Genomic DNA, 72,089 nt, shown 5'->3' on the forward strand with positions numbered 1-72,089 from the left:
ACTTAAACTAAAAATTATCGTTGGATGTAAAATATATGATAATATGTATATAACCATGCATAATTAGTGCTAATTTATGTATACCATCAAGAAAAAAATAAACAGTAAAATCAACCGGCTATTTGTGTAAAGATGAGGTCCAACCTATGGTATATGGGCTAAGAAATAAGCAAATATCTGGTATTATACAACATAGATTCGTAGGAATTGCACTATACTTGTTGCGACCAAAACACTCACGCAAGTGTACGCGATCGACAAATAATATAGTAGTAAGTAGAGTCTCGTTCCCACGAGGAATTGTGATCAACTTCTCGACTGATGTAGACTCAAACAGTTATCAATTCAAGCTAAATTATCACAAAATATATAAAGAACCAATTTACAATGTACCTAGTAATTAAACAATAATTCAACACAAAATTACTACACCAATTTCACAATATGTTTATAACAGTTTGGATAAATATATTCCCGGGTCATGGACTTGCTAGAAATTATGCTACTATTTTAGCTTAAAATGGATTTATTGAATTATCCGAGTTATTGATTATAGGGTTAATAATACTCATAAGAATCTGTCGAGTTCTTATGCATCTATTCAAGTTAAACTAATACCTATATGTCTATGGTATTAATATTAGCAAGAATGCATTTACAACTCCTATTTTGCAACCAAACAAGGCAATTAAGTATATGTCTATCTTAATTGCTAATTCTTCACCCGATTCCCGAGATTCAAAACTTGTTCTATTTGATTCTATATGAAACCAAGAATTTCTTTTGTCAAGTTTAATTCAAGATTCGTAAATAATATTTCACTGTTAGCTACGCAGTAAAATAATTAAAAGCAGAATCAAATAAACAACCCATAATGATAAATTCAAGATCATCAATCTAAGCTTCAAATAATATAATTATCTAACATCCATGACCCAAGAATACTAGAGTTTTTAGCTACTCATAATCATACAAAAATCAACAATAAAAGTTTTAAACATAATATTAATAAGCAACAAGAAGAAAGTTTGAAAGAACTCTTTAAACTCTTGATCCAAAATGATATTTTTCCTTCTCTTTCTTAGCTCCAAGCTTGATCTTCAATGGTTTTTCTCTCAAGGATGAATAGTATTTTTGCACTAACTCCCCTCAAAATCTGATCTCCTCCCAAAAATGGAGTTTTTGCTTTATGTAAATTGAGTGGTATTAAGAAGGAATTCTAATTTTACCCCTAAATAAAGTCTCTCTGGGTCGGTAGTGCGCGAACTATTGCGCAAACTACAGAGTTCGCGCACTACTTCGCACAGTATTCTGCCTCTGCTCCTTATACGCGCGAACTACTGCGCGAACTTTGTAGTTCGCGCGCCTCTGAAGCTTGATTTTGTCTATTTTTGTCCGTCTCGTCCTTGCGCACACTCGACTCCTAGGAGTTGTTCTTGCTCATAAATCATCCCAATATCCTCTTGAAAGCATCATTTAGGCTTCCCATCCTGCAAGGTATACATATTTTGAGTAGAGCCTGTTTTTTCCATCAATTAACCATAATATGACATCAGAATATAATCAAGCAGAAGCATAAACAATAGCTAAATCACCTAGATTTCGCCTATTATCAACACCCCACACTTAATTCATTGCTAGTCCTCGAGCAATAAACTAGAGAATTCTTTACTCAACCCTTTCCCTTAACGCCTTATACCTAGAACAATGTACATGTATTACGCTTAGCAGTGAACAATCCTAGCCTCAAAGTCGACTCTCAAGTGCCATGCAATATTCACACTTCCTCAAAGTACTCTATATAGAAGTCAAGACTTGCTTTTCCGTCACGAATCATATGCCCTCACAATTATATCAACAAAAACTGAGTTCAATCCATCACATTCAATTCATATGCCCACATATATCAAGGAAATCACTCAATCTCACAAAAGAGGTCACATGCAAGCAATTGGTACCATAAGCTTGCCCTTAATATAAATCTCTACTAATGTAGGCTAGCTCGATCTAAAATCAATTAGGACTTTTTCATGGTTGTAATGTGGGATAAGGGACGGGTAGGATGTATTTAGTAATAGTGACTCAACCCCTAAGCACTTTAACACATCACACGAGCAATTTTTCATCGAAAATTCTTCAACCCACTTCTCATTCATACACAATATCATCCCATAAATACGCCCTTCTTCTTTAAGCACTCTATTAATTCGTTCTCACTAGCTAGAGCATGACACAATGTAATCATCTCTTTTTTTCCAGTTTATTTTTCTTGTCACTCAATTTCTACTAGTGGTGTATTCATTTACAACATAAGTGCACCTTTCATCCTTTTATTGGTTCCACTCAAAAGCCACCCCACACTTATTTCCTTCTTACTTCTTTTAGCTCTCCTCTCATAATTAACGTGCTTTAAGAGGTAAAAGGATCAAGACAATGTCAATTAAGAACAAAAGGGTATAGACTTGTAATGCGGGTGCCAAACAAAAGTCTAAAGGCTCAAAAGGGTTAACTAGGGACAAATTTTATTTGTGATAAGCAATTAAGCTCAAAAAAAGGTCAAAGAAAGCCTAACATCATTTTTCAAACCAAGCATCACCTCAAATTTTGCTTCAACTCACATACCGGGCAAGTTCTAGACACAAGTACAATACATGGACTACACAAATACTCACCACACATGGCATATGACTCATTCCAGATCAGCTCATCAAGACGCTCCATTACGAGCATTCAATTAAGTACAAACATACAAATTAAGGCACTTTTAGTGAGATTCAACAATTAGGACTAAGCTTTACACTCTAGGGTCTATTGTGTTCAAGTGTGTCAACGCTATGAGTTCTCTTCTATAGCTTGCATCCCTTTATTTAATACACAAAAAAAAACTACATATGCCCGGTTCAAGATAAACCCTTGGAAAAGAACCGCGGCTTAAAGAAAAACCAAGGGGGAATTGTTATACTACCTAAAAAATACAAAAAATAAAAACAAAAATCTTTTTGTTGTTTTCTATGGGCTCAGTCCCTCAAGAACTCCTATCTAAAAGAATCCGTCATCGGGCCGCGCCAATATAACTACTTAAAAAAAAATTTAAGAACAGACAACAATTACTCCAACAATACTAAATCACCACAACATTTAAAAACAAAAGTGATATAGTCACGCAATCACAAAACATTATATATTGTACCACACCACCAAAATATTCCAACAATCTAAAATAATTAAAACAACCTAAAAATCCATAATAATTACTACCATCCAAAACAAAATATTCCAACAATCTAAAACAATTGAAACAACCTACAAATCCATAATAATTACTACCATCCAAAACATTTAAGAACATTTAAACATATGTTTAAGGGAATCCTCCACCCCACACTTAAAGCGATACATGTCCCCATGGCTTAAAATTTACAAGATCATTGAGGTAAAGAGACTTCCCTGTAGCTTCACTCTTGATCGGACTCAGTTTCGGGGTTTACGTTGCACGCACGCCCCAAAGCTCGCAGCCAACCCATGAACTTCTTTTCCGACTTGACTTGTCGGTCAGCTATTGCATCCACTCGAGTGCTCAAATCATGCATGGAAGTGCGTATATCAGCCACCTCTTGTTCCAATGTGGTGGGCCGTGATACTCTGGCACTTCTTGAAGAGGATGCTGCGCGTAACAGTGTTGCAGCTGATTTTCTTGGCGCTTGAGCTAGTGCTTCTCCCTCCACATCCATATGCTCTTCCTCCTCCGAAGCGTCCGAACGACTTTCATTCTCTCTACCTATATCTGCTGCTGAGGCTGCCTCCGTGGTGTTCGGGCCAGGTCGGATCTTGTGGCTTTTTCTTACCAGCCCGTCCACATGAATGTTTTCTGGCACCTGCACATTCCTGCAAAGCCTAGTCACCAAAGAAGGGAAAAAGAAACCATACTGGCATTGGGGGCATCTGATGAACATCTCATCATGGATCACTTTGGCCATGTCGAAGGGAAGGCCCTTGATGAAACACCAAATCAACGCAGCCCGGGGTCCATTCACCTCTGTAGTATTTGTGGAGGGGATAAGACGACTGTTGATCACGTACAGGCAGCACTTCGCCTCTTGAGTTAAGACGGATGAATGGAACTTCTCTCCAGATTCTAGCCATTCTACCATTTTCCATAGTTCACAAATTTCATCAAAGAAGCGCTCCCACTTTGCATCGGTTGGATGGCGCCCATATTCATAAAAGTCCGAGTTCTCAGGCAGAGGGTCGGGCAGTTGATAAGCTACGTGTATCGCCTCAATGGAGGCATCTACCTCCTTCTGGCGCACTGTGACCACCTGGTGGACATGCTCGGGTAGATTGGCATAGAATTCTCGTACCACCATTTCATTAGCCTCCTTTGGCTCGTCAATGAAAGCTTTCAAACCCCGCTCCATTAACTCATTGAACATGTGGGGGCATCGTTCTTTGACCTTTTGGATGTTGATGCCCCTTTCCGGAATTGCCCTCTTAGTCGCCTTCTCTGTAAATCGGTTATAAGCCCCAAGGGAGACAAATTTGTTGCTATCATAGGATCGTGCTGAAGCTGCCCTTTGGCGGCTTGATGATGGACCCGTGGCTTGGCGCTTTTTCGTTGGTGCCATAATACCTGCAAAACGTGGACATATTAGCTTAGCCCAACAAAAGTAGTGTGACTTGCTACGGTTACTCAGACTTCACATGCAAAATTGGACACAACTACATAATTATGCTCATTGAGGCCTTTCCACAAACACCTTGTGGGCAGTAGGCTCTCACAGTTTTTTTTTATGATCTTGCAACAATGGCTTCCCACAAAAGTTCATTCATAACCCAATTCAAGTACTACGCACCCCACACTTACAACAAACTAACCCCACAATATATATTTTACCAAGTTTGAAACCCAAATCACAAGATACAACTATATTAATGGATTAAAATTCAACAAGAAACTTAAAATCTGAAAATAGCAAGAGAAAAACATAAAACTAAAGAAAACTAAAACTAGGGTTCATACCTTGTTAGAATTCGTGAGGTGGGGGTGAAGCTGCTAATGATTTTAGGGAAGGAGCCCGTGAGATATGAGATGAATGCTGGAAGTTATGAAAGTTAAAGGGTTTTGTTGGTTTGGAAGAGATGATTGTGTTTTGGGGGTATTGGGTTTGGTTTAATAAAAGGGGAAGGGGTATGAACTATTTATCTTACTAAAATAAAAGAAACAAAAAGAAAAACAAAAACAAAACAGAAAATAACACGCCTGAAAAGTTCCAGGCCGATAGGCTCGTCCAGGCTCGCGAACTATCGCGCGAACTATACTTCGCGCGTTTAGTGATCCCAGGCAGAATGGTGCGCGAACTATCGCGTGAACTATATAGTTCGTGCGATACTTCGCGCGTTTCAGTTAGAGTTCATGCAGAAAGGTGCCCGAACTTTCGCGCGAACTATACGCCAAGAATTTTTTATTTATTTTTTTATATTCTTACCTTAGCATCCGCCCTTGTTCACCTGCATTTATTAGTACACAAAAAAAATTATTTTCACAAATACCACAATCGTTGGGTTGCCTCCCAACCAGCGCCTTATTTTACATCGCGGCACGACGCCATATTGCATTATACATCAGTTAAATCTACTGAGGTTTTGTGACGTTGAATGTCACCACCCCAATAGTGTTTAATTCGTTGACCATTTACCAAGAACGTGCCTGTTGAATTAATGTTTTGCAATTCAACTGTTCCATGAGGAGTTACACTTACTACAACAAAAGGGCCTGCCCAACGGGACTTAAGCTTTCCAGGAAAAAGCTTTAGCCTTGAGTTGAACAAGAGAACTTCTTGACCCGGCTCAAACTCACGATGTTGGATGTGTTTGTCGTGCCACTTCTTGGTCTTTTCTTTATATAACTTGGCATTTTCATAAGCATGCAACCGAAACTCATCAAGTTCATTGAGTTGTAGCAGTCTTTTTTCTCCAGCTAAGTCCATATTCATATTTAGCTTTTTGATTGCCCAATAAGCTTTATGTTCTATCTCAACAGGCAAATGACATGCTTTTCCATAAACCAACCTGTATGGAGAAGTACCTATTGGAGTCTTGTATGCAGTTCGGTAAGCCCACAATGCATCTTCTAACTTACCGGACCAATCTTTCCTATTTGCGCTCACAGTTTTCTCCAAAATCTGTTTTACCTCCCTGTTTGACACTTCAACTTGACCACTCGTTTGAGGGTGATATGCAGTAGCAACCTTGTGTCTTACACCATATTTTGCTAGAACATTTTTCAACAATTTGTTGCAAAAGTGTGTTCCTCCATCACTTATCAACACCCTTGGAGTTCCAAAGCGTGTGAAAATGTGTTTCTTCACAAAACTTACCACTACCTTCGCATCATTAGTAGGAAGAGCAATGGCCTCAACCCACTTAGACACATAATCCACTGCAACCAAAATATATCTGTGCCCATTAGAATACGGAAATGGTCCCATGAAATCTATTCCCCAGACATCAAAGAGCTCTACTGCCAAAATATTTTGTAAAGGCATCTCGTGCTTCTTTGTGATCGTTCTGGTTCTTTGGCACCTGTCACAATTTTTAACAAAAGCATGTGCATCTTTAAATAATTTTGGCCAGTAAAAACCTGATTGCAAAACCTTTTGTGTAGTTCTGGCTCCACCATAATGACCTCCATAAAGAGAAGAATGTCAGTCATGCAATATTGCATTCATCTCCTCCTCAGGGACACACTTTCTTACCAATTGATCTGCGCATTGCTTGTATAGAAAAGGTTCGTCCCATATGTAGAATCTCACATCATGTAAGAACCTTCTTCTATGGTCAGCTGTGAATTCTGGTGGAGTCACCCCACTTGCAATGAAATTCACATAATCAGCATACCACGGGGTTTCATCCGAAGTGATGGCTAGCAAATGTTCGTCAGGAAATGTTTCCTTGATTGATTCTCCTTCAGTGACATGGCCTCTATTTTCCAGCCTGGATAAATGATCTGCAACCTGATTCTCTGTTCCCTTTCGATCTCGAATCTCCAAATCAAATTCCTGCAAAAGAAGAACCCATCGAATTAACCTTGGCTTGGCATCTTTCTTTGCAAATAAATACCTTATAGCTGAGTGATCTGTGTAAACTATGACTTTTGTCCCCACTAGATAGGATCTAAACTTATCAAATGCCCATACTACTGCAAGCAACTCTTTTTCAGTAACAATGTAATTCATTTGAGATGGATTGAGAGTTCTACTCGCATAGTGAATGGAACAAAATATTTTCTCTTTCCGCTGCACCAAAACAGCTCCAATGGCTATATCACTTGCATCACACATCAATTCAAATGGAAGTTTTCAATCTGGAGAAATGATAATCGGTGCAGTAACTAATCTTTGTTTCAGCTCATCAAATGCTTTCAGACAAGCATCATCAAACTTGAAAGATGTATCTTTCTCAAGAAGCCTGCACAAAGGAGATGAGATTTTTGAAAAATCCTTGATGAAATGACGGTAAAAACCCGCATGGCCTAAGAAACTGCGAATGCCTCTAACTAATGTTGGTGGAGGTAATTTTTCAATTGCTTCCACCTTTGCTTTATCCACCTGCAATCCATTTTTGGACACTTTATGCTCTAAGACTATGCCTTCACGTACCATGAAATGGCATTTTTCCCAATTTAGTACCAAATTTGTTTCTTCACACCTAGCAAGGACCTTATCAAGATTCATTAAACATTCTTCAAAAGAACATCCAAATACAGAAAAATCATCCATAAATACTTCCACAAATCTTTCAACTATATCAGTGAAAATAGCCATCATACACCTTTGAAAAGTTGCAGGTGCATTGCAAAGACCAAATGACATTCTTTTAATTGCATATGTCCCATACGGACATGTAAATGTGGTCTTTTCTTGGTCTTCTGGGGCTATAACAATTTGATTATATCCCGAGTAGCCATCCAAAAAACAGTAGTATTCCTGCCCGGCTAATCTATCAAGCATTTGGTCAATAAAGGGAAGGGGAAAATGGTCTTTTCGGGTGGCACTATTCAATTTTCTATAATCTATGCAAATCCTCCACCCAGTAACAGTTCTAATGGGAATCAAATCATTATTTTTATTTGTCACTACAGTCATTTCTCCTTTCTTTGGAACACATTGGACTGGACTCACCCATTTGCTATCAAATATTGGAAATACAATACCTGCATCAAGCCAGTTAATCACTTCTTTTCTTACCACCTCTTTCATGTTCGGATTTAGGCGGCGTTGTTGTTCTATGCTTGGCTTGTGCCCTTCCTCCATGAGAATTTTATGCATGCAAAAAGCTGGACTAATACCTCTTATGTCGGACATTGTCCACCTAATTGCTCTTTTATGCTCACGTAGTACTCTTAACAATTTCTCCTCCTGCAATTCAGACAAGTCAGCAGAAATAATAACAGGTAACGTTTCAGAACTACCCAAATAAGCATAATGAAGGTGAGAAGGTAAAGGCTTTAATTCCAATTTGGGAGCTTCTTCAACTGAGGGCTTCAGAGGAGGACCATCTGGCATGTTCAAAGGTTCAAAGGGATTAAAACCTTTTATATATTCACATGTTGCATTCAAAGTATGTTTTATCTCCTCAACCTCATCATTAATCTCCAAACTTTCAAAAAACACAATTGCTTTTTCTAAAGAATCCTGCAAATATACACTTGAGGTAATAAGTTGTTCATCAATCTCCATGATGGATATCATAGACAATTCTTCGTACTGCCGAGGAAGTTGAATTGCTTTATATACATTAAAAACAGCTTCCTCGTTGTCAACTCTCATGATCATTTTTCCTTCTCTTACTTTAATTATAACATCACCTGTAGCCAAGAGAGGTCTTCCCAATATAATAGGAAATTTTTCATCGGCCTGAAAATCCAAGATAATGAAATCAGCCGGGAAAATAAATTTCCCAATTTTCAGTAGCACATCCTCTATCACCCCTTCCGGGTAAGCTATGGACCTGTCTGCTAGTTGCAACATCACCGTGGTGGGTTTTGGAGCTCCCAAACCCAATTATTTGTACAAAGACGATGTCATCAAATTTATGCTTGCTCCCAAATCACAAAGTGCATGGCCTACATCAACATTGCCTATTCTCACAGAGATAGTAAAGCTTCCAGGGTCCTTAAGCTTTTGAGGAAGCTTATTTTGGACCCTTGAAGTGCACTCTTCAGTAAGTGCAACTGTTTCAAATTCAGTTAGTCTCCTCTTGTTATCCAAAATGTCTTTTATGTATTTGGCATATTTTGGAATATCACGAATCGCATCTACCAACAGAATATTCAATTGAATCTGACTCAACATAGAGAGAAATTTGTTGAACATGTGATCGTCATTCTTTTTCTGCAATCTTTGTGGAAAAGGTGGTAGTGGCCTTGGAACATTCACAGGTGCTGAAATTGTATCATCTTTCCTTACTTCCTGTGTTTCTTTGGGAATCAATTCACCCTCAGGTACATGCTTGTCTTTTCTCTTCTTTGAACTTCTTCTAATTCCCTTCCAGTTCTAAGTGTAATTACACTAACTTGCGTATTTTTCTCTGTATCACTTGGAAGAGCACCTGCAGGCCTAGTATTTTGATTTGCAGCTAGTTGTCCCAATTGTCTTTCAAGATTTTTAAAGTCCATTCTGAGTTGTTGATTGTCTTGCAACAATTTTTTCAACAAATCATTTGTACTTTCTTCTGCTTGCTATGGCGGCCTTTGAGGTTGATTAAAATTTCCTTGGGGTCTATATTGATTCTGATTTGATTGATTTCCACCCCAAGAGAAATTAGGATGATTCCTCCAATTTGCATTGTAAGTGTTCCCATATTGTGCATGTTGGTTCATCTGCCCTCTGCTTTGTTGCCCTGCATAGTAAATCGATTCAGGATTCGTTGGGCACATGTCACTTGTGTGATTATCGCCACACATTTCACAACAAACTGACATTTGTTGAACTTGCTGCATTGGTTGTGATGGTCCCATTGTCATTCTGGTCATTTGATTTGCCAGTTTTGCTAAATCTGCTCTCATGGCGGAAATGTCATCTAGTTCAAGTAACCCTGCTTTCTGTTTCATTGCTCTCTTTGGTTCTCCTTCACCTTGCCAATTATGATCATTAGCAGTAAAGTTATTCAGCAGAAGTTGTATTTCACTGTATGGTTTTTCCATGCAACTACCTCTACAACCTGAATCAAGATTCATTTTGGAAGTCTCGTCTAATCTATCAACAAAAGTATGGCCCAATACTTCATCAGTTTGACAATGATGAGGACAATACCGAAGTAGTTTCTTGTATCTTTCCCAAGCTTGGCGAAGAGTTTCACCATCCCGTTGTTGAAACCCAAGAATCTGAGTCCGCAAAAACTTTGTCTTTTTAGTGGGGAAAAACTTGATTAGGAATTTCTTTGCTAAATCATCCCAATTGTGGATTGAATTAGCTGGCTCTTTTTGCAACCATTCTCTAGCATCCCTCAATAATGAAAAGGGAAATAAGGTCAGCCTGACATAATCCTTGGAAACATTTGGATAATTGTAAGTATCCGTTATTTCCAAAAAAATTTGAATGTGTCTTTGTGGGTCTTCATGAGATAGACCAACATATTGCCCAGTGGACTGTATCAGCTGCACCATGTACTGTTTAAGCTCAAAGTGACCGGTGATTTCAGGCTTCACAATGGCCTGAGTCATATTAGCAAGGTTTGGCCTTGCTGCTTCTATCACCGCACGTTCTTGATTACCTGTCATCACTGTTGGCTGTGGTTGAACTTGAATGTCCAACTCTCTTTCTGTTTTGTTTCTAGCTTCCCACTCCTTCCTTGTTCTATGAATTGTTCGTTCAATTTCAGGATCAAAAGGGAAGAGGTTGTTTGTGCTTCTACTCCTCCGCATTCAAGAGAAGAGCCTGCGCAACACAAACAAAGTAGATGGAAAATTTAGGTTTTTATTAACAGCTAATAAAATCTTAAAACAATCAAGTAGCTAATTTCAATTCCCCGGCAACGGCGCCAAAAACTTGTTGCGACCAAAACACTCATCCAAGTGTACGCGATCGACAAGTAATATAGTAGTAATTAGAGTATTGTTCCCACGAGGAATTGTGATCAACTTCTCGACTGATGTAGACTCAAACAATTATCAATTTATGCTATATTATTACAAAATATTTAAAGAACCAATTTACAACTTACTTAATAATTGCACAATAATTCAACACAAAATTACTACAGCAATTTCACAATATGTTTATAACAATTTGGATAAATATATTCCCGGGTCATGGACTTGCTAGAAATTATGCTACTATTTTAGCTTAAAATGGATTTATTGAATTATTCGGGTTATTGATTATAGGGTTAATAATATTCATAAGAATCTTTCGAGTTCTTATGCATCTATTCAAGTTAAACTAATACCTATATGTCTATGGTATTAATATTAGCAAGAATGCATTTACAACTACTATTTTTCAACCAAACAAGGCAATTAAGTATATGTCTATCTTAATTGCGAATTCTTCACCCTATGCCCGAGATTCAAAACTTGTTCTATGCAACCAAGAATTTCCTTTGTCAAGTTTAATTCAAGATTCATAAATAATATTTCACTGTTAGCTACGCAGTAAAATAATTAAAAGCAGAATCAAATAAATAACCCATAATGATAAATTCAAGATCATCAATCTAAGCTTCAAATAACATAATTGTCTAACATCCATGACCCAAGAATACTAGAGTTTTTAGCTACTCATAATCATACAAAAATCAACAATAAAAGTTTTAAATATAATATTAACAAGCAACAAGAAGAAAGTTTGAAAGAACTCTTTAAACTCTTGATCTAAAATGATATTTTTCCTTCTCTTTCTTAGCTCCAAGATTGATCTTCAATGGCTTTTCTCTCAAGGATGAATAGTATTTTTGCCCTTACTCCCCTCAAAATCTGATCTCCTCCCAAAAATGGAGTTTTTTCTTTATGTAAATTGAGTGGTATTAAGAAGGAATTCCAATTTTACCCCTAAATAAAGTCTCTCTGAGTCGGTAGTGTGCGAACTATTGCGCGAACTACAGAGTTCGCACACTACTTCGCGCAGTATTCTGCCTCTGTTCCTTATACGCGCGAACTGCTGCGCGAACTTTGTAGTTCGTGCGATAGTTCGTGCGCCTCTGAAGCTTGATTTTGTCTATTTTTGTCCGTCTCGTCCTTGCGCACACTCGACTCCTAGGGGTTGTTCTTGCTCATAAATCATCCCAATATCCTTTTGAAAGCAACATTTAGGCTTCCCATCCTGCAAGGTATACATATTTTGAGTAGAGCCTGTTTTTCCATCAATTAACCATAATATGACATCGGAATATAATCAAGCAGAAGCATAAACAATAGCTAAATCACCTAGATTTCGCCTATTATCAACACCCCACACTTAATTCATTGCTAGTCCTCGAGCAATCAACTAGAGAATTCTTTACTCAACCCTTTCCCTTAACGCCTTACACCTAGAACAATGTACATGTATTACGCTTAGCAATGAACAATCCTAGCATCAAAGTCGACTCTCAAGTGCCATGCAATATTCACACTTCCTCAAAGTACTTTATATAGAAGTCAAGACTTGCTTTTCTGTCACGAATTATATGCCCTCACAATTATATCAACAAAAACTGAGTTCAATCCATCACATTCAATTCATATGCCCACATATATCAAGGAAATCACTCAATCTCACAAAAGAGGTCACATGCATGCAATTGGTACCATAAGCTTGCCCTTAATGTAAATCTCTACCAATGTAGGCTAGCTCGATCCAAAATCTATTAGGACTTTTTCATGGTTGTAATGTGGGCTAAGGAACGGGTAGGATGTATTTAGTAATAGTGACTCAACCCCTAAGAACTTTAACATATCACACGAGCAATTTTTCATCGCAAATTCTTCAATCCACTTCTCATTCATACACAATATCATCCCACAAATACGCCCTTCTTCTTAAAGCACTCTATTAATTCGTTCTCACTAGCTAGAGCATGACACAATGTAATCATCTCTTCTTCTTTTTCAGTTTATTTTACTTGTCACACAATTTCTGCTAGTGGTGTATTCATTTACAGTATAAGTGCACCTTTCATCCTTTTATTGGTTCCACTCAAAAGCCACCCCACACTTATTTCCTTCTTACTTCTTTTAGCTCTCCTCTCATAATTAACGTGCTTTAAGAGGTAAAAGGATCAAGACAATGTCAATTAAGAACAAAAGGGTATAGACTTGTAATGCGGGTGCCAAACAAAAGTCTAAAGGCTCAAAAGGGTTAACTAGGGACAAATTTTATTTGTGATAAGCAATTAAGCTCTCAAAAAGGTCAAAGAAAGCCTAACATCATTTTTCAAACCGAGCATCACCTCAAATTTCGCTTCAACTCACATACCGGGCAAGTTCTAGACACAAGTACAATACATGGACTACACAAATACTCACCACACATGGCATATGACTCATTCCAGATCAGCTCATCAAGACGCTCCATTACGAGCATTCAATTAAGTACAAACATACAAATTAAGGCACTTTTAGTGAGATTCAACAATTAGGACTAAGCGTTACACTCTAGGGTCTATTGTGTTCAAGTGTGTCAACGCTATGAGTTCTCTTCTATAGCTTGAATCCCTTTATTTAATATACAAAAGAAAACTACATATGCCCGGTTCAAGATAAACCCTTGGAAAAGAACCGCGGCTTAAAGAAAAACCAAGGGGGAATTGTTATACTACCTAAAAAATACAAAAAATAAAAACAAAAATCTTTTTGTTGTTTTCTATGGGCTCAGTCCCTCAAGAACAAAGAATTCGTCATCGGGCCGCGCTAAAGTAACTACTTAAAAAATAATTTAAGAACAGACAACAATTACTCCAACAATACTAAATCACCACAACATTTAAAAACAAAAGTGAAATAGTCACGCAATCCCAAAACATTATATATTGTACCACACCACCAAAATATTCCAACAATCTAAAACAATTGAAACAACCTAAAAATTCATAATAATTACTACCATCCAAAACAAAATATTCCAACAATCTAAAACAATTGAAACAACCTACAAATCCATAATAATTACTACCATCCAAAACATTTAAGAACATTTAAACATATGTTTAAGGGAATCCTCCACCCCATACTTAAAGCGAGACATGTCCCCATGGCTTAAAATTTACAAGATCATTAAGGTAAAGAGACTTCCCTGGAGCTTCACTCTTGATCGGACACAGTTTCGGGGTTTACGTTGCACGCACGCCCCAAAGCTCGCAGCCAACCTATGAACTTATTTTCCTACTTGACCTTTCGGTCAGCTATTGCATCCACTCGAGTGCTCAAATCATGCATGGAAGTGCGTATATCAGCCACCTCTTGTTCCAATGTGGTGGGCCGTGATACTCTGGCACTTCTTGAAAAGGATGTTGCGCGTAACAGTGCTGCAGCTGATTTTCTGGGCGCTTGAGCTAGTGCTTCTCCCTCCACATCCATATGCTCTTCCTCCTCCGAAGCGTCCGAACGACTTTCATTCTCTCTACCTATCTCTGCTGCTGAGGCTGCCTCCGTGGTGTTCGGGCCAGGTCGGATCTTGTGGCTTTTTCTTACCACCCCGTCCATACGAATGTTTTCTGGCAGCTGCACATTCCTGTAAAGCCTAGTCACCAAAGAAGGGAAAAAGAAACCATACTGGCGTTGGGGGCATCTGATGAACATCTCGTCATGGATCACTTTGGCCATGTCGAAGGGAAGGCCCTTGATGAAACACCAAATCAACGCAGCCCGGGGTCCATTCACCTCTATAGTATTTGTGGAGGGGATAAGACGACTGTTGATCACGTACAGCCAGCACTTCGCCTCTTGAGTTAAGATGGCTGAATGTAACTTCTCTGCAGATTCTAGCCATTCTACCGTTTTCCCTGGTTCACAAATTTCATCAAAGAAGCGCTCTCACTTGGCATCGGTTGGATGGCGCCCATATTCATAAAAGTTCGAGTTCTAAGGTAGAGGGCCGGGCAGTTGATAAGCTGCGCGTATTGCCTCAATGGAGGCATCTACCTCCTTCTGGCGCACTGTGACCACCTGGTGGACATGCTCGGGTAGATTAGGTTGTAAAAGGATATGACTGACTGTACAATTAGGTTGTGCCAAGTAACTTTTTGAGGTTTGATTTTAAACTTAATTTAAACTAAAGTATTTGGTTATGAAGTTAGCTTTTTCCAGGCCCAACTTTATACCCATATATTTGAAGTTTGAAACTTTAGACCCACGATTTTTAATTTCGTCTCGCGCAAGTTTAAATTTTATTCCGAGGCGGCTAGACTTCAATTTTTTTTTGTTTGTAAAAATCGATTATTTTTTAAACAGGCATCCTATAAACGGCTATTTGTGCATTCCCCCAGATTCATTACTCTAAGAATCACTTATTGCAATGCCCGAAATGGCTGAAAATTATATCCCCTAATAATTTGAGAGGTGGATCAACAATTATTAAACGTTTCTGCAAAATTTCAGCATGAGAATAGCACATTAGTTGGATGAAAATATAAGACCATGAAATAATAAGTATTCCCATAGTTTCAATTTAGATGACACTAGGGTTGGGCATGGATAGGATCGGATCGGATCAGATTTAACACATTTTAGATTCGGATTTTGGATTCTACAAAATGCAATCCGAATCTGATCCAAATTAATATCGGATCGGATTTTAATGTTTGGATCAGATCAATATTTCAGATTTCGGATTGAATTATACATATTATTAAGGCTATTGCTAATCTAATCGGCTAATGCAACTGCCTTATCTGCTTCTTCTGTGTTCTGTGTTAATACAAACATCTCTTTGCTTTTCATCCCTTTTATCAGCATTGCATCTCTAAGAAAATATTGTTCTCGAGGTTCGAGTTATTATACCTCAAAGTTGCAAACTCATACGTATATTTTCTTTGTAAAAGAGGCAATACAACAAGAAAAATTCATGTTTCTGCAATTATGAGGGTACTATGGTGCCAATATAGCTAAATCCAGTAATTGTAAAGCTAATAACTTGGAGGAATATGTAAAAGAAATACTAACTATCTGAAATTAAAGTTTAGTTCCCTAAGAATTTTGGATTTCGGATTGGATCGGATTAAAATTATATCAATCCAAATCCGATACGAATATCCAAAATTTTAATAAACATAATCCGAAATTCGATCCCAATATCCGAAATTCGAAATCCGAAATTGAGCGGATAGGTTCGGATTTCGGATATCCGATCCAAATGAACAGGCCTAGATGACAACTTCACTTATCGAGTCAAACTATGTGAATTTTGACAAATATTTTAAAATATATTTTTCTATCATATTGATATGAGAAGAATTATAAGTTATAGTACTTTTCGTCTAGTTTTTGAATTTTTAAATTTAAATTTTAAAATTTTAAGTTGAACTAATTTAATTTAACTTCAAAGTTTAGTTAAATTGACTCGTGATAAGTGAAATATATTATCTAAATTGAAACAAAGAGAGTATCTTTTAATGCATAATGAGCGCAACAATTCTACGACTCTCCGTTGCTCCAATAATAAAAGATTCAAAGGATAAACATTAGGTGTTTTCTTTACATCTATTTAAATTTTGGTGCTAGAGTTACTTTATTAATTTGTATTAGAGTACAAAGGTAATGATACATTGTAAAATATGTGTCGTCTTCCTATTAAGACGGCACATATTCCTGCATCTTTTTGTTACTTACTGCTCCTTTCGTTTCATTTTAACATGAAATCTATTTGACTTGACACGAAATTTTAGAAAAAATAAAATATTTTTGGAATTTATGGTCCAAGTATACCATGACATTTCTATGGTGATAAAATAATGTCACAGAAAATGTAACATAGATTATAACGTTAAAATAAGATGCATAATTTTTTGCGGTCGAGAGAAAAGTAATGTATAAACGTGGAGCTTCAAATAAACAAAATATGTAAGATAAATATATCTAGATAAGGATTTAAAGAACATATCGATAACTGAAACTGAATTTTATTAATGATAATCGATTTCTTTTATTTTAATTATAGATCAGCTAAAGTAGCAATACAAATTAACATTATTTTCTTGAAAATTAATCCTTAATTAGTGACAACTAGCATGACATGTATCTGGAGAAACATAACATGCTTTATCCACAGTGCAACACCATTAAGGTGGTGTGCCTTGATCAACAAGGTGATGCATGGATTGGCTGTAACTTCAGCTTTAACTCTTGTACTTTCATCACCTGCATTTCGTGAAAATAAGAAAAAATATAAAAAGATATACATCAGTTTAACTTCTATATATATATATATATATATATATATATATATATATATATATATATATTTTAATCCAAATTTTATATATATAAAATATTTGGATTAAAATATTGAAATAAATATGGACATACAATGATGAAGAGCCAACAAGGAAAACAAAACCATGCAAAGTAGCAAAATTGACTGAAGGGAGAATTTTGTAGTGGCCATGGAAGATATGATTTAGTGCTAAAATGTCAAAAGATATGATTTAGTGCTAAAATCTATTGCTTGGTTATGCGTGAATATATGATGGTTACAAAATGATTAGAAACCCCTTTATATAGTAGAGGAATTCTACTTATGGTACAATTCTAAATATGGAAGGAAATCCTATGGTTGGCTAAATAACTAGTCGTGACCCGATACGTGCCAAGATTTCCGCTACGATTCTTGCCCGATCAAGGATATCTCGGATTTTCGTTATTCGACTTAGCAGGCTTCCTTCAATATCGCTTCATCTCTTTCTTGCTTCGATCCCGATCGCGGTTGATCTCGATCTTGATCGGTCATTGATTCACGAGCTTAGCAATCCATCTCTGTACCACGATTTGACACGATGTGAGGCCGGGCATTTATCTTCCACCCAGATTTTGGTTAACCATACAAATTTAGGGAAGCCCCATTTTGATCGTATACAGATAGTCCCCTCGTTTTTTGGAGATTAATGACAAGAAACAACTTGATATTTCCTAATCCCATCTCAATGGGCCATGACATAAGCGACGAGCCCGACCATGACGTCAGCGACAAGTGGTCACAGAAATGTCCCATCAGTATGGATGTCGAAGTATTAAATGCCTGTTAGTTGTTGTCGGCCACTACCAGTTCTGAACCGTCGTCTTCAACCTATAAATGTATCTTCCTTCTTTTTCCCAAACTTTACTTTCAATCTCTTTCATTCTAATCTTTATATTCCTTTGCCTTCTACAAAACCTCTTACCTTCAAGTTCTTGAGTTTCTTTATTTGTTCTTCTCAAAACACCAAATATCCCAATCTCTGTTCTCCCTTACTCACAAAAACAAAATGGCAAAAACATCTAAAACCGTTCCGCAGAAAGAAAACGCCTCCTCGTCTCGATCGGCCAGCAAACAACTAGCAGCGGAGCCACGCCCTGAAGAATTTGTTCCTAGAGGGTGTTTCCTTGACTCTGACTTCAAGTTCGAAAAGACTCCCTCGGTTGTGGGTCGATGCGAGCCAATGTTGAGGTACATATGCACGATCACCAGTGACCTTCTCGACCAAGTTAAAGAGGACTGCAACTGGGTTGACAAGCACGTGGTGGTACCCTCCCCTGAAGAGTCAAATACTATCCATATGGAGGGATTTTTGTTATGACCCCAAATGCCCCGGTCGTGATGGCGCTTATCACTGTACTAGGCAAGCCATTCCAATACTTACCACATCGAATTTCTTTTATAAAAATCATTTTCTAAAACCAATTAAGTCTCAAAGCTTTTATAAGCAATATATAAACTAACAGAATTATGCGAAAAACAGTATGAAATACACTAACACAGCCCCAAATCCGATGTCACTAATCATGAGCCTCTAAATACAACCAAAACGTTGTCTGAATAATACAAAATAAGTCTGAAAGACACAATACAAAGATAGGAGGTAGGAAAGCACGGATGTACGCCAACTCAGTAAGTAACTAAAGTAAATAAGGTCTGAGTGCAGTGACAAGCAGTTAAAATCATATAATAAGTCTCAACAGAATATCAAGTCAAATTCTGCAATTTAAAGGCCAGTCATCTCGTAAAACTTCACTTTCAATTAAAAATCCTTTGAAAACATTTATTCAATATTTTTCAAAAGAGGCTCAGTATAAGCGAAGAGTGAAAGCAACAAAAGTCATAAACAAGCCCATCGGGCAAGGTATCACTCGTAAATATAGCCTCTCGACAAGCCTTTCAGTCACTCGTGATTCAGCTCTCGTCAAACAGTACTCACACTCAGCACTCCAGCTCAATAATATCTCATAATAATAATAAGCATAATAACTGCTGTGGCGTGCAACCCGATCCATAATTTATAGTCGACTACGCTCACTGGGGGTGTATAGACTCCAGAGGTACACCTACAACCCAAGCGTCATATCGCTGAAGCGCGCAGCCCGATCCAATATATATCGCTGCGGCATGCAGCCCGATCCATATGTATATCGCTGCAGTGTGCAGCCCAATCCATATATATATATATATATATGTATGTATGTATGTATGTATGTATAATATCGCTTCGGCGTGTTGGCCGATTCATAATAGATATATAATCCTCACCATTATGTCCTAAACTTCTCTCAGTCATTAACCTCACGGCCACTCGGGCATATCAGTAAAAATGAGGGAACTCACCTCAAACAATTTCATAAATTAAGAAATAGAGTGATGAAATCGGTTTTAAACAAATAACAGGTAAAACATGACTGAGTATATGCTTTCAAATCAAACAGAGAGAGAAAAGTAGTAAAAATACCCCTAAGTGTCTAAACAGGTCGGCACAAGGCCCCAAATACGGCGTATACCCTAACATATATATTAATCTCTAAAATACAGGATATCATAAGATTCAAATCAAATACGCGGCTTAATAGTCGTTACGGAATTGATCAAGTCACAATCCCTACCGGTACACGCCCACACGCTCGTCACCTAGCATGTGTGTCACCTCATTTATCAAAACAATACGAAATACCGGGGATTCATACCCTCATGTCTAGATTACAATGGTTACTTACCTCAAATAGGATGAAATACTACTCCGCGATGCCCTTGCCTCTCAACTCGGCCAAATGGTCGATTTGCAATCAAGAACAAAAATTCAAGGCCCATTTGAATCACTATGTGCTATTATTTGGCAATCCAGTTATAGAATTAGAGATGGGCTCGAGCCCAAAGTTGTGGCCATTTGTAAAAAGAGTGAAGAAAAGAAAGAATGCCTTGTAGGAAACAATCAAGTCATTGGTGTGGTAAAGGTTGATCATTCAATTAGAGAAGCTAATCCTAGTGATTTAGCAAGGTTAATTAAAAATGAGATTATCGACGAGCAATTAAAGATCGATGAAGCCATCGAGAAAGATCATGAACTATCGGACGTGGTTGTTTACTGAGTAAATTTGACTTTCGTGAACATGGAAGGTGTTGATCTCTATGGATTCGACTGGAAGGGACACAAACCAACGAATGTAAGTTACTTTATCGATGGAGTTGGCGATGCAGGGACTGTCGTGGTGCTTCCGACCGGGCCCAATGATTCTAGCAAGTATGGTGATAAAGGAAGGATTGTGTGATGACCCAAAGGGTCATCACCTATTTTTAATTTAATTCTGTGTCTCCGAGGCCTTGAAAACCTCATTTAGAGTCACCTAGATTTGCGTGCACCGCCCATGCGCATAGCCGGAAAGCTTAAATACGATAATCTATGAAAAATGATAAGTTTTGATTATAAAATGAGCTAATTTGACTTCGGTCAATATTTTAGGAAAACGGACCCGGACTCATGATTTGACAGTCCCGGAGGGTCCGTAGGAAAATATGGGACTTGGGCGTATGCCCGGAATCGAATTCCGAGGTCCCGAGCCCGAGAAATGAATTTTCAAAGGAAATTGTTTTCTGAAACTGTTTAAAGAAATTTGAAATGAAATTTGATTAGAACATGAAGGTATCGGGCCCGAATTTTGGTTATGGTGCCCGGTACAGGTCTTATATATGGTTTAAGTCATTTCTGTAGAGTTTGGTTGAAAATGGACGTTGTTTGACGTGATTCAGACCTAAATTGCTAAATTTGATACTTGATGAAGTTTAAGAATAAAAATGTTCTTGATTTTGAGGTTTGATTTATTGTTATTGAGGTTATTTTGGTGATTTGATCACTTGGATAAGTGCGTATGATGTTGTTGAGTTAGTACGCGTGTTTGGTTAGGAGCCCCGAGGGCTCGAGTGTGTTTCAGATGTGTTTCGGCAAGTTTTGAACTTAGGAAAAAGTTACAAATTCAGAGAATTGCAGGTCTCTTAACTCAGGTCTCGCGGTCCACGGTGGGGACTCCGCGACCGCGGTGGGATGTGTGTGGTCCGCGGTGAGCAAGGCCAAGCCTCCGCGGCCGCGCTCAATTTCTTGCGGTCCGCGGTGGAGCTCCGCGACTGCAGTCCTTTTTATACGGTCTGCGGTGGAGCTCCGCGGCCGCAGTTCTTTTTATGCGGTCCGCGAAGAGAGCCTGAGAGGAGTATATTTAAACGGACTTTCCAATTATTTTTCACTTTTCAAAACCCTAAAACATAAGAGGCGAATTTTCAAACAACCTTTCTCCAAATCAATTGTAATTCGTTTTTAACTAGTTTTCTTCAATCATTAACATCTTTTAACATGATTTCAACTTCAAATCAATGATTTTCATGGGGCAAAAATTGAGTGTTTTGGGTAGAGCCTAGGGTTTTCAAAAATTGGGGATTTGGACCTCGATTTGAGGTCCGATTTCAAGACAAATTACATATTTGGGCTCGTGGGGGAATGGGTAATCGGGTTTTGGTTCGAACCTCGGGTTTTGACCACGTGAGCCCGGAGGCGATTTTGACTTTTTGAGAAAGACTTTGGAAAAACTCATTTTTCATACATTCAAATTGATCCATTTAGCATTTATTGATGTAATTAAGTAACTTGTGGCTAGATACAAGCGAATTGGCGGAGGAATCAAGGGGTAAAGCTATAATTGAAGCTTGAGTTGTGTTTGTGGCATCTAGGTAAGTGTTTGGTCTAACCTTAGCTTGAGGTATTAGGAGTTGTGTCCTATTTGCTATTTGCTTCTTGTCGAGTACGACGTATAGGCATAGTGACGAGTATCTATACGTTGGTGTCAAACATGACCGTGAGTCTTATCTTCTGATTTTCATGATCTCATTGTATTATTCATGCCTTGGTGAATATTTCTATTTATTGTGTAAAGTTGTGGGAAGAATTGTGACCTGTGAACATTGAGGAGCGTTCGCTCCAGTTGTATAACGAATTGTGAAAGTATAAGTGATAGTCGAAACCTTAGAGCATTGGCTCGAGTTGTGAGTGAATTGTGAAGTAAAATTGAGAAAGAGAAGAGATCATTATGTTGCCCCCTTGCCGGGCTATTGTTGAGTTGAGGTTCCCTTGCATTGTGTTCTTAATTGATTTTACGGACGCTTAGGTTGATGATTCTTCGTGTTTGGTGTTGTCACAAGTTTGGTTATAGCTGGGTAGCTAGGTGTTGTAACAAGTTTAGTTATAGCTGAGGTAGTTAGATGTTGAAACTAGTTGAGTTATAGTTGAGATAGTTAGATATTGGAACAAGTTTGGTTATGGTTGTTTCTCCCTTGCCGGGACGTATATACTTGTATTGTTGAGTTCCCTTGCCGGGATAGTGGAGTCTATATTGATCCCTTACCGAGACGGTTAATTATGATTATTGTTGACAGTTATATATGTGGATCGGGTTGCACGCCGCAGCAGATATTATATTGGATCGGGTTGCACATCGCAACAAATATTATATTGGATCGGGTTGCACGCCGTAACAGATATTATATTGGATCAGGTTGCACGCCGCAACAGATATTATATTGGATCGGGTTGCACGCCGCAACAGTTATATATGTGGATCGGGTTGCACGCTGAAACAATGTTAAAGGATAAGGGATCGGGTTGCGCCCCGCAACAGTATTGTCGTTGTATTGATTATAGACATCGAGTGTTCTTCATACTTTATTAAGTTTCTGATATAATTGATATATTTCCCCGAAGCATGTTTCCCCCTCCCTCTTAAACTGTTATTACCTGTTTATATTTCCGCTGTATATTATATAACTGCACAAGTTTATCTGGAGTCTGGTCCTAGCCTCGTCACTACCTCGCCGGGGTTAGGCCAGGCACTTACCAGTGCATGGGGTCGATTGTGCTGATACTACACTCTGCACTCTGTGCAGATATCGGAGTAGCCTTTGGTCAGCAATAGTAGCTCAGGAGCTAGCCTTCAGTCCACCGAGACATCGAGGTAGCCTTGCAGGCGTCCGCAGGCCCGGCGTCTCCTCTATCTTATTTTATATTTTGTTATCTCATGTATTTGAGACAAACGGTGTTATATTTCTTTCAAACGGTTGTATTTAGTACTCTTAGTAGTCCGTGGATGTTGTGACACCGGGTTCTGGTTAGAGGCACGTGATGGTCTTTGAGACATTTTCGTTTTCTATTTATTTAAGTCTTCCGCTAAATTTCATATTCCGCTATTATTGAACTGTTTATTTCCTTGTTAATATAATTGGTAAGAAGATTTAAATAAAGGAGTTAATGATTTCTAAGTTCATGGCTTGCCTAGATTCTACGAGTAGGCGCCATCACGACTCTCGAGGGTGGGGAATCTGGGTCGTGACAAGTTGGTATCAGAGCTCTAGGTTACATAGGTATCACAATTCACGGACAAGCTTAGTAGAGCCTGAGGGATCGGTACAGAGATGTCTGTATTTATACCCCAGAGGCTACAGAGTTAGGAAAACTTCACATTTGTTCTTTCTCGTCGTGCGGGTTTGTTTCTCGATGCTAATTGAACTTCTACTATGTTCTTTCGCAGATGGCAAGAACGTGCGCTTCCTCATCTACCGCTCAACAGCCCAATCCCCCAGCAGTAGCTCCCACGAGGGGTAAAAGGCGAGGCCGAGGTAGGGGTAGAGCTCAGCCCCGAGCAGCAGCCCCAATAGCGAAACCTCGGGTTGACTTTGATTATGAGGTTCCGGCTCCAGCAGCTCCGGTGGGCCCAGCTTAGGTCCCAGAGGGGTTTATTGCTCCCCCAGTCCTTCAGGATGATCTTGTCCGATTAGTGGGCCTCATGGAGAGTGTCACCCGAGCGGGCTTGCTTCCTATGGCACCAGCTATCTCTCAGGCTGGAGGAGGGGCCCAGACTCCTGCTACTCGCACTCTAGAGGAGGTAGCTCCTCAAATTTAGACTCCAGCGGTTCAGCTAGTTGGAGCAGTTCAGCTGGGCGTGGTAGCTCAGACCGGTGATGGAACGGCTATATCTGCCAATGCTTTGTGGAGGCTGGATAGGTTCACCAAACTCTTCACTTCCACTTTCAGCGGTGCATCTACTGAGAATCCCTAGGATTATCTAGACAACTGCCACGAGGTTCTTAGGAACATGGGTATTGTCGAGACTAATGGGTCACTTTTGCTACATTTCGCCTGTCTGGATCTGCCCAGACTTGGTGGAGGGATTATTGCTCAGCTAGACCAGCCGGATCGCCAGCCTTGACTTGGGAGCAGTTCACACAGCTATTTTTGGAGAATTTTCTCCCCATTACTCAGCGAGAGGCTTACTGGAGGCAGTTTGAGCGCCTCCAGCAAGGTTCCATGACAGTTACCCAGTATGAGACCAAGTTCATCGACTTAGCTCGCCATGCTCTTATCATACTTCCTACCGAGAGAGAGAGAGAGAGGGTGAGGAGGTTTATTGATGGTCTTATTCAGCTGATTCGCCTTCAGATAACTAGGGAGGCTGGGAGTGAAATCACTTTTCAGGAGGCGGCCAATGTGGCTCGTAGAGTGGAGATGGTCCTGTCGTAAAAAGGTGGTCATGGGTCGGATAAGAGGTCCCATCATTCAGGTAGATTCAGTGGTATCTCATCTGGAGGTAGGGATTCATATGGTAAAGTCCATCCTCCTAGGCCCTTTTAGTCAGCTCTTCAGGTCTCTCACGGCGCTTCAGGTAGCCGTGGTTTGTAGATGCGATATTCTGATCAGCAGTCCTACAGTGCACCACCAGCTCCTATCAGTGCACCGCCACTCCAGAGTTTTCGGGGTGGTCATTTGGGTCGCCAGGGTCAGTCTCAGTTTCCTCAGCCATAGCACTCAGGTGGATGTTTTGAGTGTGGTGAGTATGGTCATATCAGAAGGACTTGTCCGAGGTTGGTGGGTACTCAGTCGGGACAGCAGGGTTCCCGTGCTATGGTCCAGGCACCAGGTATTTCACAGACCGCCTAGCCAGCTAGGGGTGGGGGTAGAGGTGCTAGAGGTGGAGGTAGAGGATTTAGAGGTGGAGCTCAGGCCGCTAGAGATGGAGGCCAGCTAGCTGCAGGCCGTCCCAGAGATGGAGCACAGGGTGGTGGGGCCCAACCCCGATGTTATGCTCTTCCAGCTAGGCCTGAGGCTAAAGCTTCAGATGCGGTTATCACAGGTACTATTCTGGTTTGTGATAGAGATGCTTCAGTGTTATTTGATCAAGTGTCCACCTACTCGTATGTGTCATCTTATTTTGCACCGTATCTGGTTATGCCTAATGATTCATTGAGTGTTCCCGTTTATGTATCTACACCAGTGGGTGATTCTATTGTAGTTGATTGGGTCCATCGTTCTTGTATTGTGGTGATTAGGGGTCTTGAGACTCGTGTAGGTTTATTGCTTTTAGACATGGTCGATTTCGATGTTATATTGGGGATGGACTGGTTATCACCTTACCACGCTATCTTGGACTATCATGCCAAGACTGTGACCTTAGCCTTATCGGGTATGCCTCGTTTAGAGTGGAGAGGAACTCCTAGTCATTCTACCCATAGTGTCATCTCATATGTGAAGGCTCGGCGTATGGTTGAGAAGGGGTGTTTGGCCTATTTGGCATATGTTCGTGATTCTAGTGCCGAGGTTCCCTCTATTGATTCTGTGCCCGCTGTTCGAGAGTTTCCTGATGATTTCCCTTCAGACCTTCCGGGTATGCCACCCGAAAATATTGACTTTTGCATTGATTTGGCTCCGGGCACTCAGCCTATTTCTATCCCGCCGTATCGTATGGCCCCGCCTGAGCTAAAAGAGTTGAAGGAGCAGTTGCAAGACTTGCTTGAGAAGGGCTTCATTAGGCCGAGTGTTTAGCCTTGGGGTGCGCCGGTGTTGTTTGTTAAGAAGAAGGACGGATCGATGAGAATGTGTATTGATTACCGGCAGTTGAACAATGTTACAATCAAGAATAAGTATTGTCACGCCTCCTTTTTACACTACACCCCCGGGAAAGGGTATAAATAAAGGGAGTTTTTCCAATTAAAGGACAATCGAAACGGGATGTATTTAAAGATTCAGAGTCGCCACTTGGGAGATTTATGGTGTCCCAAGTCACCGATAGAATCCCGAATCAAGGAAAATATGAGTCTAATTAAGGAAAACTTAAAGGAGCTCTAATTATTTTAGGCTAATGTTCAAGCTAACTTAACAACTATTGGGCTCATGGTAAATCGATGCTAAGCGTTCGATTAAAACGGCATTGGGCTGGTAGCGAGCCCAAATGGGTTTCAAGTAGGGTTGTTCATTCGGATCGGATATCCGAAATCCGAACCGATCCATTCAATTTTGAATTTTGGATTTCGGATTGGATCGGATTTCGGATTATGTTTATTAAAATTTCAAATTTCGGATCGAATTTCGGATTGGTATATTTTAATCTAATCCAATCCAAAATTCGAAATTATTAGGACATGTATAAATACTACACTTTAATATACATCAACCTCCAAGTTATTACCTTTACAATTGCTAGATTTAACTATATTGGCACCATAGTACTCTCATAATTGCATAAACATGAATTTTTCTTAATATATTGCCTCTTTTACAAAGAAAATATACATATTAGTTTAACTTTGAGGCATAATAATACGATCTGATATCCGATCTGAACCAAACTTTAAAATCCGATCCGATCCGATATAATTCGGATCGGATTCGGATTGCATTTTCTAGAATCCGAAATCCGAAATTCGAATCCGAAATATGCTAAATCCGATCTGATCCGATCCGTGCACAGCCCTAGTTGCAAGGCTATACATTTCCTATTTCATAATGGCCTTATGGCTTAAACATTTATCAAAACGGCTCGTTAACAGAATAATTTAGAACCCAAAATCAGCACAGCCAAACAAATATTATATGACGTTGTCTAGAATCTCAAATTTGTTCACCCCGTTTTTGTCGCTTGAATTAGATATAAACTTTTGTAATAATAATCGACTAGTATTCAAGCATAAAGAGAGGGGTTTTTGTATTTCCTTTTTAGTGGATTTTGTTGCCTGGACTCCTGGAAAGAACATGGTATAGAAACAGAAACAGTAGAGTGTACCCTTTGTCAATTAGCAGTAAACAATAAGTCACAAACAAACTTCAATCAGCTAAAATAATACACAAAGAAAACTCGAATAACCACCATTCAAACAAAAATCGTTATCCAAGTGGAGTAATGAAAACTCGACACACTACGACTAACAGGAAATAGTATTCAAACATTTTCATTCAAGCATTAGACAAGGAGCTATTTTGTGCTTATACAGATGGATTACAAATCACAAAAAAACTTATAGCATTTTATTACAATCAACACCAAGCCTGCACCCAATTGAATTTGCAAGGTCATTCACATGAATTCATTTTTACAACTCTAAGATTATTCTGGCTACTTCTTAACCACATATCCAGCCTTTCCTTTTCAGTTGTATGACATGCAAAACATGATACCACAAAACCTATAATGAAAGAACAACAAATTGCTTTCAATCCAACTCATGAAACCTGACTCCAAGCAAACTCAAAACCAATACTTACCAAACGAGGTTCAACTACAATTCTCGATGTAATCCTCAAAACTCAAATGTGACTCTACTTTAAACATACTACATCTAGGAATTTAAACCAGACCAATCCAATGGAACAAAATAGAGGCAAAAGATAGCTAGTAAGAAAGGAAGGCCTTCATTTCTTCACAATCATATCAACCATCTTACATGGCTAAAATCAGAGATGTATACCTGGAAATTGAAAGGAAACAGGAGTGAGGAAAGCAATAGACAGCAGCAGAACCAGAACTTCAGCAGCAGGAAATAACCAGTAAAACCAATTTCAAACCAGAAACAGGATATGCAGCAGTCTAAAAACACAGTTCAATCGAACAATAACCCAGCAAACTTCAAACCAAACTTTTACAAACCTAAATTCAATCCCTTTCCACCCCAGATGGATCCGAAATTGTTTCAGAGATTGAAAACTTCAAAAATCACCGAAGAAGTTCAATGAAACAGTGATTTTATTGAATATTTCAGTCGTTTGTTTTTCTGGATTTTTTTTATCTCTTAGGTCTACCTTGAAAGGCAAGAAATGTTGCCTTTATAGGAAAGAAAGTAGGGCAACCTAACTAATCAACAGATTTACACTTCGACCCTTTTTGAATTTTCGTTTTAGCTTAGACACCCTTAGTTTTAATTCAGTTTTTGCAAAACAGTCCCCTCCCCAGCTTCCTAGAAGCTTCCCAAACAGTTACACAAAGATTCACCTAAGCAGACTGCCCAAATTACCCCATATGACCCTGTTATTACACTTCTAACCAAATAGAGCCTAGGTCCAATTGACCCAAGTTAATGGGTCCAAATAAACCCAATTCAGTTCCTTTTGGGTTCAATTATTTAGGTATCGATTGAAATCAGTCAAAGACTCAACATTCTAAAAAATTTGACCTAAGATTAACCAAGAGAAAGAGACACGAGAGCTTTTGAACCAAAGCCCAAAACCCAAAAGAGAAAAAGAAAATGATTCACCCCATTCTGAACAAACAACCAGATAATTATGTTGACTAACAAATGGGTCGTGCATGCATAACAACAGACATGCTATGGAGAAGCAGAAACACAAACACAGAAACGAGATGAAGCAAGACAACTTTAAAAAGCAGAAAAATACAAGAGAAGAGCCAACAGAAATGTAAAGATACCTAACGGACTGGCCAAGCCTTGCAGCTCTTTCTCAAACCCTCGATTTCGACAAGGGCCTCAATCACATGTTCTCAGATGAAAACACATGACCAAGGTCCGTTTTGGTCTTAATCAACACCAAATTTGCTGATTCTGGAGTTTGACATTTTTAGGTCTCACTTTCAACTTAAGATTCAATAAGCTCGGGGCAGATTCGAAGGAAAGTAGTTGTGGATTTGGTATGAGGGGATCATGGGGGTTGTAGGGTGTTAGTTTGGGGCTATTTGGGAACCACGCTGCCGGCGACAAATGGTGGAAACCAGGGCGGCATCGCTAGGGTTTCTATTGGGGACGATGAGTTTTAGGAAATGAGATGGGTGGGGGGAAGGATTCAGGCATTATTATATTAATCAAACCCCACTTTCGGACCGTTGGATTAGTAGAAATCAACGGTCCCGATCAAAAGAACAAAACGACGTCGTTTCGCTTATGAAGGCTGGACCGGGTAGAAAACAGATTCTGGGCTGGGTAAAGGGAAAAGATTTTTGGGCCTGGGCGACTTAAATTAGGACTGGCCCAACCACTTCCCTTCTTATTTTATTCAAAACCAATTTTAATTCAAAACCTTTTTTCTCTTTTTCCTTTTTCTCCTTTTTTTGAAAATTAATTAAAATCAGAATTAATTCCTAGAACTAAACAAAACTTAATTAAATCTAAAATAATAATTGACACAATTAATTAAAAACATACTAACAAAAGAAAGCTACTCAATATCAAAGCTAAAATTAAAAGTGCAGATTAAACTATTTTTTGTGATTTTTCCATTTTACGCAACAATCAATTTTCTAATTAATCCTAAAATGTAAAATTAAACCTAAATGCAAATGCAACATATTTTTTTTATATATTTTTCACTAATTAAAATGCACCAACAAAAATGTAAACAATTAACAGAAAATACCACGAAAATCCCCAAAATTGCAAACACTGAAAGAAATCATTTTGTTTTGAATTTATGGGAGTAATTCATGTATGGCAAAAATCACGTTCTCACAGCTGCCCCTCTTTTCCCGGAAACACGAAGAGTTTTCGTGCAAAGATAAGTGAGCGGATACGAGCGATTTTTGCCCGTTTGAATACTCCGTGGGAAGCATTTTTGCAAGAGTTAACTGCACCCTGCTTCGGAGGTTGCCTATATATCCTTGGCTAAAAAGGAATCAGGTCAGTGTAGTTCAGGAGTGTTTGGTAGCTGGGACTACCATGAAGCTGGGCTTCCACTTTTGTTGTTGCTGCTTACTGAACCCCCTTATGACACCATGTCAAAATAAAACAAGAAGCTAGGCTAGACTATGATCTATGGATTACAAAAGTCCTATCTATATCTTCAAACTCGCTCTTGTGTTTCTTGTTGCTTTGTTGTCCTCCATTCTCTCAGAAACATCCGTTTGTTGCCATCTTGGATTGTAAACTGAGATGTTTTCCCCTTCTTCAGGGGGTGCCTGACTGCAGAACTTGATATGTATTCCCATGCTATCCAGGTAGGCTCCTGACTTCAAAACGTGAATGTATTCCCATGCTATCCAGGCGGGTTCCTGACTACTGACTTGAAATGTATTCCATGCTTTTTAGGCGGGCTCTTGACTTCAAAATAAACAAAGAAAAGAATTTGAAAGCTAAAACTTAAATGGTACTCCCTTGTTCTCCAAGCGGGCTCTTGACTCCTGCGCTTGAAATGTATTCCCTGCTTTCCAGGCGGGCTCCTGACTGCTACATTTTGAAAGTATTCCTTGCTCTCCAGGCGGGCTCCTGACTTCATCTTGAAATGTATTCCCTGCTCTCCAGGCAGGCTCCTGACTTCAACTTAGACGAAACAAAGAATTTGAAAGCTAAAACTTAAATGGTACTCCTTTGTTCTCCAGGGGGGCTCCTGACTGCTGCATTTGAAAGTATTCCCTACTCTCCAGGCGGGCTCCTGACTTCAACTTGAAATATATTCCCTGCTCTCCAGGCAGGCTCCTGACTTCAACTTGAAATGTATTCCCTATTCTCCAAGCGAGTATCTGATTTCAACAAAAATATACAAAACAGAGAAAATTTTCTGCCCCAGTTTGGTAACTGGGCACATATGTGAGTGTTAAACTGAATCATATTTCCAAATATTGATAAGAATTTGAAAGCTAGGTCCCATTATTCAGGGGGGTCCTGACAACTCTTAACTAAATGACAATTTTAAATCTAAGTTATATTTTTTACAGGTGTGACTTCTGCTAAATCTTGCTATTTAAGAAGATCGTTAAACTACTCCCCATAATCCAGGAGGGTCCTGAAAATCAAAGGTCAAATTTTATCGTAAGGGTGACAACTTTAATGACTGAATTGTAATACCCTATGGCGGAATTTACGCTAAATTTTGTTATCTAATCAAAATCTTAAAGCTAAGTCCCATTATTCAGGAGGGCCCTGGAAACTCCTAATTGAATCCTATCTCGAACATGCAAACTTCTAAGCCAACTTATATTCCTCTGGGATACACTTATGCTAGATTATGTTATTTCTGAACTTTAAACCAGGTCCCATTTTCCAGAAGGGTCCTGAAAATCAAAAATCAAACCTGTTTGGTGACTGCCTTTCTCCACGGAGAGTTCCTATGAAACAAACGAACTTTTCTGCCCCTGTTTCAATCAAAGAATATTTGTCATTTTAAAATGGTGGTTAGCTGATGGCATTCTTGCTGAAGATCTTTCCGCTGCATTATTTTGTTCTAACTGGCTTCCCCGAACTGGCCTTGAACCGCTTTGAATTTCTAACTGACTTTCACACCCCATGACCTTTGACGAATCGAGTATTCTATACCCATGCTGTCATTTTACCTCTGACCTTTTTATCTGAACCTTTGCATCCCCCATGACATTACCAATCCATTCTACCGATGAAATTTCCGGTGATTCCTTGTACCCCCTCTTTGCATCATGTTATCTTTAGTATGATCTGACCACGCCGTGCTTTGAAATTTTGGAAGTTGGTAGTGAGCTTTGACTTGCTTTGAACAAAACTGACATTGAAACATCTTAGACAAATAAACCCAAAAGAAAATGAAGTGCAATGACTTTACTGGTTAATGATAAGAAGAATCCAAAACCAGATGACTGCTACAAAAGGAAAAAGAAAAAGAAACTTATCTGAGTGGAACAGCTGGTACCAATGATCATGACATGCATTTCGGATTAATCGGCCCAATCTGTCCAACCAATCAACTTTCAGTTGTCGTACTTCGTTGCCTCAGAATTTCCATGACTTGATTACTTTACCCAAACCTTGACCTTGTTCATCCTGCGGTGCCTTGAAACAATTTTCCACCAACAGACCTTTCTTATTTCACTTCTCAACTCACTTTCGCCTCAAGGTGCCCGTGAGGGTTTTCACCAATAAGACTCTATCATTTTAATTTCTCTCAACTCCCATCGCCTTACGGTGCCCGCAAGGGTTTTCACCAATAAGACTCTCTCATTTTTATTTCTCTCAACTCACATCGCCTTACGGTGCCTGTTAAGGTTTTCACCAATAAGACTCTCTCATTTTTATTTTTCCTGATTGAACCAGAGTGTTGCCCCTAACGTGAATTACCTTTACCTGCTCGACTTGGCATTTCTCAAAGACTGATCAGAAGGTCTTTCTTTGGACCGTAATGTGGGCTTTTGGACAGAGCTAGAAAGAAAGGGTATAAAAGGCTCAAAACAATTCAAATGGGTTAGAATTACAACTTTCGGAATCAAGTTTCTTACAACAACCACAACTTCTGCCCCAGTTTCTTGCATGGGGGCTTTTGGATTTTTTGTTTTGATGAGACCGAATCGTGAGACTACCTACTTATCCTTAAAAGGAATCAGATTGAATGTAGTTCATGTCATAGAAATTACTTTGTTGTTGTGACTTTTCTTTTCTCTTTCTCTTTTTTTTTCTCTTTTGATTTTCTCTTTTTTTCTGCTGTTGTTTTTCTTCTTCTTTCTCTTTTTGTTCTTCTTTTTTTTTATTCTTTTCTTTCTCTTTCCTTTTCTTTCTCTTTTTCTTTTCTTCCATATCTTATCTTTCACGCTTGTGTTTCTGATATTCGCTACTGATTCCGAAAGAGGGGTATGAAAGAAAATAAATAAGTCTCAAAAGGGGTGACGAGGAATAAAGTGTTTAGATAGCAGAACAAAACGCCTTCGTCATTTCAAACTTCAAAATATGCCAAATACAAACAAGTACAATCAAACAAAGAAGTCATACATAGTATCTCTTGACTGCATCGGAATTAATAGCCATTTCTACACATTTCCCTTCTACATCTGTTAAATATAATGCGCCATTGGACAACACTCTAGTTACAACAAATGGCCCCTACCAGTTTGGGGCGAACTTTCCTTTTGCTTCAGCCTGATGAGGCAAGATACGTCTCAACGCTAACTGACCCACTTCGAATTTTCGTGGACGTACCTTCCTGTTATATGCTCTCGCCATTCTCTGTTCGTACAATTGGCCGTGACACACTACTGCCAATCTCTTTTCATCAATCAGACTTAATTGCTCCAAGCTAGTTTTGACCCATTCATCATCAATTTCTGCCTCAGCGACAATCCGAAGGGATGGGATTTCAATTTCTACGGGTATTACTGCCTCCGTTCCATACACCAACAAATAAGGAGTGGCCCCTACTAAAGTACGGACAGTAGTGCGATAACCCAACAATGCAAACGTCAGCTTTTCATGCCACTACCTAGAACCTACCACCATTTTTCGAAGTATCTTCTTTATATTCTTGTTGGCTGCCTCGACTACTCCATTCGCCTTAGGGCGATATGGGGTGGAATTGCGATGTATAATCTTAAACTGCTGACAGGTCTCTGTCATCATATGACTGTTAAGATTAGCACCATTGTCCGTGATGATTACCTTTGGAACCCCAAACCGACAGATGATATTTGAATGCACAAAATCGACCACTGCTTTCTTGGTCACAAATTTGAAAGTTTTCGCTTCAACCCACTTGGTGAAATAATCAATGGCGACCAGAATAAATCTGTGTCCGTCTGATGTTGCTGGCTCAATTGGCCCAATGACATCCATGCCCCAAGCAACAAAGGGCCATGGTGCCGACATTATATGCAATTCGGATGGTGGAGAATGAATCAAATCTCTATGCACCTGACACTGATGACACTTGCGCACAAAACTGATGCAATCACACTCCATAGTAAGCCAATAATAACCTGCTCGGGGAATCTTCTTTTCCAGGACGTACCCACTCATATGCGGTCCATAATTTTCGGAGTGTACCTCAGTCATGATAACTGTGGCCTGTCTAGCATCTATGCATCTTAGCAATCCCAGATCTGGAGTTCTTTTGTACAAAACCCCTCCACTGAAGAAAAATCCACTTGCCAATCGTCGAATTGTTCTTTTCTGATCACCCGAGGCTTGTACCGGATATACCCCCATTCTAATGTATTCTTTGATATCATGGAACCATGGCTCCCCATCAAGTTCTTCGTCCACTATTTTGTAGTAGGCATGCTGATCACGGACCTGAATCTGCAAAAGGGTCCACTAAGCCTTATATGGATGATGTAACATTGATGCCAGAGTAGCCAAAGCATCGGCAACTTCGTTATGGATCCTTGGGATATGCCTGAATTCTATTGATTGAAACCGTTGACAAAGATCATGCAAACATTGTTTGTATAGTATGAGTTTCAAATCCCGTGTTTCCCATTCTCCCTGAATCTAGTGCACCAGGAGGTCCGAGTCACCCAAGACCAAGACTTCTTGGACACCCATATCCACAGCAAACCTCAAACCAAGAATTCATGCCTCGTACTCCTCCATGTTGTTGGTACAGTAAAAACGAAGTTGAGCCGTAATAGGGTAGTGCTGTCCTATTTCAGAAATAAGTACCGCTCCTATCCCTACGCCCTTCATGTTTGCAGCCCCATCAAAGAAAAGTTTCCATCCTGGCTTCTCAACTTGTTCCAACTCATCAATGTGCATCACCTCTTCATTGGGGAAATAAGTTTTCAAAGGTTCATAATCTTCGTCAACCGAATTCTCGGCCAAATGGTCCGCCAAGGCTTGTGTTTCATTGCATTCCGAGTCACGTAGACAATGTCAAACTCTGTGAGCAGGATCTGCCACTTTGCAAGCCTTCCTATGGGCATAGGCTTCTAGAAGATTTACTTCAATGGATCCAAGCAAGATATGAGGTAAGTAGTATAAGATGACAAATAATATTTCAGCTTCTGTTCCACCCAAGTTAGGGCGAACACATGTTCTTTCAAGGTGAGTATACTTAACCTCGTAAGATGTGAATTTCTTGCTGAGGTAATAGATGGCATGCTCCTTCTTGCCAGTGATATCATGTTGACCCAATACACAGCCGAATGAATTGTCCAGAACCGTCAAATACAGAATCATATGTCGACCTGGTTCTGGCGAGACCAACACGGTGGATTTGACAAATACCCCTTTATCTTATCAAATGCTTCCTGACATTCATCTGTCCACTTGACCGCAACATCTTTCTTTAACAGTTTGAAGATTGGCTCACAGGTTGTCGTGAGGTGAGCGATGAACCTGCTGATATAATTCAATCTCCCCAACAGACTCATCACCTCAGTCTTGTTCCTCGGAGGTGGCGATTCCTGGATGGCCTTGACTTTCGATGGATCCAGTTCAATACCCCGGCGGCTGACTACAAACCCCAACAACTTTCTAGACGGCACCCATAAATCACACTTTGCAAGATTAAGCTTGAGATTGTACCTGCGAAGCCTCTGGATGAACTTCCTCAGATCCCTAACATGGTTAGACTACTTTCTAGACTTCACGATCACATCATCCACGTACACCTCGATTTCTTGGTGTATCATATCATGGAATATTGTTGTCATTGCCCTCATGTAGGTTGCCCTAACATTCTTCAAACCAAATGGCATGACCCGATAGCACTACATTCCCTACGGCGTGATGAATGCTGTCTTTTCTACATCTTCCTCGTCCATTAAGATCTGATGATAACCCGCGTAACAATCCACAAAAGAACCAATCTCATGTTTAGCACAATTATCAATCAAGATATGGATGTTCGACAATGGGAAATCGTCTTTTAGACTCGCCTTGTTGAGATCCCGATAGTCAACACACACCTTGGTTTTGCCATCCTTCTTCGGCACAGGCACAACATTGGCTAACCAGGTAGGATACCGGGTGACCCGAATGACTTTGGCATCGAACTGCTTGGTGACCTCTTCTTTAATCTTTACACTCATATCTGTTTTGAAATTTCTCAGCTTCTGTTTGACAGGAGGGAATGCCGAGTCAGTGGGAAACTTGCGAATCACTAAATCAGTGCTTAGACCCGGCATGTCATCATAGGACCATGCAAAAACATCTTTGTATTCGAATAGTGCTTTAATTATCTCCTCCTTGAGTTGAGGTTCCAGATGGACACTTATTTTAGTTTCACGGAAATTATCTTGATCCCCTAGATTAACTGCTTTTGTATCGTTCAAATTAGGTTTGGGTTTTTCCTTAAAATGACTTAATTCCTTACTAATTTCTTCATAGGCCTTATCATCATCAAATTCCTACTCGTCATCACACTCAATTTCTTGTATTATTATCTCAGAGTTAGATTAGCTTTTAAAACTGGGCCGAAGATTCCTCATGCATGTCATGTCATTGATATCAGCATAAAAAGAACTGTACAAAAGAAGAAAACAAAATAAAACTAGAAGAAATAAAGGAAAAGGAACAATTGCATTTCATTGAATTTAAAGATAACAGGGTTTTAACACATCTAACTGGACAGAACATAATATCTGAATTACAGACCCTGGAATAATCTAGACAACTAAAAGAAAATCAAAACCCACTACCAAGACTCCCTCCGGATAGGAAGAGGAGTGGCTTCCCAGTTGTTGACTTTTGCACGTGGTCCCACGAATTGCACATCTGCCTTGTTTGACCCTTCCCCAGCCTCAACCATGTTAACCTCGGCGAACAACCTTTCGAGTCCCTTCTCCAAGTCTCCATTAGCACCAATCAATGATCCAGGAACTTTTAACAATAGGTGCTTTCTGATACCCGGCCTGACGAATGATTTGGACATACGCGGGATTGGCTTTGGCAATGTCCATGCTTTCTGTCTCATTTTCCTGGCTCTTCTTACATATGCAACTGTAGGCTTGAACCCCAGACCAAAAGTATCCAGATTCTTTGGAAGAGAAACTGGTTGCACAATACCTTGCAAAGCTGCACCCAAACCCTTGCCCGGTATAAAACCATTTTTCAACATTTCAACGGCTACCATGACTGATGCCACAACCATCTTTGGAGTTGGAACGCAATTTCCTTCCAGAATTTTCTCTACTGATACTGTGTCGAAAATCTGATAAATCCATGGTCCTTTATCGTCGTCAACCTCTATGAGCGGAACAACAACGTCATTAGGAACACACAAATTGTCTTCACCGTGTATGACAATTTCTTGTCGATCCCATTCAAACTTGACCATTTGATGCAGAGTAGACGGGACCGCCTTGGCAGCATAAATCCAAGTTCGTCCCAATAGCAGATTGTACGAAACAACCACATTGAGCACCTGTAACTCTATAGTAAATTCAACTGGCCCTATGGTGAGCTCAAGCACTATGTCCCCAACTGAATCTTTCCCTCCACCATCGAATCCCCGAACACAAATACTATTCTTGTGAATTCTTTCATCTTCCACTTTCAGCTTGTTCAACGTGGAGAGAGGACAAATGTTCGCACTAGACCCATTGTCAATCAATACCCGAGTAACCACGGAATCTTCGCATTTCACCGTCAGATAGAGGGCTCTATTGTGCTCAGTGCCCTCCATGGGCAGCTCATCATCAGAAAACGTGACTCTGTTTACCTCAAATATCTTGTTAGCTATCTTTTCCAAGTGGTTTACTGAGATTTTGTCAGGGACATGGGCCTCGTTCAAGATCTTCATCAAAGCCCGAAGGTGCTCATCGGAATGGATCAATAATGACAATAGCGAGATTTGAGCCGGTGTTTTCCTCAACTGCTCCACAATGGAATAGTCCTGCACTTTCATCTTTCTCAAGAACTCCTCTGCTTCTTCCTCGGTCACGGCTTTCTTCACCAATACTGGGTTATCTTTTGAAGTCTTAGCTTTCCTCAACTCTTCGGGGGCAAAGCATCTCCCCGATCGAGTCAAACCATGGGTCTCACATACTTCTTCTTTAACCTCTTTCCCCTTGTAAGTTACTATCACTCGTTCATAATTCCATGGGACCACCTTGCTGTTAATCATTGGAAGTTGAGTTACTGGCTTTATAATAACAGGTTTTATGCGAGCACCCTTCACGACCACAATAGGTTTACTTGTAACCCCTGGTACCACCACTTTGGCTTTCTCTGGTTTCACTGCAACAGTGCTTGATGACCCTTTCTCGGTTACCACAACTGGCTTATTGCCTACCTCTTTCAACTGGACCACTGATTTCCCACTGGTTACCTTTTCCTTTGAACTGGTTTCACTGGAATGGATCATCATCACCATCTGCGAGGGTTTCTTAGGCTCCCCTCCCTTGTGTATCAACTTAATCATATGGGTCTCATGGTGAGCTGGCAGCGGATTCTGGTTGATATTTGGTGCTACTGGGGCTTGAACCTCGATCCAATGAGTATTAATAAGCTTTTGCATAGCTGTTTTCAGTCTCCAACACTTTTCTGTGTCGTATCCCGGGGCCCCTGAACAATACTCACAACTCACCGAGCGGTCAAGATTTCTGGGAAGGGGATTCGGCAGTTTGGCCTCGATCGGATTCAACATACCCAACTGTCTCAGTCTGTGGAATAGACTAGTGTAGGATTCTTCCAATGGAGTAAAAGTCTTCTGCTTCTGCAGCCTCTCATTCTTAAAGGCTTGACTGGGTCGAAAACCTATTCCCGGAGGATTTCTGTAGGCTTTTGGGGGTGGATGGGTATTTTGTGGAGCTTGATATGGATTTTGTGGAGCAGGCGCATTCCATTGTGCATGAGCGGGGGGTTGGGTATAGGTTTGTGCTTGATGGACAGAAAAATGGGGATCTAGCAGTGGGTAATAGTGTTGTGATGGGCTATATGGAGTGTGGGGGTAAGTTTGGGGCCCCAAGCTTCCGACTCGATCGTCGCAACATCCTCTTTCTTCTTCTTTCCAAGTATACCCCCAGTGCCATTTTGAATGGCCTGGGTGGTCGCTTTGATTGCTAAATAACTCATGATCTTGTTGGACTTGAGTCCCTCCTCAACCATGCCTCCCATTTTCACAACTTCATTAAAGGACTTGCCCATTGCTGACACCAAATGACCAAAATAAGTGGGTTCCAAAGCCTGCAAGAAATAATCAACCATCTCGTTTTCCTTCATCGGAGGATCAACCCTCGCTGCTTGTTCTCTCCAACGGAACCCATATTCTCTGAAACTCTCACCGGGCTTCTTCTCGATCTTCGTCAATGACAGACAGTCTGGCCAAATTGTCCCATGTGTACCACCTGCTATGAACTTGTCTGGTGTACCATTCTAACGCTGATCCACTCAAACTTTGGCTGAAATACGCCATCAGCAATTCATCTCTTCCGCTTGTTCCTCTCATCTTGCTACAAAATCCTCTTAAGTGCGCTACTGGGTCACCATGCCCGTCGTATAGATCAAACTTGGGCATCTTGAACCCGGCTGGTAACTGAACATCTGAGAACAGACATAAATCTTTATAGGCCACACTTACTTGGCCCCCCTAACCCCCTCATGTCTCGGAATGATTGTTCTAAGCTTTTGACCTTTCTGGTCATCTCCTCATGCTCAGGACTTTTGGGTGGCTTCTCGGTTTCCGCCGTGAGATCAATATGAGGGGTGTAAGAATATGGTTCTGGAACTTTGAAGGTGGGTTCAGGGGATAATACTGGTTATCGTGAGTCTAGAACAAAGATTCACTGGAAGATCAGTGTAAGGTAGCAGGTGGAGGTGCCACAAAAACGGGAGTGACTGGTGGAGGGGGTATGAGACTTGTTTGGGTGGAGGAGCCTGTGATGTATGGGAAGTGGTACCGTGGCATTGTTGGTAGAGGGGAAAATCTAGAGATGAGTTCACAGTAGGAGGTTCCTGAGGTTGAGCCAATGGTGGGATATAAGCGGGGTTAGCAGGATAGACTAGTGGTGGATGCCCCTTCGCCCAGGCTTGGTACATTTCAGCCATCTGTTGCTTCATCTTGTACATTTCTTACCTCATTCCATTAACATCCATTTCTTCCACTTCTTTTGATGGGTCGAGAATACTTGTTTCCGGTTCCTGATTGGCCATATTCAGCATGTCTTTCGATCGACTGTTGTATGAGTGAGTTGCCAGAATGCCAACCAACTAACACCTGCCTGAGCTCAATGCACCAACAACAAACTTGTTAGCGGTTAGGTTTTTAACAAGTTGGTAATCGCACATTTGAGGAATGAATGCACCTAAGCAGTTAACCGTTTCTATCATGCATTTGTTCGGCTGCTTGCGTCATCCCGACTTTTCCATTTGCAACTTTCTTTCTTTTCTCTTTCTTTGCTTTTCTTTGTCTTTTCTTTTCTTTATTTATCCTCTCATCGCCATCGTTTCTTTCCTCTTATTTCTCTTATTTTTCTTTCTTTTTCTTCCTCTCTCTTGTTTTTCCCCTCTTTTCTTTTTCTTTTTCTCTCTTTTGATTATGGTCGAATCCTATGGAGATTGCCTACGTATCATGACCCCGCATGAATCAGACCGAGCATAGTTCTGGGAGATAAGTGTGAAATAAAACAATTTTTGGGATTTTCAATTTTCATAAAAAAACAAATGTTTCCCTTATAAAACTCAGAACTAACAAATTCCAAAAGACTAATATATTTTGATGCAAAGATGAAATACAGACTCCGAAAATAGATTATCATGCTCCAACAAAAGAAGATACAGACTCAAAAATAATGTGACGGACTATAGCCGAAAGAAAATACAAACTCAACATGACTAACAAACGCTAACAAAAGGAAATACAGACTCAAATGGAAAAATCATGAATACATCAATGTTCTTGGTGCCCGCGTAACATCATTCGGTCTCGCCGCGGGCCTATATGCAAGCTCCCTTTCAAGTCGATCCAAGTCATTCATTATATGCTTGACAAATGTCATCACTGCTGCGAATAAGGTAGTGCGAGTCATATCCTCACAGATCTGGCACTTCATAAGGATGTAGTCAGTGATGTTTTTGATTCTCTCTCTTATGTCGTCCTTTTCTTATAACAAACGCCCAATCTGCTGGGCCCTGGCTTCCAAAGTTTGCTCAGCTGCATGATTTTGATCCTGAAGTTGTTGCAAATCTATTTCTAATTGCGCCAATGTCGTATAACAATGTTCCCTTTCAACCTTTTGCCTACTTGATTATTTTGTTTTCCGTGGTGATGACCTTTTTCTTTAACCCTGCGACCTCATCGTCGTACCTTTCTCTCAACTGCTTAACCAAGCGTACTTGTTCATCCGCGTTTTTAGCCAATTGTTTTTTAGCCTTGGCTAGTTCACTTTCTGCTTTGTTCAAATCGAAACTATAGTCACTCACTTTCTGCCTCAGGTTAGCTATGAGTTTTTCATCTCTGTCGCTTCAGGCTTGATTTTCTGCCGCTATCATTTTCTGAATTTAAGCTCGAAGGGCCTCATTTTATTTGGCTAGCTTTTTCTTTTCTCCTTCATCTGCCACCACTTGCAAGCTATTCTCGAATTGAAGTTCTCTGAATTGCTTTCCTAACTTGCTTATGGAGGCCCGGAACTCGTTTTCTTTGGTCAGCCAGTCCCATTACACTTGAGCTCCGTCGGTGAATTACTGGACATGGGGTCTCTTTGCGGGCCTGTCAGGCTCATGTTGAACTCGGAATCTTTTACCATACCAAGCAATATAACTGGGCTCCACCTCGCCTCTGGATAGGTCTCGTACTTCAGTGTTAGGCCCTAAGAATCTGCACTGATGTTAAACCCGACGCACTTCTTCTGGGAAGGCAACTTTTGGCATTAACTCAATGACTTGACGACTCAAATCTTCATTGTGTGGGATGGTATGGTATCGGACTAACTGATGTAAGACTCTGTGCGAAGTATAAGGCTGGATACTCTGAAGACCCATCAACAGCAAAAAACACACTTCAACCGACATATATATTACTTCATCGACTGAGAGCCAACCAAATGTCCATTTGATCTTATTTGCGGTCAAAGATCTCAAATGAGCATGCCATGCTTCCGTACCATCTAGAAACTCATAACCCTCTACTCGCTTTTCATGTTTTTCAATGCACTCGAGGCCAGTCATACCGCAATTCAAGTATCCGGGACGGTGACAAAGGTGTTTCTCCATCCATATTTGCAACAGCATATTGCACCCTTCAAAGAATTTTGCTCCTTCTCGAAAACGAGTAAGAGCTCGGTAAATTTCTGCCAAGATCAGCGGCACTATAGTCCCATTTGCCTTTTTCATCATAAAGTCAGCTATCCCTACTAGCCCCATTTCTATGTTCCCATCTTGTCTCGGGCAAACCAAAATACCCAGGAACGCCATTATGAAAGCTAATCCTCTCCGAGATTCCATTTGTCTTGGTTTCCAGCGTGAGTAAGACCAGTATCTGGTATTTCAAAGCCACGGGGATTCTTGTATCGTCGGTACAGAAAGTAGAAGGTACAAAATCCTTTGACCAAATTTCCATCTCGGATGTCCCGACTGATGCTTAACAAGTCCAAAAATTTGTGAGAGGTCACTGTTCTTGGTGCTACCGAGTACTGACTTCTGAGATTCCCTTCGAACCCGGCATAGCCTACTATCTCTTCCAGCGTAGGAGTTAACTCGAAATACGCAAAGTGGAACACATTATGTGTTGGGTCCCAAAATGGTATCAAGGCCTCAATCACGTCTTTTCTGGGCTAAACCTTCAAAAGCCCAATAAGACCGCCCAATGCTTTTATCACAACTTTCCTACTATTGTCCCCCAAATCATGCCACCACATATGTAGCTCCAAAGGAATCTCTTCACACTATGACTCATTTTGACTTAAGAGAAAAGACCATTTTTCAAAATTTTCCACAAAACATCCAGCCTTGCCAACATGGCCTTTCAGCATTTCGAAAATAAAGATCTTAAGGTTGTGTCGGCTAACCAGCCAAAACCTTCAAAAGTGATCAAAAGTGGTTGTTCTTGCAAAAACCAGCCTTCCAACGCCTTTTTTAGGGACATTCGGCTATTTCTGACAAGAATGGCATCAACTTAATTATTTTCAAATTAAAGTGGAATTTTTGGGCTTTCGGACTATTTTTGCAAAAAGGAAGTTGGACCCGATGGGGGTTGCCTACATATCTCACACCCTGTGAGAATCAAACTGGCGTAGTTCGAGTAGGCAAAACAAACTATTTTTGAAAACAAGACTCTTTTTTTCATTTCATTGGCAAATAAAACTATTTTTGTAAACAACAACTTTTTTTTTTCATTTTCATTTTATTGGTAAATAAAACAAACTATTTTGTAAACAAAAACCCTTTTTTCCTTCCTTTTTTATATTCTCGAAAATTCAGCAAAGTTTCGACACTATTTGGATATTGGTTTTTTTTTCAGAACAGGTGATTAACTCTCTTTAACCCTCATACTGCTATTTCTCTTTCCTCAACTTTTTCCAATATTTATAAGTCGGTCAGCATGCAAGTCCGAAGCAAATAAATGCACAAGTAGCAAGTAGGATGCATCAGGATGGTCTTTTGTTTCGGGTGCACCTGTCCTAGACAGACCCAACCCCTGTGTTGAGTCTCCAAAGTCAAAATGCACATGATGCAAACAAACGTTCCTACTAGGAATCCGACATGAGGCTATGTTTTTCTAGGTTTAAAAACTTGGGGTTATTTGTTCTAGACCTGGCTTACCCGAGCGGACAGCTCGAGCCGAGGGGGGCAAGCGTACCGGGAATATAGAAGCTTCACCGGCTTTGCAACTTGTCCGAACCTCGTTCTAAATTTGGAATATGACTCTAACAGAAAAGAAGTCACACGAAGTGCATACTTCTTCATGATTTAGAGGACTCAGAGAGAAGAGGGATTTCGCAACAGTTTATATACAGCTCACGGAATATTAAAGCGGTAAAAGCAATCAATTAGCACATTAGGTCCAAATCATGTAAGAAAATCAGATAAAGGATAAAGCCAACTATAACAATTATTCTAAGCTCGAATTCTTGAACCCTGAACCAGAGATTCTGGGTTCGGTCCCCAGCAGAGTCGCCAGAGCTGTCACACCTCCTTTTTACACTACACCCCCGGGAGAGAGTATAAATAAATGGAGTTTTTCCAATTAAAGGATAATCGAAATGGGATGTATTTAAAGATTTAGAGTCGCCACTTGGGAGATTTATGGTGTCTCAAGTCACCGGTAGAATCCCGAATCAAGGAAAATATGAGTCTGATTAAAAGTCCGCGAACCAGAAATCCGAGTAAGGAATTCTGTTAACCCGGGAGAAGGTGTTAGACATTTCCGAGTTCCGTGGTTCTAGCACGGTCGCTCAACTGTTATATTCGGCTTAATTATCTGATTTTAAACAATTATGAACCTATGTGCAAATTTTAACTTTTAACTGCCTTAATTGCTTTTAAAGAAGCTTGAACGTCGTTTAAAATATGCCTTTGGATCGCGCCACATGAAATGCACCCGCAATCCGAAACACAATTTATTCAACATTTTGGGATTTGGATTTGAGTCACATGAAATGCGCACCCGAGTTTAGGAAGGTAATATTATTAAAATACATGCCTAAAGCAACTAGCACATTTGCAGCTTTGTGAGGCCCGTGGAAAATTTTCTAAATGGCGCGCCTCGATTTCTAAGGATAAAAGCTAATTAAGTGAGGGCCATAATGTTGGCTTGACTAATATGGCACATCTCAAACCAATTGTAAGAGTCTAATTAATTAAGGAAAACTTGAAGGAGCTCTAAATATTTTAGGCTAATGTTCAAGCTAACTTAACAACTATTGGGCTCATATTAAATCGAAGCTAAGAGTTCGGTTGAAATGGCATTGGGATGGTAGCGAGCCCAAATGGGTTGCAAGGCTATACATTTCCTATTTCAGAATGGCCTTATGGCTTAAACATTTATCAAATGGCTCGTTAATAGAATAATTCAGAACCCAAAATCAGCACAACCAAACAAATATTATATGACGTCGTCTAGAATCTCAAATTTGTTCGCCCCGTTTTCGTCGCTTGAATTATATATAAACTTTTGTAACAATAATCGACTACTATTCAAGCATAAGGGGAGGGGTTGTTGTATTTCCTTTTTAGTGGATTTTGTTGCCTGGACCCCTGGAAAGAACATGGTATAGAAACAAAAATAGTAGAGTGTACCCTTTGTCAATTAGCAGTAAGCAATAAGTCACAAACAAACTTCAATCAACTAAAATAATACAAAAAGAAAACTCGAATAACCACCATTCAAACAAAAATCGTTATCCAAGCGGAGTAAGGAAAACTCGACACACTACGACTAACAGGAAATAGTATTCAAACATTTTCATTCAAGCATTAGACAAGGAGCTATTTTGTGCTTATACATATGGATTACAAATCACAAAAAAACTTATAGCATTTTATTACAATCAACACCAAGCCTGCACCCAATTGAATTTGCAAGGTCATTCACATGAATTCATTTTTACAACTCTAAGAATATCCTGGCTACTTCTTAATCACATATCCAGCCTTTCCTTTTCAGTTGTATGACATGAAAAACATGATACCACAAAACCTACAATGAAAGAACAACAAATTGCTTTCAATCCAACTCATGAAACCTGACTCCAAGCAAACTGAAAACCAATACATACCAAACGAGGTTCAACTACAATTCTTGATGTAATCCTCAAATATCAAATGTGACTCTACTTTAAACATACTACATCCAGGATTTAATCCAGACCAATCCAATGGAACAAAATAGAGACAAAAGACAGCTCGTAAGAAAGGAAGACCTTCATTTCTTCACAATCATATCAACCATCTTACATGGCTAAAATCAGAGATGTATACCTGAAAATTGAAAGGAAACAGGAGTGAGGAAAGCAATAGACAACAGCAAAACCAGACCTTCAGCAGCAGGAAATAACTAGTAAAACCAATTTCAAACCAGAAACAGGATGTGTAGAAGTCTAAAAATACAGTTCAATCGAAAAATAAACCAGCAAACTTCAAACCAAACTTTTACAAACCCAAATTCAATCACTTTCCACCCCAGATGGATCCGAAATTGTTTCAGAGATTGAAAACTTCAAAAATCACCGAAGAAGTTCAATGAAACAGTGATTTTATTGAATATTTCAGCCATTTTTTCTGGATTTTTTATCTCTTAGGTCTGCCTTGAAAGGCAAGAAATGTTGCCTTTATAGGCAAGAAAGTAGGGCAACCTAACTAATCAACAGATTTGTACTTCGACCCTTTTTGAATTTTCATTTTAGCTTAGACACCCCTAGTTTTAATTCAGCTTTTGCAAAGCAGTCCCCTCCCCAGCTTCCTAGAAGTTTCCCAAACAGTTACACAAAGATTTCCCTAAGCAGACTACCCAAATTACCCCCTATGACCCTGTTATTACCCTTCTAACCAAACAGAGCCTGGGTCCAATTGATCCAAGTTAATGGGTCCAAGTAAACCCAATTCAGTTCCTTTTGGGTTCAATTTTTTAGGTATCGATTGAAATCAGTCAAAGACTCAACATTCTAAAAAATCTGACCTAAGATTAACCAAGAGAAAGAGACACGGGAACTTTTGAACCAAAGCCCAAAACCCAAAAGAGAAAAAGAAAATGATTCACCCCATTCTAAACAAACAACCATATAATTATGTTGACTAACAAACGGGTCGTGCGTGCATAACAACAGACATGCTATGGAGAAGTAGAAACACAAACACAGAAACAAGATGAAGCAGGACGACTTTAAAAAGCAGAAAAATATAAAAGAAGAGCCAACAGAAATATTAAGATACCTAACGAACTGGCAAGCCTTGCAGCTCTTTCTCAAACCCTCGATTTCGACCAAAAAGGGCCTCAATCACATGTTCTCAGATGAAAACACATGACCAAGGTCCGTTTTGGTCTTAATCAATACCAAATCTGCCGATTCTGGAGTTTGACATTTTTAGGTCTCACTTTCAACTTAAGATTCGACGAGCTCGAGGTAGATTCGAAGGAAAGTAGTTGTGGATTTGGTATGAGGGGATCATGGGGGTTGTAGGGTGTTAGTTTGGGGCTGTTTTGGAACCGCACCGCCGGCGACAAACGGTGGAAACTAGGGCGGCGTCGCTAGGGTTTCTATTGGGGACGATGAGTTTTAGGAAATGAGACGGGGGGAGGATTTAGACATTATTATATTTATCAAACCCAAATTCCGGACCGTTGGATCAGCAGAGATCAACGGTCCCGATCAAAAGAACAAAATGACGTCGTTTCGATTATGAAGGCTGGACCGGGTAGGAAACGGATTCTGGGCTGGGTAAAGGGAAAAGATTTTTGGGCCTGGGCAACTTGAATTAAGACTGGTCCAACCAATTCTCTTCTTATTTTATTTAAAACCAATTTTAATTCAAAACCTTTTTTCTCTTTTTCCTTTTTCTCCTTTTTTCGAAAATTAATTAAAATCAGAATTAATTCCTAGAACTAAACAAAACTTAATTAAATATAAAATGATAATTGACACAATTAATTAAAAACAAATTAACAAAAGAAAGCTACTCAAAATCAAAGCTAAAATTAAAAGTGCAAATTAAACTATTTTTTGTGATTTTTCCATTTTATGCAACAATCAATTTTCTAATTAATCCTAAAATGTAAAATTAAACCTAAATGCAAATGCAACATATTTTTTTGTATTTTTCACTAATTAAAATGCAGCAACAAAAATGCAAACAATTAACAAAAAATGCCACAAAAATCCCCAAAATTACAAACACTGAAAGAAATCATTTTATTTTGAATTTATGGGAGTAATTCATGTAGGGCAAAAATCACGTGCTCACAAGTATCCATTGCCGAGGATCGATGATTTGTTTGATCAGCTTCAGGGTGCCAAGGTGTTTTCAAAGATTTATTTGAGATCTGGCTACCATCAGTTGAGGATTAGGGCGTCTGATGTCCCTAAGACAGCATTCTGGACTCGGTACGAGCATTATGATTTCTTGGTTATGTCGTTTGGGTTGACAAATGCACCAACAACTTTTATGGATTTGATGAACCGGGTGTTCAGACCTTATTTAGATTCATTCGTGATAGTCTTCATTGATGATATTTTGATATATTCCCGTAGCCGGGAGGAGTATGAGTAGCATCTCATAGTGGTTCTTCAGACTTTGAGAGATAGCTAGTTGTATGCTAAATTTTCGAAGTGTGAGTTTTGGTTTAGTTCAGTTGCATTCCTAGGTCATGTTGTGTCAGCAGAGGGTATTCAGGTGGATCCGAAGAAGATTGAGGCAGTCAAGAACTGGCCTGCACCAGCATCAGCTACAGAGATTCGGAATTTCTTGGGATTGGCAGGCTACTATCGTCAGTTCGTGGAGGGGTTTTCATCTATCGCAGCCCCGATGACCAGGTTGACCCAGAAGGGTGCCTAGTTCAGATGGTCAGACAAATGTTAGGCGAGCTTTCAGAAGCTCAAGACAGCTCTGACTACGGCACCAGTGTTGGTTTTGCCCACAGGTTCAAGGCCTTATACAGTTTATTATGATGCTTCTCGTATTGGGCTTGGTGCAGTGTTGATGTAGGATGGCAAGGTCATTGCCTATGCCTCGCGAAAGTTGAAGATTCACAAGAAGAACTATCCAGTTCATGATTTAGAGTTGGCAGTCATAGTTCATGTATTGAAGATTTGGAGGCATTATCTATATGGCATGGCATGTGAGGTGTTCACAGATCACAAGAGTCTTCAGTATTTGTTCAAGCAAAAGGAGTTGAATTTAAGGTAGAGGAGGTGGTTGGAGTTATTGAAGAATTATGATATCACTATCTTATATCACTCGGGAAGGGCCAATGTGGTGGTCGATGCCTTGAATAGGAAGTCAGCCAGTATGGGCAGTCTTGCTTACATTCCGGTCGGTAAGAGACCGCTTGCTTTGGATGTTCAGGCCTTGGCCAATCGGTTCGTGAGGTTGGATATTTCTGAGCCCAGTCGGGTATTAGCTTGCACGGTCGCTTGTTCTTCTTTATTGGAGTGTATCCGTGATTGGCAGTATAATGATCCCCATTTGTGCATCCTTAGAGACACGATGCAGCGTGGGGGTGCCAAGCAGGTTACCCTAGATGATGTTGGAGTTTTGAGATTGCAGGGTCGAGTGTGTGTGCCAAATGTGGATGGGCTATGAGAGTTAATTTTAGAGGAGGCCCATAGCTCCTGGTACTCTATTCATCCGGGCGCCGCGAAGATGTATCAGGATTTGCGGCAGAATTATTGGTGGTGGAGAATGAAGAAGGATATCGTTGCATATGTAGCTCGTTGTTTGAATTGTCAACAGGTTAAGTACGAGCATCAGAGGCCTGGTTGTTTATTTCAGATGATTGAGCTTCCCGAGTGCAAGTGGGAGCGGATCACTATGGACTTCATTGTTGGACTCCCGCAGACTCGGAGGAAGTTCGACGCAGTATGGGTCATTGTTGATAGGCTGACCAAGTCAGTGCATTTTATTTCTGTGGCAGTCTCTTATTCGTCCGAGAGGTTAACTGACATCTATATCTGGGAGATTGTTCGTCTTCATGGTGTGCCTGTATCTATCATTTCGGACCGGGGTACACAGTTTACCTCGCATTTCTGGAGAGAAGTTCAGCGAAAGTTGGGCACCCAGGTTGAGTGGAGTACAACATTTCATCCTTAGACGGACGGGCAGTCCGAGCGGCTATTCAAATTTTGGAGGATATGCTCCGAGCTTGTGCCATCGATTTTGGAGGTTCGTGGGATCAGTTCTTGCCTTTAACAGAGTTTGCCTACAACAACAGTTACCAGTCGAGTATCCAGATGGCTCCTTATGAGGCTTTATATGGTAGGCGGTGTCGATCTCCGGTTGGATGGTTTGAACCGGGGGAGGCTCGGTTATTGGGTACGGATCTGGTTCAGGAGGATTTGGACAAGGTCAGGATCATTCAGGATAGGCTTCGTACAGCTCAGTCCAGGCAAAAGAGTTAGGCAGACCGCAAAGTTTGAGATGTGGCTTTTATGGTTGGAGAGTGGGTATTGCTCTGAGCGTCACCTATGAAGGGAGTGATGAGATTTGGGAAGAAGGGCAAGGTTAGCCCTAGGTTCATCGGTCCGTTTGAGATTCTTGATCGCATGGGAGAGGTGGCTTATAGACTTGCATTGCCGCCGAGCTTATCTGTTGTGCATCCACTGTTTCATGTGTCCATGCTTCGGAAGTATTACGACGATCCATCCCACGTGTTAGATTTCAGCACTGTCCAGTTGGACAAGGACTTGTTTTATGAGGAGGAGCCGGTAGCTATTCTAGACTGGCAGGTTCGTCAGTTGAGGTCGAAGAGTTTTCCTTCTGTTCGTATTTAGTAGAGAGGTCAGCCTCCTAAGGCATTGACCTAAGAGTCCGAGTCCGATATTCGGAGCCATTATCCCCATCTTTTCCCCGACTCAGGTACTTCCTTCTTCTGTCCGTTTGAGGACGAACGGTTGTCTTAGAGGTGGAGAATGTGACGACCCAAATAGTCATCACCTATTTTAAATTGAATTCTATGTCTCCGAGGCCTTGAAAACCTTATTTAGAGTTACCTCGATTTGTGTGTGCATCCCGGGCACATAGCCGGAAAGCTTAAATATAATAATCTGTGAAAAATGATAAGTTTTGATTATAAAATAAGCTAATTTGACTTCGGTCAACGTTTTGGGAAAATGGACCTGGACCCGTGATTTGACGGTCCGGAGGGTCCATAGGAAAATATGGGACTTGGGCGTATGCCTGGAATCGAATTCCGAGGTCCCGAGCCCGAGAAATGAATTTTCAAACGAAATTGTTTTCTAAAACTGTTTAAAGAAATTTGAAATGAACTTTGATTAGAACATGAAGATATCGGGCCCAAATTTTGGTTTCGGTGCCTGGTACAGGTCTTATATATGGTTTAAGTTATTTCTGTAGAGTTTGGTTGAAAACGGACGTCGTTTGACATGATTCAGACCTAAATTTCTATATTTGATACTTGATGAAGTTTATGAATAAAAAAGTTCTTGATTTTGAGGTTTGATTCATTGTTATTGAGGTTATTTTGGCGATTTGATCACACGGATAAGTTCGTATGATGTTGTTGAGTTAGTACGTGTGTTTGGTTAGGAGCCCCGAGGGCTCGAGTGTGTTTCGGATGTGTTTCGGCAAGTTTTGAACTTAGGAAAAAGTTGCAAATTCAGAGAAATTACAGGTCTCTGAACTTAGGTCTCGCGGTGGAAACTTCGCAGCCGCGGTGGGGACTCCGCGACCACGGTGGGATGTGTACGGTCCACGGTGAGCAAGGCCAAGCCTCCGCGGCCGCACTCAATTTCTTGCGGTCGGTGGTGGAGCTCCGCGGCCGCTGTCCTTTTTATGCGGTCCGCATAGAGGGCCTGAGAGGAGTATATTAAACGGACTTTCCAATTATTTTTCACTTTTCAAAACCCAAAAAACATAAGAGGCGATTTTTCAAACAACTTTTCTTCTCCAAATCAATTGTAAGTCGTTTTTAACTAGTTTTATTCAATCATTAACATCTTTTAACATGATTTCAACTTCAAATCAATGATTTTCATGGGGGAAATTGGGTGTTTTGGGTAGAGCCTAGGGTTTTCAAAAATTGGGGATTTGGACCTCGATTTGAGGTCCGATTTCAAGACAAATTACATATTTGGGCTCGCGGGGGAATGGGTAATCGGGTTTTGGTTCGAACCTCGGGTTTTGACCACGTGGGTCCGGGGGCGATTTTGACTTTTTGGGTAAGACTTTGGAAAAACTCATTTTTAATGCATTCAAATTGATTCATTTAACATTTATTGATGTAATTAAGTAACTTGTGGCTAGATATGAGCGAATTGTGCGGAGGAATCGAGGGGTAAAGCTATAATTGAAGCTTGAGTTGTGTTTGTGGCATCGAGGTAAGTGTTTGGTCTAACCTTAGCTTGAGGGATTAGTAGTTGTGTCCTATTTGCTATTTGCTTCCTGTCTAGTACGACATATAGGCATGGTGACGAGTATCTATACGTTGGTGTCAAACATGACCGTGAGTCTTATCTTCTGATTTTCATGATCTCGTTGTATTATTCATGCCTTGGTGAATATTTCTATTTATTGTGTAAAGTTGTGGGAAGAATTGTGACCTGTGAACATTGAGGAGCATTGGCTCCAATTGTATAATGAATTGTGAAAGTATAAGTGATAGTCGAAACCTTAGAGCATTGGCTCGAGTTGTGAGGTGAATTGTGAAGTAAAAGTGAGAAAGAGAAGAGATCATTATGTTGCCCCCTTGCCGGGCTATTGTTGAGTTGAGGTTCCCTTGCATTGTGTTCTTAATTGATTTTACGGACGCTTAGGTTGATGATTCTTCGTGTTTGGTATTGTAACAAGTTTGGTTATAGTTGGGTAGCTAGGTGTTGTAACAAGTTTAGTTATAGCTGAGGTAGTTAGATGTTGAAACTAGTTGAGTTATAATTGAGATAGTTAGATGTTGGAACAAGTTTGGTTATGGTTGTTTCTCCCTTGCCGGGATGTATATACTTGTACTGTTGAGTTCCCTTGCCGGGATAGTGGAGTCTATTGTCGATCCCTTGCCGGGACGGTTAATTATGATTATTGTTGACAATTATATATGTGGATCGGGTTGCACGCTGTCACACCTCCTTTTTACATACCCGCGAGGGTACAAGGGAGTTTTTTCCAATTAAAGGACAATCGAAACGGGATTCGTTTATTTATTTCAGAGTCGCCACTTGGGAGATTTAGGGTGTCCCAAGTCACCAATTTTAATCCCGAATCGAGGAAAAGAATGACTCCATATTACAGTCTGCGCACCAGAAATCCGGATAAGGAATTCTGTTAACCCGGGAGAAGGTGTTAGGCATTCCCGAGTTCCGTGGTTCTAGCACGGTCGCTCAACTGTTATATTCGGCTTGATTATCTGATTTTATACAAATATGAACTTATGTGCAAAATTTTATCTTTTTACCGCTTTCTTACTTATTGTTATTATTTTACGAGAATTGCAACGTCGTGGAAACATATCTCGAACCACGTTACATCAATGCACCCGTAGTTGTTTGGCATATCTCGACTCGGTTGAGATTTGGATTTGGGTCACATAAATGTGCACCCGAGTTAAGGAAAATAAATTATTAAAGGCGCGCCTAAAGCAACTAGCGTCTTGTTATTTTGGGGAAGGCCGTAAAATTCGCTAAACGGCCTGTCCTCGAATTCTAAGTATTTTAATATATACATTTAGAGGGCCCCGCAGCTTGTGCATTTTTTGTTTGTCGAGGCTCGTCTCATTCATTATTAAAAAGAATTTGCAATGTCATGGAAATACATCTCAGACCACGTCACAATCAATGTACCCGTGATTAGAGACACATTTCGATTTCGTTGAGATTTGGATTTGGGTCACATAAATGTGCACCCGAGTTTAAGGAGATAACATTATTAAATACGCGCCTAAAGCGACTAGCGCAGGGTTATTTTGAGAAAAGGCCGTGAAGTTCGCTAAGCGGCCGATCCCGAGTTCTAAGTAATTAACACATACATTTGTGAGGGCCCCGCAATCTATATATTTTACTAGGCGAGGCTCATCTCATTTATTTTAAATGGACAAATCCTAAAGCGACTACATCTTTTCTATTAAAATTAGTCTCTAAAATAAATAAAGAAAATCCTAATTAATTACGAGCTTTTTTTTTATTTAAGAAAGCATGGCATACTAATTGCTATATTAATACAAATATTGATGAACAAGAATTTTACTAAAAAAAATTCGAAATTATAAATAAAATAAAAATTTGACAACTAATATTCAAAAGAATCAAATATAGTTAGATTGAAGCTCGCATTGTTATATATAAAAAAAACTATTGGAATTAATTATTCACAACCATTTGAAACTGGATTTAACCATAATTACTAAAGCTTAATAGAAAGTTTATTAGACTTAAACGTTCTTCTAATTTTGTTTGAACTCAAATCATGCCTTAATACCTAATTCACGAAATTTAGTTCAAATTCATGCCTTAGCTAAATTTAAGTACTTGTTCACAATTAACCTACTGTTGATAATCTTAGAACCTTCATAGCTAGTGAATTAACCCGTTTTGCCAAGCCGATTCATTAAAGACTAACTTATGTTATTTTCTCTTATTCCAATTATTATTCAATAATACATAAAATAGCCTAAATACAATCAATAAAAGGAACAGAGAAAAAGCGAAATTAAAACTTCAAAATTCGATTCTTCATATGTATTCATGCTTCCACATTTTTAGCTTGCAATAACTAGTATTACATTCGTGTACCTGGTATTGGAAAACAAGAGAAGATGAAGCTGAGAAGCAGCAACAGTAGTAACAATGTAGCACAACAACGACAGTCCAGCAACACAGGAATAGACCAGTAACAGTAGGAATAGTAGAAAACCCAGGAGACTATAAACGACTCCAAGTATAGAGAAGAAGTAAAAGGCAGGAAGGTTCTGACTATTTCAGATCTTAAGCGAGGCAATGAAACAGTAACTATTCTTTTTCAACTTCAAAACTCTCCAAAATGAATTCTGCCCCTGTATATTCAGTGTATCCAGAATGTATATCGGGTGTATACTTCTCACTCCGCCCCCTCTTTTTTTCTTCTCTCTATCTAGTTTTTCCTCTCTTTTTTTCCACCCTTCTTCCTAAATTTTCTCTTCTATTTATAGCAAAATTTTCGAAATTTTCAGATTTGTTTTTTATTATTTTATTATTTTTTTAATTAAAAGAAATCCCACTTACAAATTGCTTTTATTTTTTTAGAAAAAGAAATCCCACCTTTATTTACTTTTATTTTTAAAATTCCAACTTTAATTACTTTATCTTATTTAAAATCCCACTTTTTATTTTTTTAAAAGAGAATCTCACTTTATTTAACTTTTCTTTAAAAAACAAACCACTATCTTTTCTTTTTCTTTTAAAAATGCTACTTTCAATTACTTTAAATTTTTTAAATTTTCAGATACCTTTATATTTATTTTTTAATTCCAACCTTATTTTACTTTTAAATTTTTTAAAACTTTTTACTTTTTTTAAATTTTCTACATTCTTTTACTTTTTTTATTTTTTTATTTTTTATTTTTTTAAAATCATTTCCGAAATTACTATATATATATATATTTTTTAAAATAAAAATAATAAATAAAATAAAATATTTTCGGATTTTTTTTTATATATAAAAAAAACAAAAAATAAAACTATTAATAGTGATAATTCACTTTTTATTTTTTATTTTTTTGGTTTTGTTTTGTGTTGGACAAAAATGAAGAAGGGGTGTTGGGTTAATGGAGCGGACCGGATCGACCCGGTTTGAAACGGACCGGGTCATGGGGAAAGTTGGGCAATTATTTGGGCCTGTGGTTTGAAATTGAAGAAGTGGCCCAATCCGATTTTTCTTTGTATTTTTGTTCTCTTTTCTTCTTTTATTTTTCTAAAACTAAATTATAAAAGTACTTAAATTATTATTAAGAACTAAATTAAGTTATAAAAGCGCAAATTAACTTCCAATAACAATTAACGCACAATTAAGTAATAATTAAGCATAAAATTGTTCATTTGGACATTAAATGCTAAAAATGCAAAAGATGCCTATTTTTGTATTTTTTATTAATTTAACAAATAAACATGCATAGACAAACATACAAATAGTTACACAAAATATCACAAAAATTGCACACCAAGAAAAATTATTTTATTTTTGAATTTTTTGGGAGTAATTCTCATATAGGGCAAAAATCACGTGCTTACACACGCCACAACAGATATTATATTGGATCGGGTTGCACGCCGCAACAGATATTATATTGGATCGGGTTGCACGCCACAACAGATATTATATTGGGTCGGGTTGCACGCCGCAACAGTTATATATGTGGATCGGGTTGCACGCCGCAACAATGTTAAAGGATAAGGGATCGGGTTGTGCGCCGCAACAATATTGTCATTGTATTGATTGTAGACATCGAGTGTTCTTCATACTTTATTAAGTTTCCGATATAATTGATATGTTTCCCCGAAACATGTTTCCCTTTCCCTTTTAAATTGTTATTACCTGTTTATATTTCCGCTGTATATTATATAACTGCATAGGTTTATCTGGAGTCTGGTCCTAGCCTCGTCACTACCTCGCCGGGGTTAGGCCAGGCACTTACCAGCGCATGGGGTCGATTGTGCTGATACTACACTCTGCACTCTGTGCAGATACTGGAGTAACCTTTGGTCAGCAACAGTAGCTCGGGAGCCAGCCTTCAGTCCACCGAGACACCGAGGTAGCTTTGCAAGCGTCTGCAGGCCCCACGTCTCCTCTATCTTATTTTATATTCTGTTATCTCATGTATTCGAGACAAACAATGTTATATTTCTTTCAAACGGTTGTATTTAGTACTCTTAGTAGTCCATGGATGTTGTGACACCAGGTTCTGGTTAGAGGCACGTGATGGTCTTTGAGACATTTTCGTTTTCTATTTATTTAAATCTTCCGCTAAATTTCATATTCCGCTGTTATTTAACTATTTATTTCCTTGTTAATATAATTGGTAAGAAGATTTAAATAAAGGAGTTAATGATTTCTAAGTTCATGGCTTGCCTAGCTTCTACGAGTAGGCGCCATCACGACTCCCGAGGATGGGGAATCCGGGTCGTGACAGATTGTGACCATGACTTTGCCTGAGGATGAGATAATGAAGTTGAAATTTGAGCTAAACAAGGAATGGTCTATTGCTTGAAGTTAAAATGTGTTTGTTTCATTCTTATTCAACAGTTTAATTTTGTGTGAGGTCCAAAGACATTATTTTTAATAACTGCTCTACGTAATGCTATTTAGAGATTAGCCAGTATTTATTTTGTCCTGAAAATTTAAAATAAAAATCATAACTTTAGGACAATTCAAAATATTTTTGTCTTGAAAAACTGAAATTCAGGATACACTGACTAATTTTTATATAGCAGTCTTTAAAGTAGCTACCTGGTGTCATTTCTACTCTATATATTGTGTTGGAAATGTTACTACCTATGTGTCTTTCTTCTGAAGCATTGGGCTCAAATTGTAAATATAGGAGAATATAAATTAGTAGTTGTTGGTTGCAACATTACTTAAGTTGTGATTTTAAACCTTTTTTTTTTGTCAAATGAAATTTTTTATTTAACTAAGTAAACAATATACATATATTAGCCTTTTTGACTCTACAGCTAGAGCAAACAAAAATAACCACTCCCAACAAATCCTAAAATAGAAAAATAATCCTAATCTTTATTTTTTTTACCAATTTTAGAAAATACAAACTGTATAATCAGCATATAATCTATATGTACAATGATTATGCACAGATTATAAAAATGTATAAGGCTCTGTCATGAGAGAAATAATATATACATGTTCAATTTCATGTAGACAAAATATGTAAGAAAAATATGATCTAGATATATGGATTTAAAGTATCAATAACTGAAACTGAATTTTATTAATGATAATTGCAGCTTTTTATTTTATTTAGCAACATAAAACTCATGAGTACAAATTGATAAAAACCATAATGCTTTCTCGAATTAACAGTATTTTTTTTAAAAAAATAATCAATGGTGACAATTTGCAAGACATTCTTCATAAGAAGGATAGCATCCTGGAGCCCAAGCACAACACCATTTAGCTGGTACACCAGGAACTTGGATGCATGGATCGATTAAAACTTGTGCTTTAACTTTTGTACTTTCGTCACCTGCATTTCGTGAAATAAAAATTTTTACACTATCAGATCAACTAAAAGATAACAACAGGTAATCGTACATAAATCTATTTCATGTTATTGCAATTTTTTTGGTAATTCTAATAATAATAATAATAAAATAAAATAAAATAAAAACTAAGTTTAAAAGGAATTAATATGGACATACAATGATGAAGAGCCAACATGGAAAACAAAACCATGGAAAGCAGCAAAACTGATTGAAGGGAGAATTTTGTAGTGGCCATGGAATTCAAGATATGATTTAGTGCTAAAATGTCAAAAGATAGTGAGAAATATTTGTGGAATTCTTCAAAATATATAGCCTTCTGAAAGTACTTGATTTTGGTAATTAACACAAACTAATTATTAATTTACCAAGTTAATTCCTAATTGTTATAATCTAGCTAGAAATACAACATTAAAAATCTTAACTACTTACCTTTTTCTTGCTTTAATTGAACACCCCTCACTATGGTAATTAAAATATTAATACAACAGAAGATATTATCTTACTTTCTATAAAGATTTAAAAGTAAAATTGCAAAAGTTTGACAAGAAATTGATATGCCCTTAGTATGTTGTTGTTTAAAAGTTGTAGTTATTCTTCAAAGACTTTGCAAAAGCTGATTATATTTCAAAGCATCCCTAAAGTGGCTACTTGGTATCATTACCGGGAGCTGAAATGCTTTCATGTATTAAAAAAGAATTAATCTAAATAGGAGCCAACCCATTTACTTAAACTAAAAATTATCGTTGAATGTAAAATATATGATAATATGTGTATAACTATGCATAATCAGTGCTAATTTATGTATACCAGCAAGAAAAAATAAACAGTAAAATCAACCGGCTATTTGTGTAAAGATGAGGTCCAACCTACGGTATATGGGCTAAGAAATAAGCAAATATCTGGTATTATACAACATAGATTCGTAGGAATTGCACTATATATCCTCTTTGAAAACCTCTATTTTAAGTCATATTCACCTTTTAAAAGCTATTTAATTTTTAGCCAGAGTTCGCAAACTTAGACCACCTCCTCCCCATTTCCTCCTGCTCTTCCGCCTCTTCTTCTTCTTCCTCCTCCTTCTTCGCAAATAGAAAAATTAAATATTAATTATGCAGCGCTAATAGGGACTTCTATATTGCGAATCTAGTAACTAAAAGGATATATGACTGTACAATTAGGTTGTGCCAAGTAACTTTTTGAGGTTTGATTTTGAACTTAATTTAAACTAAAGTATTTGATTATGAAGTTAGCTTTTTCCAGGCCCAACTTTATACCCATATATTTGAAGTTTGAAACTTTAGACCCACAATTTTTAATTTCGTCTCGCGCAAGTCTAAATTTTATTCCGAGGCGGCTAGACTTTGATTTTTTTTTTGTAAAAATCGATTGTTTTTTAAATAGGCATCCTATAAACGGCTATTTGTGCATTCCCCCAAATTCATTACTCTAAGAATCACGTATTGCAATGCCCGAAATGGCTGAAAATTACATCCCCTAATAATTTGAGAGGTGGATCAACAATTATTAAAAGTTTCTGCAAAATTTTAGAATGAGAATAGCACATTAGTTGGATGAAAATATAAGAAAATATAAGACCATGAAATAACAAGTATTCCCATCGTTTCAATTTAGACGACACTAGGGTTGTGCATGGATCAGATTTAGCATATTTCAGATTCGGATTTTGGATTCTACAAAATGCAATCCGAATCCGATCCAAATTAATATCGGATCAGATTTTAATGTTTGGATCAGATCAATATTTCGGATTTCGGATTGAGTTATACATATTATTTAGGCTATTGCTAATCTAATCGGCTAATGCATCTGCCTTATCTGCTTCTTCTGTGTTCTGTGCTAATACAAACATCTCTTTGCTTTTCATCCCTTTTATCAGCATTGCATCTCTAAGAAAATATTGTTCTCGAGGTCGAGTTGTTATACCTCAAAGTTGCAAACTCATACGTATATTTTCTTTGTAAAAGAGGCAATACAACAAGAAAAATTCATGTTTCTGCAATTATGAGGGTACTATGGTGCCAATATAGCTAAATCCAGCAATTGTAAAAGGTAATAACTTGGAAGAATATGTAAAAGAAATACTAACTATCTGAAATTAAAGTTTAGTGCCTTAAGAATTTCAGATTTCGGATTGGATCGGGTTAAAATTATATCAATCCAAATCCGATACGAATATCCGAATTTTTAATAAACATAATCTGAAATTCGATCCCAATATCCGAAATTTGAAATCCGAAATTGAGCGGATAGGTTCGGATTTCGGATATCCGATCCAAATGAACATGCCTAGATGACACCTTCACTTATCGAGTCAAACTATGTGAATTTTGACAAATATTTTAAAATATATTTTGCTATCATATTGATATGAGAAGAATTATAAGTTATAGTACTTTTCGTCTAGGTTTTGAATATTTAAATTTAAATTTTAAAATATTAAGTTGAACTAATTTAATTTAACTTCAAAGTTTAATCAAATTGACTCGTGATAAGTGAGATGTGTTATCTAAATTGAAACAAAGAGAGTATCTTTTAACGCATAATGAGCGCAACAATTCTACGACTCTCCGTTGCTCTAATAACAAAAAATTCAAAGGATAAACATTAGGTGTTTTCTTTACATCTATTTAAATTTTGGTGCTAGAGTTACTTTTTTAATTCGTATTAGAGTACAAAGGTAATAATACATTGTAAAATATGTGCAGTCTTCCTATTAAGACGAGACATATTCCTGCATCTTTTTGTTAATGACTGCTTCTTTCGTTTCATTTTAACATGAAATCTATTTGACTTGATACGAAATTTTAGAAAAAATAAAATATTTTTGGAATTTATGGTCCAAGTATACCATGACATTTCTATGGTGATAAAATAATATCACAGAAAATGTAACATAGATTATAACGTTAAAATAAGATGCATCAATTTTCATGGTCGAGAGAAAAGTAATATATAAACGTGGAGCTTCGAATAGACAAAATATGTAAGATAAATATATCTAGATAAGGATTTAAAGTACATATCGATAACTGAAACTGAATTTTATTAATGATAATCGATTTCTTTTATTTTAATTATAGATCAGCTAAAGTAGCAATACGAATTAACATTATTTTCTTGAAAATTAATCCTTAATTAGGGACAACTAGCATGACATGTATCTGGAGAAACATAACATGCTATATCCACAGTGCAACACCATTTAGGTGGTGCGCCTTGATCAACAATTGGGATGCATGGTTTGGCTGTAACTTCAGCTTTAACTCTTGTACTTTCATCACCTGCATTTCGTGAAAATAAGAAAAAATATAAAAAGATATACATCAGTTTAACTTCTATACATATATATATATATATATATGAATTAAAATATTGAAATAAATATGGACATACAATGATGAAGAGCCAACAAGGAAAACAAAACCATGCAAAGTAGCAAAATTGACATAAGGGAGATTTTGTAGTGGCCATGGAAGATATGATTTAGTGCTTGTGAGCACGTGATTTTTGTTTCGCACGACAATCGCTCCAAAAAGAAATAAAAAATAATAATTGGCCCTGCTGTACAATTTTGGATTTCTGTGCGGCACCTTGTTGATTTATTTGTGACTTCGGCCCGTTTTTATTTATTTACTTGATTAAAACAAAAATTCAAAAAATATGTGTCCTGCATAATTCGAACCGTAATCGAGTCATTAAATAGAAAATCATGAATAGGCATCTTCGTCCGTGATTTTATTTTTTGTTCGACTTTACCTGTTTTGAAATATTTTAGTGTGTGTGCAAATAATTGTATTGAGTGTGTATTTAATTTTAATTTGATTTTTTGGCTTAGTTTTGTTTTAAAAAAAAATAAAAAAAAAAAATAAAGAAAAGGACCTTGCCTTTCCGGACTTGGGCCAATTTATTAAAATTGGCCCAAACAAACAGCCCAAGACCGAGGCCTGCCCGGCCCAGGCCACCTGATGCCCAGGATGTCCAAATGACGTCGTTTGGACCGTGCCTGATCTGGGCCGTTGATCTCAGAGTGATCAATGGCCAAAATCAATCCCCCATAACCCATTAACAAACCCGACCCGTCTCACCCAGACCGAACTCAAACCCTCAAAACGACACCGTTCCATTCAAGCCTCCAGATCCAGATCGTAGATCTAGATTGATCTAACGGTCGAGGTTCACCCACCCACTAACTATATAAACCCTTACCATACCCTGCCCCCTAGCCAACACCCCTGCCTTCGTCTTCACCAAACCCATCCCCTTCAAACCCTAGCCGCCCCTGCACACCTTCACCAGAAACCCGGCGGCCTGAACGCCGGTGATCTCCACCTGAACACCATAGAACCCCCATGCCATCCTGAACCTAAATCTACCAACCACACACCTCGAATCCTATCCCACCTTCTCGAATCTTCATTTGAAGATTCGAGTCGGAACCTAATCTATACCGATCTACCGTAAACTCGTACCAGACACTCCCCAGACCCCCCTCGTGACCAAACCATGCTTGGTTTGGTCCGAATATAACCAGGGAAGTACGAATATTAGATCTGAGTTTTGAAACCACAAGGTCCCTCGTCACTGGTTCAAACCAGTTCAAACCAAAGAGGTTAAGGTCTAATGGACTTTAATCAAAGTGTTTCTCATTTGAGAAACACTTCGATTAAAGTCCGTTCAGCCTTAAGAAAGGCTTGGCCAGGTCCGAGTTTAAGGTCCTGATTTTCAAGGTTTAAGGTGAGTTCTTTCTTTTTTTATTTTTATTTGTTTTGGTTCGTTTGATTGTTGTAAGGGTCTGTTCGTTTCCTGTCCTTGACTTCTATCAACTGTGCTTCAACCGCTTTGCCTGAACTTCTGTTTGTTTGTCTAAGATCCCCCCTCTTATTCTGATAAGACATATGTATTTGTTGTACAATAATTGAGCTTCAAATGTTGACTGAGCAATTGGTTCCTCGAGTACCACTTTGCTCAGTCAGTATAATTCGAATTATGGGTCGATACTGTTAAATGTCGGATTTTTGGTTACGATTGTGTATGTTAATGCTAATATAGTCGAGTCGACATGTGTCGTCAATTAGTTTCAACTGTCTGAACAAAGTGAATCGATTTGCTTCTGATGAACATTTGCCTTGAGCCAATTAAGAACCAGTTTTTGCTTACTTATAGATTGTTTGAATTGATCAGTTAATGTAAAAAGGATTGTTTATGTTTAAATTCTGAATTGGAAAGCATGTGCACTCGTACACAGCATGTGCATTGGTGCACCTCATGTGCCTTGTGCACAACCTGTTTTTCTGCATTAAGAAGGCTTTTAAGTTTTAAACAATTTGACAGCATATGCTGTCAGATACACCCTATGCCCATACTTTGCTTTAGTTTAAAGAAGTATTTAAACCTTTTAAAAGTGAAATCTGCCAGGGAATGTTGATGGGGTTTAATACTTAATTAGCTAAAGTTGGAATTGAAAATGGAAGGCACATGGGAGGGGTACTGGGGTGTTCTGAAAAACAGGCTGTTAAAAGAGATAGTTTTTGAGGTTTATAAGGGGATGGACATACAGAATTAGGGATAGAGATTGAACCTTAAGAGCTGAAAAGGAAAAACAAAAACACAGATAGAGAGAGGTTAAGGGATAGAAGCTATACAACCAACAATCAGAAACCTTTTTCTCCTATTATTATTGGTTTTCAGCTGCTCAACTTGTTCAAATCAATTCTGATTCTTTGAAATTCCAGTTGTGTCTGCTAGTCGAGTGTTTCCATTGGTTTACTACTGGTTTGGTCTGTCTAGAGTTTTGATTCTACTCCATTGGGTGTTGCTGTTATTCGGCTATTGCTTTCTATTGGCCATAGCTGCATCTCTGCACTCAAGCCTGTTCCTTGCTGTATTGTTTTGCCTGCTGCTATTCTGCCCTGCTGCTACTGATAATGCTGTGATTGCTGCTGCATATTTTGTTGTCATTGTACTCTGCTGACTGCCTCTTTGCTTCAATTGTCAAATATTTCCAGGTACACAACCTCTGAAACCTTGTATTGTTGAAAGTTTGAAGTTGAAGCAGAAATAAAGAAAACGAACAGTTTGTTCATGTTATAACATTGGTGTTAAAAAATAGGTCGAATGTTAGTTGGGATTGTATTTTACTGCAAACTGCAAATACTTTGTATAAAACTAGCATACATTCTGTTTGAGATGGACTGTTAGATAGCACTGTTCAATAGTAATGACAATATGATATAGACAGCATGTTTGATTTAGTATACATTCAGTTCAGTATAACGCTGTTTGGCTTAGTTACGACTGTATAACATAGAGTCATGGCAAGCACTTGTATGTATTTTTGCCTAGACCACTGAATTGACAAATCTGTGGTATTAGGTCTGGGATAGATGTATCCCAAACAAACTCTCATGCAGTCATATTAAGAGTCTGGCTATGAATGCCAGTTCGCTTGTCAGTTTATTTGTTCCAATGCAGGTTCGATATCAGGTTTCGGTACAGATTCTTTGTTTCAAAATAATGTGATGATTGTTGAGAGAAACTAATAGTCATTTTGAGTTCAATTAGTAGTAATTTTCCTAATAAACAGCCGATTTCGTTTATCAATTTCAAATAGTTTAGAGTGTTAAAGTAGAACTGGGAGGTCGTTAAACATAACTCAATATATGTTGTCAGTTTGTTTGCAATCTCACTTAGCCAATTAATAAGCATATTCACTCGATGAAGACAAAGCATGAGGTAACCCTCACCTCATAAACAATCAATCAGGTAATCAAACAAGTTTAAGTTCGGCAAACATAATAAGGATTCAGTCTGTATTTGTTCAAACAAGCAAAGTTCGGCATCATCCTTCTCTTTAAAGATAAACGTAGTAGAAATGCAGCCACTGTAGGGTACCCTTTCTAAAATAATGAGACGAGCCTCGCCGAATAAAAATGCAAATTGCGGGGCCCTCAATAATTGATCATGATAAATACTTAGAATTTGGGACGGACTGTTTAGTGAATTCCACTGCCGTCCCCAAAGATAATAACGCGTTTAGATTCTTAGGCGCGACTTTAAATAAATTATATTCTTAGGATCGGGTGCACATTGATGTGACCCAAATCCAAGTCTCAACGGAGTCAAAATGTGTTAACAACTACGGGCGCATTGATTGTGACGTGGTTCGAGATGCATTTTCACGACGTTGCAATTCTATAAAAATAAATGATAATAATAAAAGCGGTTTAAACTTAATAAAAGCACGTAAGTCATAACATGTATTTAAATCAGATATTTAGCCATTATAACAATTTAAGCGACCGTGCTAGAACCACGGGATTCGAGGGTGCCTAACACCTTCCCTCGGGTCAACAGAATTCCTTACTTAGAATTTCTGGTTCGCAGACTTCATTTGGAAAAGTCGAAAATTTCCTCGATTTGGGATTCAAGATAAACCGGTGACTTGGGACACCAAAAGCCAAACCTTTCCCAAGTGGCGACTCTGAATTAAATAAATAATCCCATTTCGAATATTGTCACTTAAATTGGAAAAACTCCACCCGCGCATCTTACCCCTCGGGGCGGGGCGCGCAAAAAGGAGGTGTGACAGCTCTGGCGACTCTGCTGGGGAAAGGTTACCCAGAACCACTGGTTCAGGGTTCAAGAATTCGAGCTTAGAATAATTGTTATATTTGGCTTTATTATCTGATCTTTATTACATGTTTTTGCATAACGTGCTAAATGTTGTCTTTTACCGCTTTGATATTATCTGAACTGTATATAAACTGTGCCGAAACCCTTCTCTTCTTACCTCCGGGGAGAAGCTCGCTGGTCGAGACTCCCTATTCTGTTAGTGTCAATACCTGAAATAAGAAAGAGGTCGGACAAGTTACAAAGCCGGACGATCTCGCGGGTCCCCGGTACGTAGCCCCCTCCTCGACTCGAGCTGTCCGCTCGGGTACACAGTCTAGAACAAATACCAGGGTTTAAACCTAGTATAACGAAACTTCATGCCGGATCCCTAGTAGGAACGCTTATTTGCATCATATTGCATTTGACTTAGGGGACTCAACACAGGGGTTGGGTCCGTCTAGGACAGACAACCTGAAATGGAAAAGACCATCATGCTGCATTCCTATCTGTGTTGTGCATTTATTTGCTTCGGTTCCGCATGTCGACCGGTTCCTAAAAAAAGGGGAAAATAACAGCGTAGGGGAGATAATTACTTATTTTGGAAAATAAAACCAATGTCCAAGTAGTGTCAAAACCTCGCCGGAATTTTTCTAAAAAAAACAAAACTATCTTATTTATTGAGAGTTATTAAAAAAAATATATAAAATTTTTCTTTTATCACTTTAAAAAAAAAGGGGTATTTATTTAAAAAAAAAATCGAAAATTCATAAAAAAAAATGTGTTGTTTCTTTCGTAGTACCCCTTTTATGAATTCAGACTAATAGTCCAAATTTTTCCTAAAAAAAAAATAAATAGTTTCTTTAATCTTTATCTCTCTTCAAAAAAAAATGTAAAAAAATACACATTCCTGATTTCTAGGTTTATTCGATTTTTTTTCCTATTTTACGATATCCCGAACTACGCCGGTTTGATTCTCACCGGATGTGAGATACGTAGGAAACCCTCGTCGGGTTCAACCCCATTTTTCTAAATAGCCAAAAATCAGTAAATAAATAAATAAAAGATGTGTCAAATTTTTAAAAGAGTCGTAAATAAGTCAGGTGACGTTGTTTTATCATAAATAGCCGAATGTTCCCGAAAGGGACGCCGGAAGGCTGACTTTGCATAAATAGCCACCTTTGGGTCTTGTTTAGCATTTTTGTCCAGTTGACCCGCACAGCCATAAACTCTTCATCCCCGAAGTGTTTAAAGGCCGTGTTCAAAACTTGATCCCCTCTGTTTAAAATATTTTGAGTCAAGTCGTTTTGTTAAAATCACCTTAATAAATGTGCAGGATGAGCACGATGCAAAATGAACATTTTTCAATAATGACCAAAATCCCTGTCAAGTTACGGCTATGGTGGAATGATCTAGGTGTGGAAGGACAAAATGAGGTTAAGAAATATCTGAAAGGTCTTGTGGGTCTGTTGGAAGTCCAGCCCCGGGGAGATATCATAAGAGCTTTGATTACCTATTGGGACCCGGCGCACAATGTTTTCCATTTCTCTGATTTTGAACTCACCCCGACTTTGGAAGAAATGGCCGGATACATCGGGAATACTGAGTTTCCCTTGAGGGAAAAATACTTGGTCGCCCCAAGAGTCGTCACGGTACATCGGTTCCTGGATTCATTAAAAATACCTAGAACAGTCCACAACCCGGATCTAGCAGCTGGATTCTGTACTCCATGCTTCATATATGATAGGTACAGTCACGAGGGGGGATTCAATAATCCAATCAACAAACTGTGCAGCAAAGGAGTTCGTCAGAAGTGGGACGAGCACAGACGGGTAGCGTTCATGATAATGTTCTTGGGTCTTCTGGTATTTCCGAGGAAAGATGGAAACATCGATTTGAAGATATCTGGGGTCGTCAGCACTTTACTCATGCAAAATGACAGTACTCTCGCGCCAATGGTGGTATCTGACATCTTTCGAGCTCTCACAGCTTGTAAAGCTGGGGAAAATTTCTTCGAAGGTTGTAATTTGCTCCTGCAGATATGGATGACCGAGCACCTCTGCCATCATTCCGAGATTTTGAGCCATGGTTCCCCGGAAAAGACCCGCATAGAAGAATCTTACACGAGAACCAAAGAGATCATTTGGCCCAAAGGAGTTCTGGCATGGACCTCGTTCTTGCAAACTCTTACTGCCAGCCAAATACAATGGATGTTGGGATGGTTGCCCGTTGATGAGGTCTTATATATGTCAGCGGCTAAAACTCATTTCTTGCTGATGGGGCTTAAGAGCATTCAACCTTACGCACCCTGCCGAGTTTTAAGACAGTTCGGAAGATGCCAGACAGTACCTCATGAGGAAGATCTAAGCACTCAAGCAGTTGAGATAAGTCCTAACGGACAGTTCCCAGAAGCAAAGATTCGCCAAATCTGGAATGAGGGTCAATATTTGAAATCAGATACTTGCGTACGGGATCGAGCCAAAGGAGAAACGGCGCCAGGTTACCTTGCATGGTATAGAAGGGAACTCGAGCATGAAAGGCCAGCTAAGAGACCCCACATCCGGGATTTCACCGAGTCATCGCAAAGGCATTGGGATTGGTTAGCAAAGGAAAGAGGTTATTATGCCGAAATCAGCAGATTAAAGCAACAAGTAGAAGGCATGAAATATGAGCACAGCGTGCAAATTGCTACCGATCTGGGAGAGCGGAACAGGTTAATTCAAGAAAATGAAATGCTCAGAGCCCAGATCAAACAGATAAGGTTGGATACAGATAGACAACCAAGGCGTCGATCAGACGAGCAGCTGATAAAAGGGCTAAAAGGTGAAATCAGGGAATGGCGAGATGGTTTGGAGAAGTCTGAAAACATCGTAGCAGAGCTCAGGTCACAGTGGGATACAAGAGCAGATAAGCATCGTCGATACCTGAATCAATTGGAAGGCGACCACGAGAAAACCGTTGCTAAAATAAAGAGAGAGATGGTTGCACTTGAGATCAAAGCAGTTAATCAGGCCAAGGATTTCCAAATTGAGAGCAGATACTGGTACGACTCGATAGCCCAGATGAAGTTGGAAGTACGGCGACTGAAGCATCAGCATGTACAAGATACTCAAGTCTTCAAGATATGCAGCGATCAGATAAAACGCTTGCTCGCAGAGAAGAAGCAAACCAGAGATAGGATCAAGGTCATTGCCTATGCCATCACCAGACGATGTCTACGATGTGAGAACATGTCCAGTATTACCTTCCTCTCGGCAGTAATGGTTTATGTCAAGCAGACTATGCACGAACTGGAGCAACTTGAGAGGGATCTCACGCCTAGGACCGCGGCGAGGCCGAACGATGCCCCGCGGAAACCAATTTTTAAAACCATAATGCATTCGTAGGTCAAATCTGTATTTTAGCATCTTCTGCCTGTTTTTTCATCAAGGTGATTTTCAGTCTATTTTGAGTCTAGGTTTATTTTCGAAGTTTGCTCTTTCTTTTGCAAAATGTAGCTTGTAATAGAACGTTTCAACAATAAAGAGGTTGTTTCTTTTACGCTCATTTGTGTTTTTCGAACTACGTAATGATCTGATTCACGTAGGCATCGTGATACGTAGGCAATCCTCATCGGATCCGGTCGCATTTCTTTTACTACGAAAATAAATAAAAAAAATAATAAAAGGAAAACAAAAGATAAAAGAAAAGAAAAGAAAAAAGGGGAAAAACTAATAAGAGGAAAAAATGCCGGGATGACGCATGCTCTCGTAGCGAACATATAGTAATCCACTTAACTGTATAGGTGCATCATGCCCAACGTGAGATTAACTATCTATTATTTGCTACAAATTAACCGTGCGTTTGTCATTGAGCATTTTCCCAGGGTTTTTGAAAAGACGGTTGGTTTGGTGAAAGTCTGGCCTCGCACTCATATTTCACGAGGTCAAGGAGAAGTGTTCAACCACCTGTTGTTAGGGCCAGAAGTAGTACTCACACTTACTTCACCAGGTCAAAAGGAAGTGTGGAAATGTCTTCAGAAATTCCATTGCAAACGATCCCTGTTTCTGAGGAGAGCTCAATCTCAGCCGTCCTCACACCGGAATCCGCAACTGCAGAGGAAAATAGAATCCTACGGCTCCGCATGCTGGAAATGCTGGACGACTGGAATAATGGGAAAGAGCCGCCAAGTGTCGTCCCCGGATTCCCTGAGTTACTCTCCAGGTCAAGTGGGACTTCTAATGTCCCCATAAATTACCCTGCTACCCCATTTGGGTACCCAGCCACCTCCGCCTTCTCTGCAGGATCACCTTCTGAGCCTCATCCCCGAATGTCGGCCACTGATGCAAGCATGAACATCTTTACTGCATCGCCTTGCCCGGTTACGGCACAACCTACCACATACAAGCCAAGCTTTGACTCATCATCTTTTACATTCCAAGCCCCATCGTTCTCAATGGAACCAACTAGGTTCGCTACCAATACTAATCCTCTACCGCCTCAGTGCGAGCTTGCACCCGGGCAGGATCAGAACCCCAGATTTGCAGAACAAAATGAGATTGCCAAAAGGATGAGAAGCCTTGAACAAAGTCTGAAGAATATGCAAGGATTGAGCGGGCAAAAGAGCGTCTCTTACGCCGACCTGTGCATGTTTCCTCACGTGCACCTGCCAACGGGTTTCAAGACCCCCAAGTTTGAGAAATACGATGGGCACGGTGACCCCATTGCACATCTTAAGAAATACTGCAACCAATTGCGGGGAGCCGGCGGAAAAGAAGAACTGCTAATGGCATACTTTGGGGAAAGTCTAGTAGGGATAGCTTCGGAATGGTATATGGATCAGGAAATGTCCCGATGGCATATATGGGATGATCTCGCCAGAGATTTTGTAAAACAATTCCAGTATAACATCGACATTGCGCCAGACCGAAACTCTCTGTCGAATTTGAAGAAGAAGCCTTCGGAAAGCTTTAGAGAGTATGCTATTAAGTGGCGTGAACAGGCGTCGAGAGTGAAGCCTCCCATGGATGAAGTGGAAATGGTCACTACCTTTCTCCAGGCTCAAGAGTCTGACTATTTCCAAAACATGATGTCGGCCATGGGTAAGCCATTCGCGGAAGCAATCAAGATAGGAGAGATGGTAGAGAATGGGCTGAAAACGGGTCGGATTCTGAGTCAAGCAGCCCTAAGGGCAACCTCCCAGGCCGTCCAAAGCGGGTCTGGAGGGACGACAAGGGGGAAGAAAAAGGAAGAAACGGCTATGGCAGCCTCTGAAGCAAGGGAGTATCGTCGTCCCAGGCCCCATTTTCCGGAAAGGGCCCCACAACACTACTACCCCCACTCAAATGTGGCATATGCTCATCAACCTTACATGGTCATGAATGCCCAACCTTATAACCATCCACCACAACAAACCAACCGAGGCCCAGCTCCACCTCCCAGAAATCAGCCTCCTTACCGCAACCACTATAACCCACAACCCCCGCAGAATAACTACCGCCCCCAGGAGCCACCTCGACGGCGGACTTTCACGCCCATCGGTGAACAATACTCTACATTGTTCCCTAAGCTAGTCCAGTTGGGTTTCTTGCAACCAATTCCCCAAACGAGGCAAAACCCGACATCTCCTTCTTACAAAGCCGGAGTCAGATGCGCCTATCATTCAGGGGCCGAGGGACATGATACAAACGACTGCTGGTCATTGAAAAGAGTGGTCGAAAATTTGATAGAGCAGGGGAAAATAGTGCTAAGGGACGAAGAGATCCCGAATGTGACTAACAATCCATTGCCCGCTCACAATAATGGGCCGCTGATCGGCATGATTTGTGAAGACAAAGAGTTCGACCCTGCTTTGAAAGCCATAATTGCCATTGTCGACACAGGGAAGAGGCCTGAAATAGACCAGAAATCAGAAAAGGGGGAGGAGGCCAAGGTTGCAGAGAGCAAGCCTGAAAAGAAGGTGGAGAAGAAAGCGGTACCAGCAAAGGGTGGAGTTCTTTACATACCGCGAGGTCAAGCCAAGAAGACGCAGAACTTCGGGATCAAAAAGACAAAACCTATGTACGTGCCAAAAGGGGCCTATGTGGTCCGGGGGACGATTCAACCACCTCGGCTGAATGAGCCAGTGGTTATCGGACGCGTGCCACAAAAGCCAATGACCAACCCGTCCACAGTGCCGTGGAATTATCAAAAGACTTTGGTAATGTACAAAGGTAAAGAAGTCATGGGAGAACTTCCAGAAAATACTTTCATTGGAGGGTACTCAAATACCCAAGAA

The 72,089-nt window shown here is 39.3% G+C and overlaps 1 protein-coding gene across 1 annotated transcript; it reads right to left on the minus strand.

Moving 5' to 3' along the window:
* Positions 1 to 36,136: 36,136 nt before the first annotated feature.
* On the minus strand, positions 36,137 to 38,724 carry LOC138890268 (uncharacterized). The gene is made up of 5 exons (XM_070173644.1): positions 37,975 to 38,724; positions 37,464 to 37,782; positions 37,174 to 37,409; positions 36,425 to 36,766; positions 36,137 to 36,343 (listed from the first exon to the last, which is right to left on the minus strand). Exons 1-5 carry the CDS (start codon positions 38,722 to 38,724, stop codon positions 36,137 to 36,139), a joined length of 1,854 nt encoding a protein of 617 aa, XP_070029745.1.
* Positions 38,725 to 72,089: the final 33,365 nt, after the last annotated feature.

Source organism: Nicotiana sylvestris, chromosome 1 (genome assembly GCF_000393655.2).
Source record: "Nicotiana sylvestris chromosome 1, ASM39365v2, whole genome shotgun sequence".
In the NCBI taxonomy this organism is placed as follows: Eukaryota; Viridiplantae; Streptophyta; class Magnoliopsida; order Solanales; family Solanaceae; genus Nicotiana; species Nicotiana sylvestris.

Excerpts from the sequence above, each read along its gene's own strand:
- LOC138890268 (XM_070173644.1), bottom strand. The coding sequence starts at position 38,724 with ATGATCCATTCCAGTGAAACCAGTTCAAAGGAAAAGGTAACCAGTGGG. Across the intron at positions 37,410-37,463 it reads CGTTGAAATGTTGAAAAATG|TTTCTCTTCCAAAGAATCTG; the intron begins GTTTTATACCGG and ends TTGTGCAACCAG. Across the intron at positions 36,767-37,173 it reads TCGAAAGGTTGTTCGCCGAG|GAATTTGATGATGATAAGGC; the intron begins GTTAACATGGTT and ends GATGACGAGTAG.